Source organism: Arachis hypogaea, chromosome 16 (assembly GCF_003086295.3).
Source record: "Arachis hypogaea cultivar Tifrunner chromosome 16, arahy.Tifrunner.gnm2.J5K5, whole genome shotgun sequence".
NCBI lineage: Eukaryota > Viridiplantae > Streptophyta > Magnoliopsida > Fabales > Fabaceae > Arachis > Arachis hypogaea.
This window is the reverse complement of record NC_092051.1, coordinates 81,843,175-81,915,263: the sequence shown is the minus strand read 5'-3', so window position 1 is coordinate 81,915,263 and position 72,089 is coordinate 81,843,175. Positions and strand designations below refer to the sequence as shown.

At 39.0% G+C, this 72,089-nt stretch overlaps 3 non-coding genes across 3 annotated transcripts; 1 reads left to right on the top strand and 2 right to left on the bottom strand.

Annotated features, from left to right (window-relative positions):
* The first annotated feature begins 38,481 nt into the window (after positions 1-38,481).
* LOC112760794 (small nucleolar RNA R71) lies at positions 38,482-38,589 on the top strand. Its single transcript, XR_003181216.1, has one exon. It is a non-coding gene; the product is annotated as a small nucleolar RNA R71 (small nucleolar RNA).
* A 7,935-nt stretch (positions 38,590-46,524) lies between these two features.
* On the bottom strand, positions 46,525-46,632 carry LOC112761532 (small nucleolar RNA R71). The gene has a single exon (XR_003181923.1). It is a non-coding gene; the product is annotated as a small nucleolar RNA R71 (small nucleolar RNA).
* A 6,703-nt stretch (positions 46,633-53,335) lies between these two features.
* Positions 53,336-53,443, bottom strand: LOC112761122 (small nucleolar RNA R71). Its single transcript, XR_003181532.1, has one exon. It is a non-coding gene; the product is annotated as a small nucleolar RNA R71 (small nucleolar RNA).
* Between the last annotated feature and the right edge of the window lie 18,646 nt (positions 53,444-72,089).

The following is a 72,089-nucleotide window of genomic DNA, read 5'->3' as shown; positions in this document are numbered from 1 at the left end:
AACAGCGAGAGTTTCAAGCAAGAATTCTTGAGGGGCAAAGGGAACAATCAGCAAACTTTCAAGAATCTTTTAATAGATTGTCCCTACGACAAGCCAAGTATGGGGAGCACACCCAAAATCCTTACCAATGGAAGAATATATATCATACAACTGGAAAGCATAGGAACTTGGACAGAATGGAGTATGATATAGCAACTCAAGCAAAGTTGGAATATGTAGTCCATAGCATGCCAGCATTGAACCAACAGATCAAGCCATTTGAGCAATGCCAAGAATTGGTAGACCATTAGAGAGCACAAGCCAATAAAAATACAGCACACATGCAGCAAGGATTAAAGGATGCTAGGCTCTGGGGTCAGATAGACCATATTTGGGATCGAAGATGCCCTGTTGAAGAACCGCAAGAAACAAGCAAGAAGAGGAAAAAGAAGAAAGGAGAATGCAGCAAAGGGAAAGAGCACGACAAATAGAGTTGGTGGAGTTCCTTTTATGGTTTTAATTAAATAAGGATGATGCATATCTGGAACATGATATGCCTCCAAATATTTTATATTCTGCACTTTCATATCTTGAGTATTTTTCTTGTTAGGATTTGCATCATGCTTGTTATCACTCATCTATCTTAAATTTATGTCTTGTTTTCCTTTTGCATCAATAAGAGAAAATGTTTGAAGTAGAAAGTGATTGTCCAATGTGTTAGGAATTAGAATGAAGTTCAGTGGTGGTAATTGCTTGATTGGATGATAAGCTCAATAATAAAAGCTGCATAATAGAATGCTCTATGTAGTGTAAATTTAGTTGCTGTCATAAAACCTGTTATTAATGAACATCCCTGAGAAATGAAGAAAAATGAGAAAGAAAAAGAAAAGTAAAGCCAAGAATTGGCAAAGAAACAAACAATAAGGCTAGACACCAATAGCTTGGACCTTAGGACATATGCCTGTGGTGCTTCTTGTACTAGGATATGCTTGGACAATTAGGTTCTGAGGAGACTTTTAAAACTTGGTAACTTGGATTAACTAATCCAGAATTATCAACCGAAAGTCCATTATCAAGAGCAACCCAGTTACAAAGCATTTAGTGACCCAAAGAGGTGTTGGGCATCAATGTTCCTAAGAAGAATTGTGAGCCAAGTATCTGTAGTGAAGAAATGGTGAGAAAAAATTGAGCCAAAAGGCTGCTGCAACACTTGACACTGAGCCACCATTGAGAAATAAGCTTTCTAAGCAAAAGAATGAAGGAAAAATAAAAAAGGGATAAATCAAAGAGCAAGGAATTATGACAGCAACTTTAGTGAATCCTCAAAGAAGCATTTCTTATCTATCAGCAAAGAATAAGTGAGCTGCATCTTGTCTGCATAAAACCACATAGTCTTAATTCAATTACCTGCTAAATAAGGATATATGCTTCTCTAATTCATTTCATTTCTTCTCATGTTTAGTGCTTGCTTGGGGACAAGCAAGGTTTAAGTTTGGTGTTGTGATGACAAGTCATCTTATGCTAGTTTTACAAGCATTTTTCATTAGTTTCATTAGGTTTTATGCACTTTCTTTCATAATAAGTAAGTAATTAGAGTGGATTTTCATGATTATGTTAAATCAATCAAACATCATTTATTTCACATAAATTCATAGGTTTTATGATAGAATTAACTGATTTTATAGATGATGCAAAGATCCTGTGAATTTGGTGATACTTTGATTATTTGTTTGGTTGCTTGAAGGTGAAGAAATAAGAAACAAAAGGGCAGCGTTCAATGAATAAATGTAGCATTCAAAGAGTGGACGCCCATGAAGAGAGAAGCCCTCAACCAAACCAAGGCTTAGGAAGAAAGGAGCGCATCAAAGCTCATCTAGGTAGCGTTCAAGAAAGGGAACGTAGCGCTCAACCAAGGGAGCAGTAGACAGCACTCAACCAAGGGAGGCACACACCAAGGAAGGGTAGCGTTCAAAAGTTTGAATGCCACATTCACTCTTGTGAACTTTATCACGCCCGAAGAGGGAGCACCAAGGGAGCAAGGCCAGCGCTTAAAAATTATAGCGCAGCGTTTTCTTGCCAAAACGTTTTCGTTCTTCAAGCCTTGGGAAGGAAGACTCAGCAAGGGTGAACGTTCAAGAGAATGAACGTCACGTTCACAAAAGTGAACTTTTTCGTAACTCTTGGCCAAGGAAGCATGCGCACCAAAGTGCTAGCCAAGGAGGCAGCGTTTGGAAAAGTGAACGTTACGTTCACTAGAGTGAATGTTTTCGCGCGCACCAAGCAACATGAGGAGTAGCACTCACAATTTGAGCGCAGCGTTCACTTATTGAACGCTAGGAACCAAGGCACACCAAAGGCATGCCATGAAAAATGAGCGTGGAGTTCACTTGTCCAAACGGAACGCTCCCCTGGGAGTAAACCAAATGCTCCTTGACCTATACCCCAAGTGCCAATTTGGATCCATTTCTTCACAAACCCAAAAGGCCCATTCCAAGCTGTGAAGACAAAAATAGAAAGTGTATAAATAAGATTTAATTTGATTTGAGAAGGGGGAGCTCATTTTTTTAGTTTTCTCACTTTTAATTTTCATTTGTTTGAATTTGGGATTTGGGATTTCTTTCTGTTTGTTCTTATTTTTTCAACTTTTATTTACTGTTTGGTGTTTTGAGTTGAGATTGAAGAGCTCTATTGATTCTAGATCTGAGAATCATCTTTTACTTTTCTTCTCAATAGTTCTAAGAATTAGATCTTAATCTTCTTGTCTATTTTCACTTTCATTTCTTCTGCAAATTTCTCTTCTGTTTAGTTGAGAGAGTAATTGAGATCTAGATCTGTTTTCTGTTTCATTACTTTTCTTCAATTGCCAATTTCTCTTTGGGATTTCATAATTGATTAAGTTTCCTTGCTGTTTTGTTTCTTCAAGCAATTTTCCATTTCTATCTTGCTTCTGAGATCTAGATTTAAATTTCTGCATCTCACAGTTCCCTGATTCACTTCAATTTACATTTTCTCATTCAATTCTGAATCCCAATACCCAAATCCTTTTACTCTTCAAGCAATTTACATTTCTTGTTAATTTACATTCAGCAATTTAAGTTTCTTTCACTTTAAGTTTCAGTTATTTACTTTTCTTGCAATTTAGGTTTCAGCTCTTTTACTTTCTTGCACGTTAAGTTTCTGCAATTTACTTCTTCTGCACTTTAAGATTCACTCGAATCATCAAATATTCGCTTAACTAAATTCATCACCTAAATAAAATTGCTCAATCCACAATCCCTGTGGGATTGACCTCACTCTTGTGAGTTATTACTACTTGATGCGACCCGGTACACTTGCCGGTGAGTTTGTGTGGAAATCTAATTTTCCCTCATCAGTAAACACAATTTTTCTTCAATTCAATCAATGGTATGCCCTTCAAAAGAAAATTTCATGGAGATTTCTTGGTGTTTCACCAACTTATTCATTCTATCATACATCATGCAAATATTAACTACTAACTATCCATAAACGATAAAGAAATATTCACAACAAACCAAACAAGATGCAATAGAAATAAAGCTACTCAAAATAAAGAAAAAGTACTACAAGAAACATTGCAAAGTGTCTTTAAGAGATAAATTTTTACACCCCTTGAAGTCATCGATCCTCCTCCACACTTAAGTTGTGCATGGTCCTCCGTGCATGCTCACGATCCGGGAGGATAAAGAGGGGGCCACCTTCAGCTAGTGGACTCATGAGTGGGATGGTCAACTGCATCGAGCTCCTCCCCAGCTAGCTCGGATGAAGCTCTAGGAACTGGGCCGGGGTCTCTCCCTTCTAACTTTGCCGTTATCCACTCAAAACGTTTACGCTCCAAATGCTCTATGTGGTGGATATCGTGCAAGATGTCTCGGAAGAAATCCGAAAGAGGTCGGAGAAAAAGTAAAGCAGTTGATGAAGTTGGTAGACTTGATGGTGTTGCTATGGGTGTCTTCCTCTTGGAGGGGGTAGTGTTTGTTGATCGTTCCAAATCACCCCTCGGAAGGAACTTGTTGCCTCTAGGAAACTCAAACATTATACCCATTGGTCGCCTCTCTACCCCTACTGTGTTTGCTAAGCGCATCACCATCGATGGAAATGGAATGCTGACATTCTTCTTCTCAATCAATTTCCAAATCGATTTGCACAATAAGGGCAAGATGGCTATATGCTTCCCTTGCATAATAGCGCAAAGTAGCAAAGCAGTTCTAAATCTCACATGGGTTGTGTGAGTGCTCGGGATGATTTAGTCCGCCACAATCTGATGCCATATCCGCGCTTCAGCATTCAAATCAGAGTATGCAATACTAGTGGGAACAAAATTCCTCCCTTTGCCATACTCCCAAGATGCATCAGGATGGCCTATTTTCTCAAGAATGGGAGCCAAAGATATTCTTCCTTCGAAAACATCCTCTTTTATCTTGGAGTATCCATCTTTCTCAAGTGGGGTGTGGAGAAAGTTCAGAATATCTTCTAGATCTTGATTGGATGTATCCAACATCTTTCCCCGGAGGAAGACTGACTTTATTTCCTAAGCTTGGTAGTTTGCATAAAATTCCCGCACCATAGTCTCATTGACTTCAATGAGTTCTTGCTGGAGAAACTCCCAATGAAGCGAGGGGATCATTTGGTGAATAATTGCCTTGTATTGGCTTGGAACCTTCAAGGGCCGCTCCCAATGGATTGTACGTGTATTGCCTTGTATTGCCTTGTATTGCCTTGTATTGAGAGTCGGATCTTCGGTTAACCAAGGTATCTAGTTTATCCCCTTGGCAATCTCCTCAAACTTCAGGAAAGCGAGCGGTAGTTTGCTCAACCGGTAGAGGAACCGGTGTCTTACCCTTCTTCCTTATCCTGAAAATACAAATAAAAGAGCTTCGAGATCATAGGGCAACAATGGAGTAAAATCATTTAGGAAGTACTAACAATGTGAAAAGAGCTTATAGAAGTAGTGTGATTTACAAGAAACACGGTGTGTATATTCCAATGATGTGCGCGGTTGGAACACACACACCGGCCAGATATCATGGCAATCACACACTTAAGGCAATTCACAGTTCGAAGCTTCAAGCAAGCACCATAAGAGAGAATTATTCATTGTTCATTCTCAAAAAGTAGTGATCAGACATACTATGTTCTCAATTGGAAGTCCAAAAGATGTTTGATCAAGACATCATCAAAAGTTGAACATTAGTAGAGTGGTTACTCAATTTGAATTCAAGATGAATAATGAAACTTAGATTGTACCAACACAATGCATTTACAAGAAAAATTTCATATCAACAAACAAGTAAATGCATTAGTGATTTCAATTTTCTACCATCAAAAGTCATATTAAATGTTGCACCATTCATAAATATGCCTAACAAGAGATAAATTGAATACATATGATGGCCAAGTCATGTGAATCAAACAAAATGTTTATTGAGGCATTTCATCAAACATGTGGTATGCAATGTGTAAGTTCATTACAATTAAGCTCAATTGTGTTCATAACCAACCCAAAAATCAAGCAACAACACTTTGCAATACAACGAAACAATAAGGAAAGCCACTAATGAAGTTTAAGCAACATAAAAGAAATTAAAGCAAGTGCAAAAATATGAACATAAAAAGAAAGGAAAAGCAAGAACCTAAGAGAATGGTTGATAAGGACAAGAATGAGGTGGGAAACAATGGCACTTCTTGTAGCCACTGCAAAATCACGGTGTTTGGGTTCGCCAGAAAAAGAAAGCACCGGAAGAGAGAACTCACTGGTGGTGTATAGAGAAAAGAGAAGGAAAAGAAAGCAAGAAAAGAGAAGAGGAGTAAGAGAAAAAGAGAGAGAGAGAGAGAGAGAGATCACCGGCGATGGCTGAGGGAGGCGGTGGCCGGTGGAACTGGGCAAAGAGAAGAGAGAAGGAGAGCAGCCAAGAAAGAAAATAAGAAAAGAGGGCTGCCTCTCTGATGAGAGAACTTTTGCGTGGTCTAGAAATTTGCGGATAAATCCTCGTTGCAAGTATAGTTTCTAAACCTTCAAAAGTCCTTTCATACAAACGTTTTGGTTGTCACAAGTAACAAACCCCTTTTAAAATTGATAACCGAGTATTTAAACCTCGGGTCGTCTTCTCAAGGAACTGCAGGGAAGTATGTTCTTATTATTGGTTATGGAGGTTGTAAAATCGGCGTTGAGAGTGAAGAGTAGATATGACAAATAATTTAAATGGAAATTAAAATAAATAAATAATGTAAAGCAAACTTTTGGCAAGATAAAAGAAATTGAAAGTCCAACTTAGTTATTCCTCTCAACAATAGTGAAAGTTGAATCTTAATTCCACTTACTTAACCTTTACTAAAGTAAAGGAAAGTCAAGGGACTAATTAGTTTGACCTTCAAATCCTATTTATTTCCTAAGAAAAATTTGGGATTATTGAAGTTCAGTTTAATTAGCAAGATAACGATTATCAATTATGCTGAGGTTTATAACTGTTGAGTTACTGATTTCTTAACCAGGACCAAAAGGGGAAAAAATAAATTGCTGCAATAAAATATCTTCAGATCGGAAACAATGATAACTTAATTTAAAGAGAACAATAATGAACTGAAATACCTCAAATAATCATTAACTCAAATAATAATCTGTAACATGGAATAATTCATAAGCCAATTGGGCAACATCTGCAGATACGAATAAAAGCATTAAAGTGAAAGTAGCATAGAAACATGAATTAAAGTAAATATTAAACCTGGATCGAGAGTCACTCTTAAAAACTAAGAGAAGTCCTAAATCCTAATCCTAAGAGAGAGAGGAGAGAACCTCTCTCAAACTAAATCTAAATCATGGAAAGTAGTAAAAAATGCGAGCTCTCCCTTGAATGGATGCATTCCCCCACTTTATAGCCTCTAGTCTGTGTGTTCTGCACCTGGATTTGGGCCAAAAGGGCTTCAAATATCGCTGGGGGCGTATTCTGTAAATTCTGATACGTGGCCTCTGTCACGCGTCTGCGTGGGTCACGCGGTCGCGTCATCTCGAGTTTTCCTTGTGGCGCGGTCGCGTCGGTCACGCGTCCGCATCGAATGCGCTATGCTCAAGTCGCGCGGCCGCGTCAGTCATGCGGCCGCGTCGCTGCTTTTTCACGCCTGGCACGCGATCGCGTCGTCCATGCGATCACGTGGATGCCAGTTTCTTCAAAACTCCGTTTCGCACTTTCCTTCCTTTAAGTCATTCTGCCTTAGAAAACCTGAAACTACTCAACACACTAATCACGGCATCGAATGGAAGTAAAGGTAATTAAAATAATTAATTTTAAAGCTTAGGAAACATGTTTTTCACATACATCACATAATAAGGAAGGGAAAGTAAAACCATGCAATTACTATGAATAAGTGGGTGAAGGATTGAATAAATCATTCAAACTAAGCACAAAATAACTCATGAAATATGGGTTTATCAACCTCCCCACACTTAAACAATAGCATGTCCTCATACTAAATCCAAGGTAAAGAATAAGGTAAGGTTAAAGTGGTGGAATGTTATGCAATGGAACCTATTCTAAATGCATCTACCTAAATAAATTATGCAATTCCAATTTATCTACTCATATATAAAGCTTACATGTAGTCAAATTAATTCACATTCTCAAGGAGTCATATATATATATATATATATAGCCAACCCTTAAATAATAAAGCATTTTAGCAAATGAGATGGGAAATAAAAATATTGTACAAACTTGCAAAACAATTAGTAAATTAAGCACAGATATATGTTGATGAGTTATTGAACCCTCACTGGATTTTGTGTTTATCCTCTAGTCACTCAGTGTTTATTGGGTTTATTCACTCTACTTTTCTTTTTATTCTTACTTTCTATCACTTTGTTCTTCATCTAACCAATCAACAATTATAGAGTACAGTCATACCAAAAGTCATGAGGTCTTTAATCAAGGTTGTAATGGGGCCAAGGTAAAGGTAAGGATATATGTATAAGGCTAAGTGAGCTAATAAGTGAATCGTTAATTAGACTAAGATCTCACCTAACATACATATTTAGTAGAACAAAACCTCTTTACTAATTTTCCCATATTATCCCACTTGTTGTTACATGCTCATGTTTCAATTTTTGTTTTTATCCCATGTGCACTGCTTTTATTTTGCATTGGGTAATTCTTTTGTATCCCCTTTTTTATTAAATGCTGAAAAATAACCTTTTTTTTTGCACATGGTAATTGAATCACTTTGATTTCTCATGAGCATGCTTCCCAAATTTTCTGAGTTATTTTATTTCTTTTAACTTTTCTACCTTTTGTTTCTATCATCCATGTTTCTAATAGGTTTCCCACATTTTAATCTATTCATAATTTTCTATCTTAAGCTAACCAAGGATTCAACTTGGGATTTTATTTTGTTTTTCTGCTTAAGGCTAGTAGTGTGGCTAAATAGAATAAAAGGGATTTTAAAGGCTCAAGGGGGCTAACAAGGGTGATGTGAAAGGTAGGTTATTTTGGGGTAAGTGAGCTAAAATCAAATGATGGCCTCAATCATTCTTTTGGTATGTATCTATATTCTATATAATTGGACATATAGATTAAAGCAAAGTAAAGAACATCAGAATAAAAAGAAGCGAAACACACAGGAATGAAATTATGGTTTGAATGCAACCATACAATTAAGTTCAAGACTCACAGGCTGTGTGTTCTCTAACTCAAGCATCATATATCATTCATATATGTTATGCAGGTTTAGTTAAAAATTCCCATTATTCTCATAAAAAAAATATTTTAGGGTAGCCTTTAAAGTTTTAATGTTCCTCCTTGATGAAATGTTGTCAACTTAACTATATAATGTAATGCTATATATACAAGGTTTATGGATTTAAATCTGTTATGTTCAATTTCCTAGCTTACTTCCTTTTTCAATTTAACTATGCTATCTTATGCTAAAAAGGGTAAACTATACTAATTAATCCACTAATAAGTCAGAATTGCAAACTAAACTAAATAACTAAAAATATGAACTAAAAATGCAAAATGCAGAAATAGAGTAAAAATACATAAAAGTAGCAATGTATAAGTACTCAGAAAATAACTGTAAAAAGAAAAATACAGAAAAATATCTAAAATAAAAGAAAAAAGAGATGTAGTGGTTCACCAAAATAAAACGCCAGAGATGGCAACCTCCCCACACTTAAAACGAAGCATTGTCCCTGATGCTCAGTCAAGCTGGGTGTGAAGGGGTGTCATCACTGGTAGGGATGGTAGCTGGAGGCTCTGTGGTGGTGGTGGGCTGAGCGTCTGGCTGCTGTAGAGGCGGTGCTGACTGGATCGGGATCTCCGGATCTGCAGCCTCGATCTGATGCGTAAGCTCCTGATGTGGCACAGCCTGCTCTGTGCCTGCCTGCTGATGGGTCTCCTCCTGGGGTTCATCCTCCTCCTCCTCTGATGGCTCTGATGGTGTGTCGGGCTCGGAGGGGATGTCACCACCCTGTCGGATCATCAGCTTTAGATGTGAATAGCGTCGCTGGCTGTGATGCTCCAATCTCTCATACCGCGGCTGGTTACGGCGCTCCATCTCATCAAGCTGTCGGAATAGGCGGTGCACGAGGCGGTATACGGGCTCAGAGGTAGGTGGAGGTGCAGTGGTGGCAGCAGGGGCAACAGGGGCAGCCGTGGATGAAGAGGGTCCAGCAGACGGTAGGGCTGTCTCATCAGTAGCAGTGAAGGGTGGTGGTCTGGAGCCCAAAGCTAGGAAGTTCCTGCTGTGAGGAATGATCTTCCTGCAGTCCGCCGCTGGTGGTCTCGCATCGGCATCCTCCCATGGCACGTCAGCTCAACGGCCTAGCTGTGTAACCAGATACGGAAAAAGGAGGGTGCCTCGGACGTGGACCCTGGCCATATAATGCTGGATCAAGTGTGGCAGATAAAGGTCCTTACCCTCCATCACACACCATAGGAGGGTGATCATAGCAGCCGGGATCTCCGTCTCATGAGTACTCGGCATTACATAGTTGCTCAAGATCTGGTGCCATAACCGAGCCTCATCATTTAAGTACTCCCTCTTAATCCCTCTAGGCATGGTGGTATCCTGACCCATCTCCCAAGGAACAGTCGGGTCGAGAGCTATCCGTGCCTTCACAACATCCCAATCAAACTGCATCAGGCGCATGTCCTCCTCAGTCTTTTGATAACCATCAGGCTGATAGGACTTGGCTGGGAGCCAGAGAATGTCCTCTATGGCCTCGTCAGTGACCAGAATCTGCTTTCCTCTCAGGTTCACTGCATCTAGGGTGGTGATGTAGTAGTTGCAGTAGAATTCCCGGGCCCAAGATGTATTGACCTCGGTCAATATTCTCTCCAGAAAGAACCAGCCTCTTTGCTTGATTTGCTCAGTGGTGTACTGCTGGAGTGCTTCTGGAATCTTCAGAGTTCTCTCCAGGTATAGATTCCTGGAGTTTGCAAATGCCGGATACTTCAGCTCGCAGTATCGGTTTGCAAATTTTATTGAATCATTTGCAGGGAGCAGTTGGTCAGCTTTTTCCTGTTGTGTAAAGTTCTTCTCCCGCCATGAGGAATCATGCATGAGGTCAATGATGGACTGGGAGGAATCTCCTCGCTTGCGCTTGCCAGTGGCCTTGCCCTTTCCTTTCCTCTGTGAGGCAGACATCCTGAAAAATGGAAAACCAGGATATATGAAAATAGGAAAGCAAGTAGGCATGTAGGCAAAGAAAACACAAAGTGGCATGGGAGAATTTAAATGAGCTAAATGAGTTAAGTAAATGTGCATTAAGGATTGTATAGTAGTTTAAACGTTTGATAGGAAGAAGTTACAATCCAAAATGTATCAGAAGTCAAGTTAAATAGAAAAATTGTCATTATGCCATGGTTAGAAAGTTAGAGGAAAGTGAAAAATCAGAAAAGAGATTTTAAAAGGTTAGTATGGTTAGAATTTGAAAAAGAAGTTAGTAAATTAAAATTAGTGAGTCAGTAAAATGCGGGTTAAAGTAAGTGGCATAAAGAAAATAGTCCATGTAACAAGGATTCACAATTATGACTGGAAATAACTCATAGCCGAACAAGGAAAACAGGGTGAGGTTGATTCAAATAGATATAAAGAAAGCAAGAACTAGAATCAGAATATCACAAATGCAGTTTATAAACCAGGAAATCAAAGAGGATAAAAAAAAAAGTCTGCCATAGCATTCATGAAACGGTTTGGTTAAGGCAGAGAACAACAGAGTTTAGATTGCCAAACCAAAACATGAATGAAAACAAGTCACAAAAAATTTGGACAGCATTCTGGCGAAAATTGGATTGTCCCGAAAAATAAACAGCAAACAAGGCAGTTCATATGAATTAAAAAGTCAAGCTACAGGTAAATATATATAATATAAACATGAAAATTCAATGTAAAGAGCAGCAATATACAAGAAATACAGCATATGAACAAGATTACAGCAACAACAGATTTGCAAATATGATAAAACAGAAGCAAGAACAGTGCAAATAAACAGACCTAGAGCCACTAATCACAGCCTAATCTACCTAACAACCTAAAATCCACTACAACATGCAAGACTATCTATCCTAATTATGAACAGAAACGGAAAAAAATAAGAAGAACTACGAATGGAAAAAGCGATTGAGTGTTGCGGAACCTGGACGGCGAAAGAAGGGGAGTAAGTAGGAAGGTGGTTGGGTGGTGGTGATGGTGGCATCCGGTGGTTGGCACGGTGGCTGGCGGTGACGTCCGGCGCGGCGGCTGGCGGCGTTGGGCACAGCGGTTGCTGCTGTTAGGAGGTAGGGACTTTGGGAAGGGTAATGGGTGAAATAGGGGTTGGATAGGGGAAAGGGGGTGGCGCGGCTAGGATGTCCGGCGGTGGTGGGTGGTGGTCCGCGGAGGGCAGTGGCGGGAAGGGGGGAAAGAGAGGAAGAAAGAAGAAAGAAGAAGGGGAGGGAGGAAGGGGGTAGGTGGCGGCGGCGTCTGGGTGGTGGCGGCGTCTGGGTGGCGGCGGTGGGTGGGCGGTGTCTGGGTGGTGGCTGGGTGGTGGTTGGGAGAAGAGGGTTGGGGGCTGCGCGACTGATAGGGTTCGCGTGGCTGGGGGGGTTATATTTTCAAATCCACGCGATCGCGTGGGGGATGCGGTCGCGTGGTGGGGGTGAAAATGGGAGTGACGCGATCGCGTGGGTCGCGCGATCGCATGAGAGGGGTGGGAAAGGGGATGACGCGATCGCGTGGGTCGCGCGATCACGTCGCTGGAATTTGTGCTAAACGCACGACTCCAGCACCGTTTCAGCGCAACTCTCTGTCTCCTTCTGGGGTGATGTGCAATACATGCGACGCGATCGCATCGCTCACGCGGTCACGTGAGATTGGTATTGTGCAAGTGACGCGATCGCATGGGGCATGCGATCGCGTGGGTCAATTTGTGCAAAATGCACAAGGGCCGCACGATTCCAACCTAACTTTCTGGACGTTGGATGTTTACGCCGATCTCCAGGTCACGCGGCCGCGTGGATGACGCGGTCGCGTGGATAGTGTTTTCGCCATATGACGCGATCGCATGGGGCATGCGGTCGTGTCATGCATCCCTTTTTTCTTTTTCTTTTAACTGAAAGCAGGATGCAATGCTTAATGTGAATGCTATGCATGATTCCAGGTTTAATAAAATAAAAATAAAATTCAAAAACAAACAAAACGAAATAAAATTAAAATTGAAAAAGGAACGATCATACCATGGTGGGTTGTCTCCCACCTAGCACTTTTAGTTAAAGTCCTTAAGTTGGATATTGGAAGGGCTTCCTGTTATGGTGGCTTGTGTTTAAATTCTTCCAGAAATCTCCACCAGTGCTTGGAATGCCAATACCCTCCGGGGTCCCAAACTAGGCATGTAAAGCTTCTGAGCAGCTTCAAACAAATTTTCAGGTTCCCGGGGTGACGAATGTCAGAATAGATTCCAGGATCCCAAGCTTTGCTATTAAATCCGCCTCCGTCTTGATCTATATGTTTCCATCCGGGCGGTTTAAAAAGTGGAATCTCACCATGGTGACCAAATGTTCTCCGTGATCCATGCAATTGAGCATGATACCAATCCGTGTACTTCGAGGTGAAGCGTGAAACCTTATTGAACCTTGTGCACCAACTCTGAGTACGAGCAATTTCCCCCTTACTCTTAAAGCCGCAAAGAGCTCTAAGCTGGCCATCTGTTTCAAGCAAACCATATTCAAGTGAATAAGTAAAGTTATAGGTTAAGGATTGTACCCACTTGAAGCTTGTATTAGGTGGTAATGGCCTTGGGATAGGTGTTTCCGGTGGTTCTGTAAGTTCTACTCCCTTGTGCTCTTCCGTGAATTCCTCCACTTCCTTGCAAGGTTCTACAATTGTATCTGTGTCCTGGTCAAAGTCTTCTATGTCTTCCTCATCATTTGAGTCATAGATTGGAGGTTGAGAGAAATCTACCTCTACATCATCTTCGTATTCATATGGGAAAGATTCTTTGATCTCAGAGAATTCACTTGCGGATGCAAGTTCATTACTAGGAGAGCTAGACTTGTGACTATCACTATCAAGGGAAATTGCTTCTTGGATTATTCCGTCTGATTCTTCATAAACAACTTGCCTTGGAGATTGTACAATATCCTCCTTAGCATCAACTGTAGCGTCCTTGACGGAGTTCTTCTCAGTTCTGGATTCCCATGGAGGTTCAGCGTCTCCTAGATCTTCAACCAATTCTTCTTCTTGAACAATGACAACTTCTTCTACTTGTTCTAGTACAAATTCGTGCTCTGTCTTGTCCACTGGAGTTTCTGGTATCTCCTTCATGCTACGCTCTTCGTTAGACTGTTCACATGGGGCTGTGGTTGGTCCTTGTGTATTTGAGCGCCTAGAAACCCATTGAATTATTGTTTGCTCCAGTTGTCGAATGGTTGTTTGAAGTTTATTTACTGTTTCCTTTAGGCAAACCTCTGCTTCTCGGGTTGCCGGACTTGGGCATGATACATAGGAAAGTGGTGGTGATTGGGAGTGATTGGATTGGTACAGGGGTAAGGAAGGATCTTATGGTGGCGAATGGTGAAGAGAAGCTTGTGAGTGTGGTGGTTCGAGGTTATGTTGAAAGGATGGTTTATATGCACGGAGTGGGGCTTGTTGGTAGTTACAAGGTTGTCCACCATATCTTTTAGCTGGGTATGCACGGTAGAATGGTCTTTGTTCAGGATATCTCAGAGGGTGTTGCTGCCTAAAGGATTGATTAGATCCTCTTGGCTCCATCCATCCTTGATTGGTCTAACCTTGATGCATATTCCTGCTGTAACTTCTATTTCCTTCAACAAAGTTAGAACCAAACTCAAAGCGAGAGGGGTGAGAGTTCATGGTAGCAAATAAAGATAAAAAGGAAAAAAACAAAAATAAATAAACAAGCAAAAGAAAAATATTTATAATAACCAATAATAAGGCACACGTTAACAGTTCCCCGGCAACGTCGCCATTTTGATGAGAGAACTTTTGCGTGGTCTAGAAATTTGTGGATAAATCCTCGTTGCAAGTATAGTTTCTAAACCTTCAAAAGTCCTTTCATACAAACGTTTTGGTTGTCACAAGTAACAAACCCCTTTTAAAATTGATAACCGAGTATTTAAACCTCGGGTCGTCTTCTCAAGGAACCTCAGAGAAGTATGTTCTTATTATTGGTTATGGAGGTTGTAAAATCGGGGTTGAGAATGAAGAGTAGATATGACAAATAATTTAAATGGCAATTAAAATAAATAAATACTGTAAAGCAAACTTTTGGCAAGGTAAGAGAAATTGGAACTCCAACTTAATTATTCCTCTCAACAATAGTGAAAGTTGAATCTTAATTCCACTTAGTTAACCTTTACTAAAGTAAAGGAATGTCAAGGGACTAATTAGTTTGACCTTCGAATCCTATTTATTTCCTAAGAAAAAGTTGGGATTATTGAAGTTCAGTTTAATTAGCAAGATAACGATTATCAATTATGCTGAGGTTGATAACTGTTGAGTTACTGATTTCTTAACCAGGACCAAAAGGGGAAAAAAAGTAAATTGCTGCAATAAAATATCTTCAGATCGGAAACAATGATAACTTAATTTAAAGAGAACAATAATGAACTGAAATACCTCAAATAATCATTAACTCAAATAATAATCTGTAACATGGAATAATTCATAAGCCAATTGGGCAACATCTGTAGATACGAATAAAAGCATTAAAGTGAAAGTACTATAGAAACATGAATTAAAGTAAATATTAAACCTGGATCGAGAGTCACTCTTAAAAACTAAGAGAAGTCCTAAATCTTAATCCTAAGAGAGAGAGGAGAGAACCTCTCTCAAACTAAATCTAAATCATGGAAAGTAGTAAAAAATGCGAGCTCTCCCTTGAATGGATGCATTCCCCCACTTTATAGCCTCTAGTCTGTGTGTTCTGCACCTGGATCTGGGCCAAAAGGGCTTCAAAAATTGCTGGGGGCGTATTCTGTAAATTCTGATACGTGGCCGCTGTCACGTGTCCACGTGGGTCACGCGGTCGCGTCATCTGGAGTTTTCCTTGTGGCGTGGTCGCGTCGGTCACGCGTCCGCATCGAATGCGCTATGCTCAAGTCGCGCAGCCGCGTCAGTCATGCAGCCGCGTCGCTGCTTCTTCGCACCTGGCACGCGATCGCGTCATCCATGCGATCGCATGGATGCCAGTTTCTTCAAAACTCCGTTTCGCACTTTCCTTCCATTTTTGTACGTTTTCTTTGCCATCCTTTAAGTCATTCTGCCTTAGAAAACCTGAAACTACTCAACACACTAATCACAGCATCGAATGGAAGTAAAGGTAATTAAAATAATTAATTTTAAAGCTTAGGAAACATGTTTTTCACATACATCACTGATGAGCGGATAATTTATACGCTTTTGGCATTGTTTTTAGTATGTTTTTAGTAGGATCTAGTTACTTTTAGGGATGTTTTTATTAGTTTTTATTTTAAATTCACATTTCTGGACTTTACTATGAGTTTGTGTATTTTTCTGTGATGTCAGGTATTTTCTGGTTGAAATTGAGGGACTTGAGCAAAAATCAGATTCAGAGGTTGAAGAAGGACTGCTGATGCTGTTGGATTCTGACCTCCCTGCACTCAAAGTGGATTTTCTGGAGCTACAGAACTCAAAATGGCACGCTTTCAATTTCGTTGGAAAGTAGACATCCAGGGAATTCCAGAAATATATAATAGTCCATACTTTGGCCGAGTTTAAACGACGCAAAAGGACGTTGAACGCCAGTTCTACGCTGTAGTCTGGAGTTAAACGCCAGAAACACGTCACGGACCAGAGTTGAACGCCAGAAACACGTTACAAACTGGCGTTCAACTCCAAGAATGACCTCTTCATGTGTAAACTTCAAGCTCAGCCCAAGCACACACCAAGTGGGCCCCGGAAGTGGATTTATGCATCAATTACTTACTTATGTAAACCCTAGTGACTAGTTTAGTATAAATAGGACTTTTTACTATTGTATTTACATCTTCGGATCATCTTATGATTTTTAGTTCAACTTTGGATCATATTGATCACGTTTGGGGGCTGGCCATTCGGCCATGCCTGGACCTTATCACTTATGTATTTTCAACGGTAGAGTTTCTACACACCATAGATTAAGGTGTGGAGCTGTGCTGTTCCTCACGAATTAATGCAAAGTACTATTGTTTCTCTATTTAATTCAACTTATTCCTCTTCTAAGATATTCATTCGCAATTCAATATGAATGTGATGAACGTGACAATCATCATCATTCCCATACGAACTCGTGCCTGACAACCACTTCTGTTCCACCTTAGATTGGATGATTATCTCTTGGATCTCTTAATCAGAATCTTCGTGGTATAAGCTAGATTGATGGCGGCATTCATGAGAATCCAGAAAGTCTAAACCTTGTCTGTGGTATTCCGAGTAGGATTCAGGGATTGAATGACTGTAACGAATTTCAAACTCGCGAGTGCTGGGCGTAGTGACAGACGCAAAAGGATAGTAAATCCTATTCCAGTATGATCGAGAACCTCCAGCTGTTTAGCCATGCAGTGATAGCGCATCGGACCATTTTCACAGAGAGGATGGGATGTAGCCATTGACAACGGTGATGCCTCTAGATGATTAGCCATGCAGTGACAGCGCATCGGACCATTTTCACAGAGAGGATGAGATGTAGCCATTGACGACGGTGATGCCCTTACATAAAGTTTGCCATGGAAAGGAGTAGGAAGGATTGGATGAAGACAGCAGAAAAGCAGAGGTTCAGAGGAACGAAAGCATCTCTATACACTTATCTGAAATTCTCACCAATGAATTACATAAGTATTTCTATCTTTATTTTCTATTAATTTTTATTAATATTCGAAAACTCCATAACCATTTGATATCCGCCTGACTGAGATTTACAAGATGACCATAGCTTGCTTCATACCAACAATCTCCGTGGGATCGACCCTTACTCACGTAAGGTTTTATTACTTGGACGACCCAGTGCACTTGCTGGTTAGTTGTGCGAAGTTGTGAAGTTATGTTTGGACCATGGTATTGTGCACCCGTTATTGGCGCCATGCCAGGGAGAGAACGAACAACAAATTTTACAACCTCAGAGTAACAATTTCGCATACTAATCACATAATAAGGAATGGAAAGTAAAACCATGCAATTACTATGAATAAGTGGGTGAAGGATTGAATAAATCACTCAAACTAAGCACAAAATAACTCATGAAATATGGGTTTATCACTCTCAACAGGGCAGGCTGCCCTGTTATTGCCCAAAACACGTCCTGTGCGGACGCACAGAGACGAAAACCTAGAAGTATGCGAACGCACACAGCGTGCGATCGCTACGACCAAAGGGGTTGCAAAAGGACGTGCAGACGCACAAAGACGTGCGACTGCACAGAGAGAGTTTTTTTTTAACTTGGGGACGAAATCATGTGTGCATGCGCACACAGGTCCGTGCACACGCACAAAGGCTAGAAGTGGGGGAGGTTAGGCCCACACACAAGCTGTTCCTTCGCTGCCACCAGAGGAGCTATCAAGTTGCGTGCGGGTGCACACGTTTGTGCGGCCGCACAGATGGAGTATATGAGGGGTTGCGTGCGTACGCACGCAGCTGTGCACACGCACAGGTCAAAGAAAACTGGGCAGCGCGCACGCACAAGCCGTGCTGGCGCTGCGACAAGAGGACACATAAAGGCGTGTGCGGACGCATAGGCTTGTGCGTCCACACAGATGGCGAAAAACGCAGTTTTGTGCACACGCACAGATGGGTGCGGACACACAGATGCCCTGTTTCAGAAAATTCTTTTCTCTTTAAAACTAAGGTTCCTACCCTTAGTATATCAACATACCAATGCCAAATCATTCAAACAAGTACAAAATCATAGTCCACAAGTAATTCAACTTATACAACTCAAAATTCATGAAATCAAACCTAAACTTACCATTATATCACAAAAAGGCAAACAATTCAAAAGGGCTATAAACAAAAGATAAAGTTGGAACAAAGTTACCATGGTGGGGTGTCTCCCACCGAGCACTTTGGTTTAGAGTCCTAAGTTGGACTTGCATGGCTTCATTGGTCACTTGGAAACTTCACCAAGGAGGAAAATCTCCAACTCCTTGGCATTTTTGGGTTGAGTTTGACTTCTTGGCAACATCCTCTTCCTCATGCTCCTTGCCATCCTCAATGACTTGCTCTTCAACTATGTCGCACCCAAAAATAGAATAAGCTTCAAGAACGGGCTTGTTGGACTCCTCCAAAGTGAACTTGACTAACTTGCCATCCGACTCAAAAGAATAGACTCCGTAATGTGCATCTAGCTTGAAACGGGCCGTCTTTAGGAATGGCCTTAAAAGGAGTATGGATGATGGCTTGTTAGAGTCAATGGGAGGGGTCTCCAAAATGTGAAAATCAACTGGAAAGAGCAATCCTTGAATATTAACCAGGACATTCTCTATAATTCCAACAACTGACACAATACTCTTATCGGCTAGCACAAACCTCGCCCCGGACCGCTTTAGGGGTGACAAATTCAACCTTTCATAAATGGGGAGTGGCATAATGGTCACGCGTGCCCCCAGATCACACATACAGTCCATAAATTTCATTCCACCAATCAAGCAAGTGACCAAACATGGGCCGGGATCATTGCATTTTTCAGGAAGTAAATAAGAGATAGAATCATCTACCGGCTTTGTGTTGAGATTGCCAAGCTTGTTCAGTGCACACATCTTTAAGGAACTTGGCATATATTGGCACTTGTTGAATGGCTTGAAAGAGGGGGACAGTGACTTCAACTTTCTTAAAAACGTCCACCATATTTGGGTCAAGTTCTTCTTGTTTCTTGGCCTTCTTGGCTAAAGTTGGGAATGGAATGGGCAGAGGCTCTTCAAGCAAAGTCTTTCTCTTTGGATCCTTGACCTTAGGTGGTTCCTCCTCGTTTTTGTCAACCCCTTCATCATCCTTCCTCATTTCTTCCATTTCATCTATACCTCTTCATTGTTCGTTTCTTCACTCAACCTTGTAGGTATAGCAAGATTCTTGTCAAGTTTAGTGCCGCTCCTAAGGGTAATGGCATTTATGCTACCCTTAGGGTTGGGTTGAGATTAGGAGGGTAAACTACTTAAGGATGAAGCTTGTTGGGTGTTTTGTATGGTTTGAGGAGGGAGAGTTAAACGGGAAAGGGCATCAGCTATTGTAGCCATGTATGCTTCTTGTTTCTTATGGAACTCTCGTTGTTCTTGCATAAAGGTATGAATTGTGTCATTCATGTGAGGTTGATTGAAGGGAAGGGTTTGGTTAACTTGAGGAGGGATAGGTCTACTATGGGGGTGTTGGTATTTCTGTTGAGGTTGAAATTGTGGGGTTTGTTGGTATGGTTGTTGGTATGTGGTTGACCTTGGGGATGCTGATAGTAGTAGACTTGGGCGTTTTGGTTGGGATGAGATTGAGGATCTTGGTTCCATCTTTGGTTTGAATTATCCTTCCACCCTTGGTTTTGATTGCCTCCATGTTGGTTGGATCCTTGGTTGTGATTTGGTCTTTCTGGATAAGAGTTAGCTACTGCCAATGTAGTGTCCTCTTGGAGCTAAGGATACTCATCGGTGCAATGACTGTTACACGCACAAACACCACATACCCTTGGTGGTCCTTCAATCCTTAGGGTTTGAGGTGGGGATACTATCAAAGCTTGAGGAATTTGTTGCCTTTGGGTGAGTTATCGCAACAAGATTGTCATTTCCCCGAGGGTCTTGGTCAAAATAGCATCTCCGGAGGGAAAAACTTCATTCAAAGCTTTCGGTTGTGGACTTCTTACCCTTGAGTACTGAATGGAGTCCGCAAGTCTGAAATAACTTCCCATGCTTCTGCAGCGGTCTTGTTTTTGGTCAATAAACCTCCACTCGCCGCATCTAGGAGAAGCTTGTCTTAGTGGTGCATTCCTTGACAGAAATAACTGATAAGAACCAACTCATCTATCCTGTAGTGAGGGCAAGCCTCCAGCAACTTCTTAAATCTCTCCCAATACTCATACAATGTCTCCCCATCCCGTTGCACAATGCAAGAGATCTCTCTTCGCAACTTGTCTGTTTTCTTGGGAGGGTAGAACTTTTCCAAAAATTCTTTACGTAACAAGTCCCAGTTGGATCTAACTTCACCCATTTGAGTTTAAAACCACTCCTTCGCTTTTTCCTCCAAAGAGAAAGGGAAAGCGAAGACCAACATTGCAGCTTCATCGGCCCCATGTCTTCTCGCGGTTGAACAAGCAACTTGGAAATCCTACAGATGCTTCAGAAGATCCTCTCCAGGTAGTCCATTGTACTTTGGGAGCAAGTTTATCGTGCCGGACTTGAGCTCAAAGTTAGAATCTAAAGCCGGATACAAAATTTGAAGCAGTTGCAAGTCAAGATCGGGAGCTCCGGCCTCCTTCAAGGTGATTCTTCGAGGTGGATCCACGATGACGGTGTCACCTGAATCACTCAAAGAGAGTTCAGTACTCCCACAGATGAATATAGAGTCTCCTCATTGATTGGAGAATGATAGTCACGGATGGGTGGTGATAGTGAACGGGAGGGTTCCCCAAGGGGTTCCGATTCACTATCCACAAAAGCTAGCCAGCGCCGAGCTTGCCTTATATGAGTTAAAGTTCTTTCAATTTTCGGATCAAAAGTGGCCAAGCTCGGGTCTGGAAGCGACCATGTCATTCTACTAAGGAGGCAATGAAAACCATGCATTATGAAAAGCAAAATAAAGATATGCAAGTAAACAAGAACCACTTAACAATCAACAAATACTAAAAATTAACTAAAGAAAAAAGTAATGTCTATAATTAGCGCTAAGTAGCAAATCAAAAATCAAATATTTACACTATTCACATATTTACAACAACCAAAATTCTAGCACTCATTGCACTTAAAGTGAACTCCCCGGCAACGGCGCCAAAATTTGACGAGAGCCAAATTGCATAGGTTAGGAATTTTTCCCAAAATGGGGGTTAGCGTTGTAAGTATAGTCCTAACCCAACAAGTTGGCCACCAATCAAATTAGAGGTTCACAAGATGTGTCACAATTCAAAACTATTTTAAAACCGAGAGTATTTGACTCCCGGGTCGTCTCCCAAGGAGTACTCTAAAGCAATGAATGTGCAAATCCGGTTGTAGTGATCAAAGGTTTGTGAATGAAGAAATGAACACATAAAGCAATAAAAGAACATGCAAAATTGTAATGATTGAACTAATTAAGAAATTAAAAAACTAACTGTGTAATATAAACAAGTAAAGTATAAAAGAGATTAACATGAAAATGTATGAAAGATTAAAAGCATCAAAAAGAGTCTTGGCTTGGAGTGAGCTAAGGGTCCTTTCCTTGTTGGAACCACAACTATGACAATTATGATGGATTAGTCTCACTTGATCAACCCTCAAATCGGAAAGTAAGTTAAATGAGCATAATTGTCCTTAACCCATAAATCCTAACTTTCTTGCTAATTACTTTAGCAACAAATTAGCGTTAGTGGGAACAAGAACAATTAACAACCTAAGAATTGAAACTAAATGTTGGACAGTCCAACTCTAGGAACCCAATTGCTCACTTTACCCAAGCCAAGAACAAAAAATTTAGCCTAAAACCATGTTTGACATTTTGTCAAACACTTGGTGGGCAAAAAGCTTAAACATGAGGAAAATGAGTAAAGGTTTGAAACTAAAAGCAACAATTGATGTCAATCAACAAGAATAACACAAGAAAGCATGTAATAAACATCAAACATCAAATTTATCAACAAGAAATTAAAATTGCAAGAGAGAAGTGATAAACTACTATTTTATGGTTTATCTTGTGCTCAATTGAGTGGTTTTATTAAGTCTTTGCACACTCATTCATACAATTTGCATGGTTTTACAATTCCTTTCTAGTTTTGATCTATAATTGAAAACTTGCTTCCTAAGCCTTTAAATTGTATATTTTTAATTTCCTTTTTTACCATTCGATGTCGTGATCTGTGTGTTAAGTGTTTTCAGGCTTTATAGGGCAGGAATGGCTTAGAGGATGCAGAGGAAGCTTGCAAAAAGGGAAGGAGCACAAGAAATAAAGGAGACAACAAGCGAGAAATGACGCGCACGCATGGCTCACGCGTGCGCATGCCTGACGCATACCCGTGACACGCGAGGATGACCATCGACACGTACGCATTACTGATGCGTACGCGTGACATGCGCTACCTGCAGAAATCACAGAAAACGCTGGGGGCAATTTTGGGCTGAGTTTGGACCTAGTTTTCGCCCCAGAAATGCAGACTAAAGCCAGGGGACAAGCAGAGACTCAACACACAACATTCAATCATTCATTCACTTCTAATTATTCACAATTTAGGTTTTAGATGTAGTTTTCTAGAGAGAGAGGCTCTCTCCTATCTCTAGGTTTTAGGATTCTCAGTTTTAGTTATTCTCAATTTTAGATTTCTATCTTAGTTTAATTAGTTTCTCTTCTACTTTTATTTGTCTTAGCATTCTAGTTTATTTATTTCCTTTGTTGATTACTTTATGTTGCTAATTTGGTTCATGAATTCTCATGTTAGATTCAATTTTTTATTTAATGCAATTTTTGGAATTTCATATTTATGATTGCTTTCTTTAATTTGTGTTATTGATGCTTGCAATTGGTTGCTTAGGTATTATTATCTCTTATTAATTTCTATGTTTTTATGTTATGCCTTCCAAGTATTTGATAAAATGCTTAGGAGGATTTTAAGTTAGGTTTTTATATTCTTGGGTTTGGTAGAGTAATTGGAGACTCTTGAGTTATCAAACTCCTTTGTTGATTGATAGTTGAAAGTTGCTAGTTGATTTGGATCCCTCTAAAGCTATTCTTTCCCTAGGAATTGACTAGGACTTGAGGAATCAAATTGATTCATCCACTTGACTTCGCTCCATAGTTAGAGGTTAACTAAGTGGGAGCAATGGACAATTCTCATCACAATTGATAAGGATAGCTAGGATAGGACTTCTAATTCTCATACCTTGCCAAGAGCTTTATTAGCTATTAATTTAATTCTTGCAATTTACTTTTCTTGTTCCTTATTCAAAACCCCAAAAAAGATACAATCTCATAACCAATTCTAAGTACACTTCTCTGCAATTCCTTGAGAGACGACCCGAAGTTTAAATACTTCGGTTTAATTTTATTGGGTTTGCTTTAGTGACAAACAAGTTTTTGTACAAAAGGATTCTTTGTTGGTTAAGAAACTATACTTTCAACGAGAATTTATTTGTGAATTTCTTTATTGGCAAAAATCCGTTCGTCAAAATGGTGCCGTTTCCGGGGAATTGCAAACGTGTGCCTTATTATTGGTTATTGTAAATATTTGCTTTTTGCTTGTTTGCTAGTTTTTGTTAGTTTAGGACTTAGTTGCTTATTTTTACTAGTTTTTGTTTTTATTTTATTTAGCTAGTATAAATTCTCACCCCTTTGGCTATGAGTTTAGTTAAATTATGTTGTAGAGAATGGAAGCTACAATGAAAATATGCATCAAGGTTGGGACAATCAAAGATGGGAGGAGCAACAAGAATTTAATTAACCCTCTTGGCAACAACCTCCACCAACATACTATGACCAAGAGCCATTCCAAGAGGCATACCAGGACAATGGTTATGAGCCACACTATACCTATGAGCCTCCTCCTCAATATAATTTTGATCCACCATACTCACAAGTCCCTTACCACCAAACACCCCCATATAACCCTAATCCTTACCCACCATACTAAGAGCCTTACGAGCCATACTTCTAAGAACCACCACCTCAATATACACCGTCTCCATATCCTTATCAAGATGAACCACCTTCCTATCATCAGCCTTTTCTCCCGACAAATGAACCCTCTTATCCACCCCAAGCTCCCATAAATGATAACTTTAATGTTATTCGCCAAGGGCAAAGAGAGCGTCAAACCACACTTATCTCTACTCTCATTGGTCTCACCTCTAAACTTTAAAATCTTATATCCCGCATGGACCAACCCTCTACCTCCAATATTCAACCCTCAAGTTTTACTGCATCACCACCCTCCGTGCAAGAATACCCATATACATCAATCCAAGAGAAACATGATCCCAATTATGCTACTGACCCGGAACAAGAGAGAAGGCATCGTCTTAGGGACGTAATGGATCGGTTTTATGCACACATACTTCAAGAGAAGCAAGAGGAGGCCCAAAAGATAGAGGTAGGAGAAACCATTGAAGATGAAGGAATAGTTGAAGAATTAGTAAAGGTTGAACAAGAGGGAAGCTCCATCATTGAAGACAACTCTACACTAAGCGATATCAAGGAGGAGTTTGATTTTGTATTAGAGCAAGTGGAGAAGGCCGAAATTATCAAAGAATAGGAATTGGTTGAAGACTTAGGAGATGCGGAACCTCCATGGGAAAGTCAAGTCATAGAGCCTCCTTCCAAGACGTTTGAATTTGATGTTGAGGAGGGTGTACAACCTCCAAGGCATATCATGGTTAAAGACTTTGAAGAGGTTGATCAAGATATGGAGATTAAAGAGGAAGAGGTTGAAATTGAAGAAGCTTGTCAAGAGGTGGAGATCATCAAAGAGGAGCCTAAGAAAGTGAAGCACACATTGACAAGGCTACCACTGGAGATACCTCCCCCCAAGCCATTACCATCCAACACAACATTCAAGTGGGTAAAATTCTTATCCTTGAACTGTACCTTCCCACTTGAATATGGTCTTCTTGAAAAGGATGGACAACTTAGAGCTATATGCGGTCTTAAGAGTAAAAAGGGAGATGGTTAGCGGTTGGCAACAACATCCTAGGTTCATTATGGTGGGAAGCTCAAGGCCCAATTGCAAGGGTTGGTATAATTCTCAATTGATTGGGTCTAGGAGGATGTTTGGGCAATTAAATGAGAATTCCAAGGCTGAACCATCCGGATAGAATCATGATGATCAACTTGAAGACGTGTGTAGAAACAAGATTTGGGACCCCAGCATACAAGAGGATCAATTTTGGGAGCTTAAAGCTTGTGAAGAACTCCATCAAAGGTTGGAGAATTTACTTGGAGATGTTAGAGCTTATTGGAAGTCCAAGCATTGGTGGAAGTTTCAAGACGAGTACAAGCACAAGCCACCATGACAAGGAGCTCACCAAATGTCCAACTTAAGGACTTTAACTAAAAGTGCTAGGTTGGAGACAACCCACCATGGTATAATCTTTCATTTTTATTTTTAGTTTTATTTTATTTTATTCTTATTGGTGTTCATTCATAATTTCTGCATAATCATCTGCATTCTGCATTTTGCATTCTGCATAAAAAAAAATGGTGCAACCTAGGCGTGCGCGTAGGCCACGCGTGGGCGCTGATTCCAAATTTTGCTATCCCATCCAACGAACAGAAAATTGTGATGGAATTGTGCAGCTGGTGTGCTCTGCGCACAATTCGAGCCACGCGTACGTGTCTAGGACGCGTGCACGTCACCTGCAACCTGGGAAATCCACGCGTACGCGTCAAGCACGCGCACGCGTGGATAGGACAATCGGCGTATATGGGTGTTTGACCCGAGAGTTGTGCCGCCCTTGCGATGGGATTGTGCTAGAGGCACAACATCACCCACGCGTACGCGTCCCTGACGCGTGCGTGTCCTTTCACTCTCAGACCACCCACACGTACGCGTGGGCGACGCGTACGCGTCACATGGTTAATGCAGTTTTCACGCGCACGCATGCCTTGCACTCGTACGTCGCGTCCCGTTCTTCATTCCCTTCCCTTTTCTTCTATCTTCTCCCCTTTTTTTATTCCTCCTTTCTTACGTTCATCTTCTTCATCCCTTTCACTTCTCATCCTTATTCTCTTTCGTTATATTTTACTTAATTTATTTGCATACTTTCATTCATTGCATTTTAATCTTGTGCCTATTTTTATTTTCTTTTCTAAGTTCTTATTTTACCATTGGTGTTAAATGTTCTTATTCAACTGTTGCATTTTTTTTCATTATTTTGGTGCTTCGTATCTTGTTTTACATTGTTGGGTATTATTCTTCATAGTCAATGCTAATCTTTTATAATACATGTATTCCATTTGCATTGACATACGCTTATACTATCCTGCATTACCCACTATTTCTTCCTCTTTGTTGCAATTTTTGCACTATTGATATGCCATTTGCTTCTACTATTTTCTCACATGCATGTTGTAGCTACCATGTAATTGAGACCCTCATTAATTGGCATTAACTCACCTAAGTTTTAATGGTTTTCTTATCTTTGTTTTTGGGTAACTTTTTTTCCTTTTCGTCTTCTTTTAGGATGGCCACCAAAGATGAAAAAGGGATAGCTTCTGAATGGGGTAACAGACAAGTCCATCGGCACAATTTCGGAAAAAGCATCAGTTGTAGCAGCCCGTCCACTTGCACTTCTTTGCATGCACCGAGGACGGTTCACTCTTTAAGTGTGGGGCAGTCGATACCAACTTCCGTGGGTTAGTTATTTCCTTCTCAACACCAATGTTTAATTTTCTTTGTTAAATTAGTTGTTGCATTTGCATATTTGATTGCATGTTTGTTTGATTTTTTGCATTTAGCTACTACTTGGTTGAAGTAATATTTTCTCTTTTAAGACCTTTTTATAGCATTTCACTAAATTAAATTAAAAATTTGTGTTAAACTTGTTGGAAGACTGTAATTTGGAACATGAATTATAGCTAAGAACACACAACCTGTGAGATTTGAGCTTAATTATATGGTTATACTATTTAACCATGATTTTTATTCTTGTGTGTTTCCTTCTCTATGATTGTAATCTATATTTTGTTCCATTCTATATGTTCATTGTTTAGTGTATTTGCATGCATACATATGATTGAGGCCATCAATTATTATTAACTCACCTTTCCCAAATATTCCATTTACCTTTGTTGGCCACTTTGAGCCTTTTAATCCCCATTTGTTCTATATTTTACCACATCACTAGCCTTAAGCGGAAAAACAACTAATTACCCCAATTGAATCTTTGGTTAGCATAAGATAGAGATTGTGTATCAATTAAGTGTGGGAAACTGTGAGAACCTGGGTTAATGGGAATGTGTTATGTTTCTACTTTATGTGAATATTGGGAATTTGGGTACCTACTCATGTGAAACCAGCACTACAACAAATATGGCCTTTAGCAACGCCAAATTTTGCAACGCCTTAAAACCGTTCTCTTAGATAGGTTTAGACAACGGTTTTTTAAAGTGTTACAGGTGAATTTCATTTTTCATTAATTTCTAGCAACACAGTAAAACCGTTCTGTTTGACTATTTTAAAGAACGGTTTTATAACCGTTACCATGAGTTGGCTTTAAGCAACAGTTTTTATTGTTGTTTAAAGAATTGCACAAAAGAAACGCATTAAAACCGTTGTCGAAATGCTACACTTTAGATGAAGTTTTCTAGAGAGAAAGGCTCTCTCCTCTCTCTAGGTTTTAGGATTCTATATTTTAGTTATTCTCAATTTTAGATTTCTATCTTAGTTTAATTAGTTTCTCTTCTACTTTTATTTGTCTTAGCATTCTAGTTTATTTATTTCCTTTGTTGATTACTTTATGTTGCCAATTTGGTTCATGAATTCTCATGTTAGATTCAATTTCCTATTTAATGCAGTTTAAGGTATTTCATATTTATGATTGCTTTCTTTAATTTGTGTTATTGATGCTTGCAATTGGTTGCTTAGGTTTTATTATCTCTTATTAATTTCTATGTTTTTATGTTATGCCTTCCAAGTGTTTGATAAAATGCTTGGGAGGATTTTAAGTTAGGTTTTTATATTATTGGCTTTGGTAGAGTAATTGGAGACTCTTGAGTTATCAAACTCCTTTGTTGATTGATAGTTGAAAGTTGCTAGTTGATTTGGATCCATCTAAAGCTAGTCTTTCCCTAGGAATTGACTAGGACTTGAGGAATCAAATTGATTCATCCACTTGACTTCCCTCCATAGTTAGAGGTTAATTCTTGCAATTTACTTTTCTTGTTCCTTATTCAAAACACCAAAAAAAGATACGATCTCATAACCAATTCTAGGTACACTTCCCTGCAATTCCTTGAGAGATGACCCGAGGTTTAAATACTTCAGTTTAATTTTATTGGGTTTGCTTTAGTGATAAACAAGTTTTTGTACAAAGGATTCCTTTTTGGTTTAGAAACTATACTTTCAACGAGAATTTATTTGTGAATTTCTTTACTGGCAAAAATCCGTTCGTCAAGAAGCAAAATTGAAATATAACTTGAATTAAGAAAAAGTGATGAGCGGATAATTTATACCCTTTTTGGCATTGTTTTTACATAGTTTTTAGTGTGTTTTAGTTACTTTTTATTATATTTTTATTAGTTTTTATTCAAAAATTACATTTCTGAACTTTACTATGAGTTTGTGTGTTTTTCTGTAACTTCAGGTATTTTCTGAATGAAATTGAGGGACCTGAGCAAAAATCTGATTCAGAGGCTGAAAAAGGACTGCAAATGCTATTGGATTCTGACCCTTGGTATGCAAAATCGTGATCGTTCATTCCTTGGTAACGGCACTGAAAACTTAATACGCACGTTCATAATCTTAGTTCTTTGTCACGACTTCGCACAACTAACCAGCAAGTGCACTGGGTCGTCCAAGTAATAAACCTTACATGAGTAAGGGTCGATCCCACGGAGATTGTCGGCTTGAATCAAGCTATGGTTACCTTGTAACTCTCAGTCAGGCAGATTCAATTGGTTATGGAGATTTGATAATTAAAATATAAATAAAATATAAAATAGGATAGAAATACTTATGTAATTCATTGGTGTGTGTTTCAGATAAGCGTATGGAGATGCTTTTGTTCCTTCTGAACCTCTGTTTTCTTACTACTTTCATCCAATCCTTCTTACTCCTTTCAATGGCAAGCTGTATGTTGGCCATCACTGTTGTCAATGGCTACATCCTGTCCTCTCAGTGAAAATGGTCCAAAATATGCTGCCACCGCATGGCTAATCATCTGTCGGTTCTCGATCATGCTGGAATAGGATTCAGTAATCTTTTTGCGTCTGTCACTACGCCCAACACTCGTGAGTTTGAAGCTCGTCACAGCCACCCCTTCCCAGATCCTACTCGGAATACCACAGATAAGGTTTAGACTTTCCGGATCTCAAGAATGGCCGCCAATAATTCTAGCCTATACCACGAAGATTCTGATCGTAAATCAGGAGGCTAATAGATATGCATTCAAGCTTGCTTTCATGTAGAACGGAAGTGTTTGTCAGGCATGCATTCATAAGTGAGAATGGTGATGAGCGTCACATAATCATCACATTCATCATGTTCTTGTGTGAGAATGAATATCTTAGAAAAGAAATAGGCTTGAATTGAATAGAAAAACAATAGTACTTTGCATTAATTTATGAAGAATAGCAGAGCTCCACACCTTAATCTATGTGGTGTAGAAACTCCACCGTTGAAAATACATAAGTGAAAATAAGGTAGACATGGCCGAGTGGCCAGCCTCCCATGGAGGTCTAGAGATCTAAAAATGATCAAAAGATAAGATATAAAAACAATAGTAAAAAGTTCTATTTATACTAAACTAGTTACTAGGGTTTACAGAGATGAGTAAATGATGCAGAAATCTACTTCCGGGCCCACTTGGTGTGTGCTTGGACTGAGCATTGAAGCTTTCACGTGTAGAGGTCTTCCTTGGAGTTAAACGCCAGTTTGTAACCTGTTTCTGGCGTTTAACTCTGCTTTGCAACCTGTTTCTGGCGTTTAACTCTAGAATAGGGCAGAAAGCTGGCGTTGAACGCCAGTTTGCGTCATCTAAACTCGAGCAAAGTATGAACTATTATATATTGCTGGAAAGCCCTGGATGTCTACTTTCCAACGTAATTGAAAGCGTGCCATTGGAACTTCTTTAGCTCCAGAAAATCCACTTTGATTGCAGGGAGGTTAGAATCCAACAGCATCTGTAGTCCTTCTTCAGCCTCTGAATTAGATTTTTGCTCAAGTCCCTCAATTTCAACCAGAAAATACCTGAAATCACAGAAAAACACACAAACTCATAGTAAAGTATAGAAATGTGATTTTTATTTAAAAACTAATAAAAATATACTAAAAACTAACTAAATTATACTAAAAACTATGTAAAAACAATGCCAAAAAGCGTATAAATTATCCGCTCATCACAACACCAAACTTAAATTGTTGCTTGTCCCCAAGAAACTGAAAATAAAATAGGATAAAAAGAAGAGAATATACTATAAATTCCAAAATATCAATGAAACTTAGCTCCAATCAAATGAGTGGGACTAGTAGCTTTTTGCCTCTTGAATAGTTTTGGCATCTCACTTTATCCATTAAAGTTCAGAATGATTGGCATCTATAGGAACTTAGAATTTAGATAGTGTTATTGATTCTCCTAGTTCAGTATGTTGATTCTTGAACACAGCTACTTTATGAGTCTTGGCCGTGGCCCTAAGCACTCTGTTTTCCAGTATTACCACCGGATACATACATACCATAGACACATAACTGGGTGAACCTTTTCAGATTGTGACTCAGCTTTGCTAAAGTCCCCAGTTAGAGGTGTCTAGGGTTCTTAAGCACACTCTTTTTTTTTCTTTGGAACTTGACTTTAACCGCTCAGTCTCAAGCTTTTAGCTTGAGACCTTCACGCCACAAGCACATGGTTAGGGACAGCTTGGTTTAGCCGCTTAGGCCAGGATTTTATTCCTTTAGGCCCTTCTATCCACTGATGCTCAAATCCTTGGATCCTTTTTATTACCCTTGCCTTTTGGTTTTAAGGCCTATTGGCTTTTTGCTCTTGCCTTTTGGTTTAAAGAGCTTTTGGCTTTTTCTGCTTGCTTTTTCTTTTTTTTTTCGCCATTTTTTCTTTTCTCTTCTCTTTTTTTTTGCAAGCTTTTGTATTCACTGCTTTTTCTTGCTTCAAGAATCAATTTTATGATTTTTCAGATTATCAACAACATTTCTCCTTTTTCATCATTCTTTCAAGAGCCAACATATTTAACATTCATAAACCACAATATCAAAAGACATATGCACTGTTCAAGCATTCATTCAGAAAACAAAAAGTATTGTCACCACATCAAAATAATTAAACTAGTTTCAAGGATGAATTCGAAACCATGTACTTCTTGTTCTTTTTTTTTTAGAACAGTTTTCAATTAAGAGAGGTGATGGATTCATAGGATATTCATAGCTTTAAGACATAGACACTTAAACACTAATGATCATCTAATAAAGACACAAACATAAATAAACATGAAGCATAGTAAACGAAAAACAGGAAAATAAGAACAAGGAGATTAAGGAACGGGTCCACCTTAGTGAGGGTGGCATCTTCCTTTTCTTGAAGGACCAATGGTGCTCTTGAGCTCCTCTATGTCTCTTCCTTGTCTTTGTTGCTCCTCCCTTATAGCTCTTTGATCTTCTCTAATCTCATGGAGGATGATGGAGTGCTCTTAGTGCTCCATCCTTAGTTGTCCCATGTTGGAACTTAATTTTGCTAGGGAAGTGTTTATTTGCTCCCAATAGTTTTGTGGAGGGAAGTGCATCCCTTGAAGCATCTCAAGGATTTCATGGTGAGGGATTTCCTCATGCTCTTGTTGAGGTCCATGATCTCTTGTTTGTTCCATCCTTTTCTTTGTGATGGGCTTGTCCTCATCAATGAGGATGTCTCCCTCTATGTCAATTCCAGCCGAATTGCAGAGGTGGCAAATGAGGTGAGGAAAGGCTAACCTTGCCAAAGTGGAAGACTTGTCAGCCACCTTATAGAGTTCTTGAGGTATAATCTCTTGAACTTCCACTTCTTCCCCAATCATGATACTATGGATCATGATGGCTCGGTCTACAGTAACTTCAGACCGGTTGCTAGTAGGAATAATTGAGCGTTGGATGAACTCCAACCATCCTCTAGCTACAGGCTTAAGGTCCGGTCTTCTCAATTGAACCAGCTTGCCTCTTGAGTCAACTTTCCATTGAGCTCTAATAAACCCATATTTTATGATATATATTGTCCGGTCTTCTCACTTATTCATGTAAATTGCATGGTTTTACTTTCCCTTCCTTATTATGTGATATATGTGAAAAACATGTTTCCTATGCTTTAAAAATAATTATTTTAATTACTCTTTATTACCATTCGATGCCGTGATTTCTGTGTTGAGTAGTTTCAGATCTTCTAAGGCAGGAATGACTTAAAGGATGGAAAGGAAACATACAAAAATGGAAGGAAAGCACAAAATGGAGTTTTTGAAGAAACTGGCAGCGACGCGAACGTATGGACGACACGGTTGCATGCCCAGCGCGAAAAAGGCAGCGACGCGAACGAGTGACTGACGCGGACACGCGCCAAGAGCAGAACACAGATGACGCGTACTCATGATCGAAGCGAATGCGTGACAAGGAAAACTCCATATGACGTGACCGCATGACCCACGCGGACACGTGACAGACGCTACGCACCAGAAATTATAGAAAACACTCCCAGCGATTTCTGAATCCCTTTTTCGCCCAGATCCAAGTCTAGAAGGCACAGATTAGAGGTCATAAAGTGGAGGAATGCATCCATTCATTAGAATGTCTTCAATTATTGACTTTTCATAGTTTAGATGTAGTTTTTAGAGAGAGAGGTTCTCTCCTCTCTCTTAGGTTTTTAGAATTAGAATTCCTCTTAAAGGATTTAGAATTTCAACTCTTCATCAGGTTCAACATTTCTTTTACTTTATATTTCTCTTTTACTTTCCGTTATTTTAATGTTATCCTTTAATTACTTTTATTGCCAATTTGGCTTATGAACCATTCATGTTTAGATTTAATTTTCTATTTAATATAATTTGAGGTATTTCAGAATTATGACTGCTTTCCTTTATTTACATTAATAATTTAGATTTTCCTCTTTTGGCTTTGGTTGATTAATTGGTAACTCTTGAGTTGTCAAACTCACCGTGATTAATAACTGATATCCTTGCTGATTGATTTAAATCCCTATAACTCTAGTCTTTCCTTAGGAATTAACTAGGACTTTAGGCGTTAAATTGATTTACCCACTCAACTTACCTTAATAATTAGAGGTTGACTTAGTGGAGAGCAAAATATAATTCTCATCACCATTGATAAGGACTACTAGGATAGGACTTCCGAATTTTCATACCTAGCCAAGAGTTTATTTTACAGTTGTTTATTTATTTTATTTGTCATTTAAATTATTTGTTCCTTACTTTCAAAACCCCAATTTACAATACTCATAACCAATAATAAAAACATACCTCCCTGCAATTCCTTGAGAAGACGACCCGAGGTTTAAATACTTCGATTATCAAGTTTAAAGGGGTTTGTTACTTGTGACAACCAAAACGTTTGTAAGAAAGGTCGATTGCTCGGTTTAGAAACTATACTTGCGACGGAAATTTATTCTGAATTCTAAATTCTAAACCGTCAATCTTCCGTTCTTCAAAATTGATAAACCCATGTTTTATGATATATATTGTGCTCAATTTAAGTGATTTATTCAACCCTTCACCCACTTATTCATGTAAATTGCATGGTTTTACTTTCCCTTCCTTATTATGTGATATATGTGAAAAACACGTTTCCTATGCTTTAAAAATAATTATTTTAATTACCCTTTATTACCATTCGATGCCGTGATTTGTGTGTTGAGTAGTTTCAGATCTTCTAAGGCAGGAATGACTTAAAGGATGGAAAGGAAACATACAAAAATGGAAGGAGAGCATAAAATGGAGTTTTTAAAGAAACTGGCAGCGACGCGAATGCATGGACGACACGGTCGCATGCCCAGCGTGAAAAAGGCAGTGACGCGAACGCGTGACTGACGCGGACGCACGCTAAGAGCAGAACACAGATGACGCGTACGCGTGACCGAAGTGAACGCGTGACAAGGAAAACTCCAGATGACGCGACCGCGTGACCCACGCGGTCGCGTGACAGACGCCACGCATCAGAAATTACAGAAAATGCTCCCAGCAATTTCTGAATCCCTTTTTGGCCCAGATCCAAGTTCAGAAGGCACAGATTAGAGGTCATAAAGTGGGGGAATGCATCCATTCATTATAATGTCTTCAATTATTCACTTTTCATAGTTTAGATGTAGTTTTTAGAGAGAGAGGTTCTCTCATCTCTCTTAGGTTTTTAGGATTAGAATTCCTCTTAAAGGATTTAGAATTTCAACTCTTCATCAGGTTCAACATTCCTTTTACTTTATATTTCTCTTTTACTTTTAGTTATTTTAATGTTATCCTTTAATTACTTTTATTGCCAATTTGGCTTATGAACCATTCATGTTTAGATTTAATTTTCTATTTAATATAATTTGAGGTATTTCAGAATTATGACTGCTTTCCTTTATTTACATTAATAATTTAGATTTTCCCCTTTTGGCTTTGGTTGATTAATTGGTAACTCTTGAGTTGTCAAACTCATCGTGGTTAATAACTGATATCCTTGCTGATTGATTTAAATCCCTTTAACTCTAGTCTTTCCTTAGGAATTAACTAGGACTTTAGGCGTTAAATTGATTTACCCACTCAACTTACCTTAATAGTTAGAGGTTGACATAGTGGAGAGCAAAATATAATTCTCATCACCATTGATAAGGACAACTAGGATAGGACTTCCGAATTTTCATACCTTGCCAAGAGTTTATTTTACAGTTGTTTATTTATTTTATTTGTCATTTAAATTATTTGTTCCTTACTTTCAAAACCCCAATTTACAAAACTCATGACCAATAATAAGAACATACCTCCCTGCAGTTCCTTGAGAAGACGACCCGAGGTTTAAATACTTCGGTTATCAATTTTAAAGAGGTTTGTTACTTGTGACAACCAAAACGTTTGTAAGAAAGGTCGATTGCTCAGTTTAGAAACTATACTTGCAACGGGAATTTATTCTGAATTCTAAACCGTCAATCTTCCATTTTTCAAGCTTCTTCCACACATATGTCCATGAGGACTTGGTCCAACCTTTGATCAAAATTGACCCTTCTAGTGTAGGGGCGTGCATTTTCTTGCATCATTGGCAAGTTGAACGCCAACCTTACATTTTCCGGACTGAAATCTAAGTATTTTCCCCGAACCATGATAAGCCAATTCTTTGGATTCGGGTTCACACTTTGATCATGGTTCCTAGTGATCCATGCGTTTGCATAGAACTCTTGAACCATTAAGATCATGACTTGTTGAATAGGATTAGAGAGAACTTTCCATCCTCTTCTTCTAATCTCTTGTCTGATCTCCGGATATTTGCTCTTTTTGAGCTTGAAAGGAACCTCAGGGATCACTTTCTTCTTGGCCACAACTTCATAGAAGTTGTCTTGATGGACCTTAGAGATGAATCTCTCCATCTTCCATGACTCAGAGGTGGAAGCAATTGCCTTCCCTTTCCTCTTTCTTGAGGTTTCTCTGGCCTTAGGTGCCATTAATTGTTATGGAAAAACAAAAAGCAATGCTTTTGCCACACCAAACTTAAAATGTTTGCTCGTCCCCGAGCAAAAGAAGAAAGAAAGTAGTAGAAGAAAAAGAAAATGGAGGAGATGGAAGGAGAGGGTGTATTCAGCCAAGGGAGAGAAGTGATGGTTGTAATGTGTGAAAATGGAGTATGAATGAGGGGTTTATATAGGAGTGGGGGGAGGTTTAGGGTTCGGCCATTAGAGTTGGGTTTGGGAGGGAAAAGAATTTGAATTTTGGAGGTATGTGGGGTTCATGGGGAAGAGTGGATGGATGTGAGTGGTTAAGAGGTGATGGGGAAGAGTGATTGAGGTGATTGGTGAAGGGTATTTGGGGAAGAGGGTTATGAAAAGGTGTGAAGAGAGAGAGTTAGGGTAGGTGCGGATCCTGTTGGGTCCACAGATCTTGTGGGGGATCCTGTGGGGTCCACAGATCCTGAGGGGTCAAGGATTTAGCATCCCTGGTCCAATTAAGCGTGCAAAATGCCCTTTGTTTGCAATACTGGCGTTTAACGCTAGACTGCTGCCTGTTTTTGGTGTTAAACGCCAGTCTGGTGCTTGTTTCTGGCGTTTAACGCCAGCTTGATGCTTCTTTCTGGCGTTAAACGCCAGTTTGATGCTTTTTACTGGCGTTTAAATGCCAGTAAGCTCTTCCTCCAGGGTGAGCTATTTTTTATGCTGTTTTTCATTCTGTTTTTGATTTTTTAGTAGTTTTTGTGACTCCACATGATCATCAACCTAAAAATAGCATAAAATAACAATAGAAAATAAATAGATATAATTAAATAACATTGGGTTGCCTCCCAACAAGCACTTCTTTAAAGTCAATAGCTTGATAGTGAGCTCCCATGGAGCCTCACAGATGTTCAGAGCATTGAATGTGGGGGTTCAACACCAAACTTAGAGTTTGGTTGTGGCCTCCCAACACCAAACTTAGAGTTTGACTGTGGGGGCTTTAGTTGACTCTGCAGTGAGAGAAGCTTTTCATGCTTACTCTCCATGGTTACAGAAAGAGATCCTTGAGTTTTAAACATAAGGTTATCCTTATTCAGTTGAAGGACCAACTCTTCTCTGTCCACATCAATCACAGCTCTTGCTGTGGCTAGGAAGGATCTTCCAAGGATGATGGATTCATCCTCATCCTCCCCAGGGTCTAGGATTATGAAATCAGCAGGGATGTAAAGGCCTTCAACCTTCATCTTCTTGAGTTGTCTGCCATCTCTAAAGAGATTCTAGCAACTTGCACCTCAAAGATCCTAAGTTTCTCCATTACAGAGAGTGGCATTAAGTTTATTCCTGACCCCAGGTCACACAGAGCCTTCTCAAAGGTCATGGTGCCTATGTTACAGGGAATTAGGAATTTACCAGGATCCTGTTTCTTTTGAGGTAGAATTTGCTGAACCAAGGCATTTAGTTCCTTGATGAGCAATGGAGGTTCATCCTCCCAAGTCTCATTACCAAATAATTTGGCGTTCAGCTTCATGATTGCTCCTAAATATTGAGCAACTTGTTCTTCAGCAATGTCTTCATCTTCTTCAGAAGATGAATAGTCATCAGAGCTCATGAATGGTAAAAAGAGGTTTAATGGAATCTCTATGGTCTCTAGATGAGCCTCAGATTCCTTTGGTTCCTCAAAGGGAAACTCCTTAGTGGTCACTGAATGTCCCAGGAGGTCTTCCTCACTAGGATTCATGTCCTCCTCCTCCTCTTTGGGTTCAACCACACCAAGTAAGGTTATGGCCTTGCACTCTCTTTTTGGATTCTCTTCTGTATTGCTTGTGAGAGTACTAGGAGGAGTTTCAGTGACTCTTTTACTCAGCTGGCCCACTTGTGCCTCCAAATTTCTTATGGAGGACCTTGTTTCATTCATGAAACTTAGAGTGGCCTTAGATAGATCAGAGACTATATTTGCTAAGTTAGATGGATTCTGCTCAGAATTCTCTGTCTGTTGCTGAGTGGATGATGGGAAAGGCTTGCTATTGCTAAACCTGTTTCTTCCACCATTATTAAAGCCTTGTTGAGGCTTTTGTTGATCCTTCCATGAGAAATTTGGATGATTTCTCTATGAGGGATTATATGTGTTTCCATAGGGTTCACCCATGTAATTCACCTCTGCTATTGCAGGGTTCTCAGGATCATAAGCTTCTTCTTCAGAAGATGTCTTTTTAGTACTGTTGGATACAGCTTGCAATCCATTCAGACTCTGAAAGATCATATTGACTTACTGAGTCAATATTTTATTCTGAGCCAATATGGCATTCAGAGTATCGATTTCAAGAACTCCCTTCCTCTGAGGCATCCAATTACTCACAGGATTCCTTTCAGAAGTGTACATAAACTGGTTATTTGCAACCATGTCAATGAGTTCTTGAGCTTCTGCAGGTGTTTTCTTTAGGTGAATGGATCCACCTGCAAAATGGTCCAATGACATCTTAGATAATTCAGACAGACCATCATAGAATATATCTAGGATGGTCCATTCTGAAAGCATGTCAGAAGGACACTTTTTGGTCAGTTGCTTATACCTCTCCCAAGCTTCATAGAGGGATTCACCTTCTTTCTGTTTGAAGGTTTGAACATCCACTCTAAGCTTGCTAAGCTTTTGAGGAGGAAAGAACTTGGCTAAGAAAGCCGTGACCAGCTTATCCCAAGAGTTCAGACTATCTTTAGGTTGAGAGTCCAACCATATTCTAGCTCTGTCTCTTATAGCAAACGGGAAAAACATAAGCCTATAGACCTCGGGATGAACCCCATTGGTCTTAACAGTATCACAGATCTGCAAGAATTTAGTTAAGAACTGAAAAGGATCTTCTGATGGAAGTCCATGAAACTTGCAATTCTGTTGCATCAGAGAAACTAATTGAGGCTTTAGCTCAAAATTGTTTGCTCCAATGGCAGGGATTGAGATACTTCTTGCATGTAAGTTGGAATTTAGTGCAGTAAAGTCGCTAAGCATCTTCCTTGCACCTCCACCATTGTTATTGGTTTCGGCCATCTCTACTTCTTTTTCAAATATTTCAGTAAAGTTCTCTTCAGAGTGTTGTGTTTTAGCTTCTCTTAGCTTCCTCTTCAGAGTCCTTTTAGGTTCCGGATCAGCTTTAACAAGAATGTTCTTATCCTTGCTCCTGCTCATGTGAAAAAGAAGAGAACAGAAAATATGGAATCCTCTATGTCACAGTATAGAGATTTCTATATGTAAGTAGAAGAAGAAGAGAATAGAAGAAGGAGAAGAGAAAAATTCGAAAATTAATTAAAATAAAATAAAAATATTTTTGTTTTTATTTTAAATATTAATTAGAATTCAAAAATTAAAAAAGAGAAATAAAATTAAATTAAAATTTTAAAACAATTAGTTAATTAAAAAGAATTTTGAAAAAGCGGGAAGGAGTTTTCGAAAATTAGAGAGAGAAAATTAGTTAGGTGGTTTTGAAAAAGATATGATTGAAATAGAAAACTTTTAAAATCAAACAAAAATTTAAGTGGTTAATTGAAAAAGATTTGAAAATTGATTTTGAAATTGATTTAAAAAAAAGATGTGATTGAAATTTATTTTGAAAAAAAATATGAATTGGAAATTAAAAAGATTTGATTTTGAAAATTGAAGTTGATTACTTGACTAACAAGAAACAAAAAGATATGATTTTAAAATTTAAAGATGGAATCTTTCTTAATAGGCAAGTAACAAACTTTAAAATTTTTGAATCAATCACATTAATTGTTAGCATTAATTTCGAAAATATGAAATGGAAATAAGAAAAAAATTTTGAAAATTTTGAAATTATGAAAGAAAAAAAATGAAAAAGATTTGATTTTTGAAAAAAAAAGTTTTGAAAAAGATAGAATTTTTAAATTAAAAATTTGATTTGACTCATAAGAAACAATTAAATTTAAAAACTTTTTGACTAACTCGAACCAAATTTTTGAAAATTTATGAGAGGATAAGGGAAAGATATTTTTTTTATTTTTGAATTTTAAGAAGAGAGAGAAAAACAACAAAAAAGACTCAAAACATGAAAATTCAAGATCAAAACACATGATGCATGCAAGAACACTTTAAGTGTCAAGATGAACACCAAGAACACTTTGAATGTCAAGATGAACACCAAGAACTTATTTTTGAAAATTTTTAGAAAAGAAAAACATGCAAGACACCAAACTTAGAAATTTTCAAACCTTAAACACTAATAACTAGAAAATGCATATGAAAAACAAGAAAAGATGAAGAACAAGAAAAATTAAAGATCAAACATAGAAAATCATCAAGAACAACTTGAAGATCATGAAGAACACGAAAGAAACTCAATGCATGTGTTCTTTGAAAATTTAAGAAAAGTTAAAAGCATGCAATTGACACCAAACTTACAATTAGACAATAGAATCAAGCAAGAAACATCAAAGTATTTTTGATTTTATGATTTTATAAATTTTTTTGGATTTTTCGAAAATTCTTTTGAAAAGGAAAATAAGGATTTCAAAATTTTTAATAGGAATTCCAGGAATCTTGCAATGTTAGTCTAAAACTCCGTTCCAGGAATTAGACATGGCTTACTAGCCAGCCAAGCTTTCAGTGAAAGCTCCAGTCCAAAACACTAGACATGGCCAATGGCCAGCCAAGCTTCAGCATACATAGTTCAAGCATGTGAAGAAGAAGCCTCAGTCCAAAAGAATTTAGACATGACTTTACAGCCAGCCAGGATTCAACATTTCCCATGAAATTCTAGAATTCCTTCTTAAAAATTCTGAAGCCATAGAATAATTTATTTTAAATTTTTTTTTATTTTTTTTGAAAATAAAAACAAAAACAAAAAGCTTAAAGTTAAAATAAAATTACCTAATCTGAGCAACAAGATGAATCGTCAGTTGTCCAAACTCGAACAATCCCCGGCAACGGCATCAAAAACTTGGCATGCAAAATCGTGATCGTTCATTCCTTGGTAACGGCGCTGAAAACTTAATATGCACGTTCATAATCTTAGTTCTTTGTCACAACTTCGCACAGCTAACCAGCAAGTGCACTGGGTCGTCCAAGTAATAAACCTTACGTGAGTAAGGGTCGATCCCACGGAGATTATCGGCTTGAAGCAAGCTATGGTTACCTTGTAACTCTCAGTCAGGTAGATTCAATTGGTTATGGAGATTTGATAATTAAAATATAATTAAAATATAAAATAGGATAGAAATACTTATGTAATTCATTGTTGTGTGTTTCAGATAAGCATATGGAGATGCTTTTGTTCCTTCTGAACCTCTGCTTTCCTACTGCTTTCATCCAATCCTTCTTACTCCTTTCCATGGCAAGCTGTATGTTGGGCATCACCGTTGTCAATGTCTACATCACGTCCTCTCAGTGAAAATGGTCCAAAATGCGCTATCACCGCACGGCTAATCATCTGTCGGTTTTCGATCCTACTGGAATAGGATTCAGTAATCCTTTTGTGTCTGTCACTACGCCCAGCACTCGCGAATTTGAAGCTCGTCACAGCTACCCCTTCCCCGATCCTACTCGGAATACCACGACAAGGTTTAGACTTTCTGGATCTCAAGAATGGCCGCCAATAATTCTAGCCTATACCACGAAGACTCTGATCATAAATCAGGAGGCTAAGAGATATGCATTCAAGCTTGCTTTCATGTAGAATGGAAGTGTTTGTCAGGCACGCGTTCATAAGTGAGAATGGTGATGAGCGTAACATAATCATCACATTCATCATGTTCTTGTGTGCAGATGAATATCTTAGAGAAGAAATAGACTTGAATTGAATAGAAAAACAATAGTACTTTGCATTAATTCATGAGGAACAGCAAAGCTCCACACCTTAATCTATGTGGTGTAGAAACTCCACCGTTGAAAATACATAAGTGAAAATAGGGTAGACATGGCCGAGTGGCCTGCCTCCCTTGGAGGTCTAGAGATCTAAAAATGATCAAAAGATAAGATATAAAAACAATAGTAAAAAGTTCTATTTATACTAAACTAGTTACTAGGGTTTACAGAGATGAGTAAATGATGCAGAAATCTACTTCCGAGCCCACTTGGTGTGTGCTTGGGCTGAGCATTGAAGCTTTCATGTGTAGAGGTCTTCCTTGGAGTTAAACACCAGTTTGTAACCTGTTTCTGGCGTTTAACTCTGCTTTGCAACCTGTTTCTGGCCTTTAAACTCCAGAATAGGGCAGAAAGCTAGCATTGAACGCCAATTTGTGTCATCTAAACTCGGGAAAAGTACGGACTATTATATATTACTGGAAAGCTCTGGATGTCTACTTTCCAACGCAATTGAGAGCGTGCCATTTGGACTTCTGTAGCTGCAGAAAATTAACTTTGAGTGCAGGGAGGTCAGAATCGAATAGCATCTGCAGTCCTTCTTCAGCCTCTGAATCAGATTTTTGCTCAAGTCCCTCAATTTCAGCTAGAAAATACCTGAAATCATAGAAAAATATACAAACTCATAGTAAAGTCCAGAAATGTGATTTTTATTTAAAAAATAATAAAATATACTAAAAACTAACTAAATTATACTAAAAACTATGTAAAAACAATGCCAAAAAGCGTATAAATTATTCGCTCATCAACCCTCCTGCACTCGAAGTGGATTTTCTTGAGCTACAGAAGCCCAATTGGTGTACCCTCAATTGCGTAGGAAAGTAGACATCCTGGGCTTTCCAGCAATATATAATAGTTTATACTTTTCTCGAGATTTGATGGCCCAAATTGGCGTCCAAAGCCAGCCTAAAACATCTTGGCGTAAAACGCCCAAACTGGCACTAGAATTGGAGTTAAACGCCCAAACTGGCACCAAAGTTGGCGTTTAACTCTAGGAACAACCTATGCACATGAAAGCTTCAATGCTCAGCCCAAGAACACACCAAGTGGGCCCCGAAAGTGGATTTCTGCACTATCTGCACTTAGTTATTCATTTTCTGTAAACCTAAGTCAATAGTTTAGTATAAATAGCACCTTTTACTATTGTATTCATAGACTATCTTTACATCTCTGGACGTTTAGTCCTTAGACCTTGGAGGCTGGCCATTCGGCAATGCCTAGACCTTTTTCACTTATGTGTTTTCAACGGTGGAGTTTCTACACCCCATAGATTAAGGTGTGGAGCTCTGCTGTTCTTCATGAATTAATGCAAGTACTATTGTTTTTCTATTCAATTCACGCCTACTTCTTCTCCAAGATATACTCTCGTACTTAATTCAGTTAAGTCAGAATAAAGGGGTGACCCGTGACAATCACCCAATCTTCGTTACTCGCTTAGCCAAGATCCGCGTGCCTGACAACCACAAAGCGGTCTACATGCTGTTCAACGTAGTAATTGGACGACAGCTGGAGTATATTCTCTTGGATATCTAATACACAGACCGAGTCTGTGAGATTAGTATCTTTGTGGTATAGGCTAGAATCATTGGCAGCATTCCTGGGATCCGGAAAGTCTAAACCTTGTCTGTGGTATTTGGAGTAGGATCTGGGAAGGGATGACTGCGACGAGCTTCAAACCTGCGAAAGTTGGGCGCAAGTGACAGTGTGCAAAAGAATCAATGGATTCTATTTCGACGCTAGCGGGAATCGACAGATGATTAGCCATGCGGTAGGTGTACCTGGTATTTTTCATCCGAGACGAGAAATCTGACAGTTGATTAGCCGTGCAGAAACTGTAGAGGACCATTTTCACTGAGAGGATCCTACAGCTTGCCATGGAAGGGAGCACGCATGGTTGGAAGAAGGCAATATGAAAGCAGAGTTTCAGAAGCAACAAAGCTCTCCAAACGCTTATCTGAAATTCCCACCAATGAATTACATAAGTACCTTTATCTTATTTTATGTTTTATTTATATTTTAATTATCCAAACCCCGTAACCATTTAAATCTGCCTAACTGAGATTTACAAGATGACCATAGCTTGCTTCAAGCCGACAATCTCCGTGGGATCGACCCTTACTCACGTAAGGTTTATTACTTGGACGACCCAGTGCACTTGCTGGTTAGTTGTGCGGAGATGTGAAAAGTGTGAATCACGATTTCCGTGCACCAAGTTTTTGGCACCATTGCCAGGGATTGTTCGAGTTTTGACAACTGACGGTTCATCTTGTTGCTTAGATTAGGTACTTTTATTTTATGTTTAAGCTTTTTAATTTTTATTTTTTTATTTATTTCGAAAAAAATAATAAATACAAAAAAATTTTAGTTTTCGAAAAATTCATATGAAATTTTCAAAAAAAAAATGCGTTCTTCAGAATTTTTAAGAACGAATTCTAGAGTTTCATAAGATATGTTGAATCCTGGCTGGCTGTTAAGCCATGTCTAATCTTTTGGACCGAGGTTTCCACTTATCTTTGCAAGAACCTTTTGGTTCCCATCAATTTGGCTGTTGTATGTAATGTTCTGCTAAAGCTTGGCTGGGTATTTGGCCATGTCTAAATCTCTTGGACCGAAGCTTTCACTTAAAGCTTGGCTGGTGATTGGCCATGTCTAATTCTTTTGGACCGAAGCTTTAGACTAACATTGCATGATTCCTGGGATTCGTATTAAAAATTTTGTATCCCTTTATTTTCTTTTTCCAAAATAATTTTCGAAAAATACCAAAAAATTTAATAAAATCATAAAAACCAAAAATATTTTGTGTTTCTTGTTTGAATCTTGTGTCAAATTTTAAGTTTGGTGTCAATTGCATCTTTTGAATTTTTCTTTAATTTTTGAAAATATATGCATTGTGTTCTTCATTGATCTTCAAGTTGTTCTTGATGATTTTCCTTGTTTGATCTTTATATTTTCTTGTTTTGTGTCTTTTCTTGTTTTTCTTATGCAATTTTTAATCATTAGTGTCTAAACATTAAAAATTTGGTGTCTTGCATGTCTTTCTTCTCTTAAAATTTTTCAAAAATATGTTCTTGATGTTCATCATGATCTTCAAAGTGTTCTTGGTGTTCATCTTGACATTCAAAGTGTTCTTGCATGCATTTATTATTTTGATCTTAAATTTTTATGTTTTGTTTCATTTTTGCTGTTCAAAAAAAAAAGAGAAAAAAAACAAAATGATATCTTTTTTTTCTCTCTCCTCGTTAAAAATTCAAAAATAAAAAATAATATCTTTCCCTTATTTTACTCATAATTTTCGAAATCTTGGGTTGACTTAGTCAAAAATTTTTTAAAATGTAGTTGTTTCTTGTTAGTCAAGTCAAAATTTCAATTTAAAAGTTCTATCTTTTCAAATCTTTTTCAAAAATCAAATCTTTTTCAATTTTCTTTTCTGTTTTTCGAAAATTTTAAAAATTGATTTTCAAAATCTTTTTTTTTAATTTTATTTCATATTTTCGAATTTAATACTAACAATTAATATTTTGATTCAAAATTTTTAAGTTGTTACTTGCCTATTAAGAAAGGATCAATCTTTAAATTCTAGAATCATATCTTTTAGTTTCTTGTTAGTAAAGTAATCAACTTTAATATCAAAAATCAAATCTTTTTAATTTCCAATTCAAATCTTTTTCAAAATTATTTTTAATCATATCTTTTCAAAATTGATTTTCAAATCTTTTTCAATTAACCACTTGACTTTTTGTTGTTTTACTATTACTTATCTTTTTCAAAACCACCTAACTACTTTTCTCTCTCTCTTATTTTCAAAAACCACTAACCACGTTTTTAAAATTCTTTTTAATTAACTAATTATTTTAAATTCTAATTTTATTTTATTTTCCTTCTTAAATTTCGAATTCTAACTAATAATTAAAATAAAAACAAAAAATATTTTTCTTTTCTTTTAATTAATTTTCGAATGCTCTTTCTCTCTCATCTCTTTCTATTTATTTTATTTATTTACTAACACTTCTCTTCTTAAAATTCGAACCCTCTCCCTCTCTCTGTGTTCGAATTCTCCTTCTTCTCCCTTCTTCATTCTATTCTTCTATTTTTCTACTCACATAAAGGAATCTTTATACTGTAACATAGAGGATTCTTATTCTTTTCTGTTCTCTTCTTTTTCATATGAACAGGAACAAGGATAAGAATATTCTTGTTGAAGCTGATCCTGAACCTGAAAGGACTCTGAAAAGGAAAATAAGAGAAGCTAAAGCACAAAACTATAGAGAGGACCTTACAGAAATTTTCGAAAAAGAAGAAGTTATGGCAGCTGAAAATAATAACAATGGTGGAGATGCAAAGAAGATGCATGGTGACTTTACTGCACCCACTTCTGACTTCTATGGATGAAGCATCTCAATTCCTACAATTGGAGTAAACAACTTTGAGCTTAAACCTCAATTAGTTTCTCTAATGCAGCAGAATTGCAAGTTTCATGGACTTCCATTGGAAGATCCTCATCAGTTCTTAGCTGAATTCTTGCAAATCTGTGATACTGTTAAGACCAATGGGGTTAATCCTGAGGTCTATAGACTTATGCTTTTCCCCTTTGCTGTAAGAGATTGAGCTAGTGTATGGTTGGACTTAGAACCTAAAGAAAGCCTGAACTCTTGGAAAAAGTTGGTCAATACTTTCTTGGCCAAATTCTTTCCACCTCAAAAGTTGAGCAAGCTTAGAGTGGAAGTCCAGACCTTCAGACAGAAGGATGGTGAATCCCTCTAAGAAGCTTGGGAAAGATACAAGCAATTAATCAGAAGGTGTCCTTCTGACATGCTTTCAGAATGGAGCATCTTATGTATATTCTATGATGGTCTATCTGAATTGTCTAAGATGTCATTGGATCACTCTGCTGGTAGATCTCTTCATCTGAAGAAGATGCCTGTAGAAGCCCAGGAACTCATTGAAATGGTTGCAAATAACCAGTTCATGTACACTTCTGAAAGAAATCCTGTGAGTAATGGGATAACTCAGAAGAAAAGAGTTCTTGAGATTGATACTCTGAATGCAATATTGGCTCAGAATAAAATATTGACTCAGCAAGTCAATATAATTTCTCAGAGTCTGACTGGAATGCAAGCTGCATCCGGTAGTACTAAAGAAGCTTCCTCTGAAGAAGAAGCTTATGACCCTGAGAATCCTGCAATGGAAGAGGTGAATTACATGGGAGAATCCTATGGAAACACCTATAATCCTTCATGGAGAAATCATCCTAATTTCTCATGGAAGGATCAATACAAGCCTAATCAAGGCTTCAATAATAACAATGGTGGGAGAAATAGGTTTGGCAATAGCAAGCCTTTTCCATCATCTTCTGAGCAACAGATAGAGAATTCTAAGCAGAGCCTCTCTGACTTAGCAACCATGGTTTCTGATCTATCTAAGACCACTTTCAGTTTCATAACTGAAACAAGGTCCTCCATCAGAAATTTAGAGGCACAAGTCGGTCAGCTGAGTAAAAGAGTGGCCGAAACTCCTCCTAGTACTCTCCCAAGCAATACAGAAGAGAATTCAAAAAAAGAGTGCAAGGCCATCAATATACCCAACATGTTCAAACCTGTAGAGGAGGGAAAGGCAGTGAATTCCAGTGAGGAAGACATCAATGGACATCCATTAGCCAATAAGGAGTTCCCCATGGAGGAACCAAAGGAATCTGAGGCTCATATAGAGACCATAGAGATTCCACTGAACTTATTGTTGCCATTCATGAGCTATGTTGAGTATTCTTCCTCTGAAGAGGATGAAAATATTATTGAAGAGCAAGTTGCTCACTATGTAGGAGCAATCATGAAGCTGAATGCCAAGTTATTTGGTAATGAGACTTGGGAGGATGAACCTCCATTGCTCATCAATGAACTGAATACCTTGGTTCAACAGAAATTACCTCTGAAGAAACCGGATCCCAGAAAGTTCTTAATACCTTGCATCATAGGCACCATGACCTTTAAGAAGGCTCTGTGTGACCTCACATCAAGTATAAACCTCATGCCACTCTCTGTAATGGAGAAACTGGGGATCTTTGAGGTACAAGCTACAAGAATCTTACAAGAGATGGCAGACAATTCAAGGAAACAGGCTTATGGACTTGTAGAGGATGTCTTAGTGAAGGTTGAAGGCTTTTACATCCCTGCTGATTTCATAATCCTAGACACTGGGAAGGATGAGGATGAATTCATCATCCTTGGAAGACCCTTCCTAGCCACAGCAAGAGCTGAGATTGATGTGGATAGAGGAGAGTTAGTCCTTCAATTGAATGAGGACTACCTTGTGTTTCAGGCTCAAGGATCTTCTTCTGTAACCTTGGTGAGGAAGCATGAAAGGCTTCTCTCAATATATAGTTAAACAGAGCCCCCACACTCAACTTCTAAGTTTGGTGTCGGGGGGCCATCATCAAGCTCTGAGTCTCTGTGAAGCTCTCTAAGAGCTCACTGTCAAGCTATTGACATTAAAGAAGCACTTGTTGGGAGGCAACCCAATGTTATTTAATTATATTTATTTATTTTCCATTGTTATTTTATGTTTTCCTTAGGTTGATGATCATGTGAAGTCATAAAAATAACTACAGAATTAAATCAAAATGAAAAACAGCATCAAAAACAGCACACCCTGGAGGACAGGCTTACTGGCGTTTAAACGGCAGTAAGGATAGCAGAATGGGCGTTTAACGCCAAGCCTGGCAGCATTCTGGGCGTTTAACGCCAGAAAGGGGTGTCTGGCATCTGGCTGATGTTAAACGTCAGAAAGGGGCAGCAGACTGGCGTTTAATGCCAGGAAAGGTAGCAGAGCTAGCGTTAAATGCCAGGAATGGCACACAATGGGCATTTGAATGCCAGAATGGTGCAGGGAGCAGAATTCCTTGACACCTCAGGATCTGTGGACGCCACAGGATCCCCACCTACCCCACATTTTCTTCTCTCCTCTTCACACCTTTTCATAACACTCTTCCCCAAAATACCCTTGATCAATCCCATCAATAACTCTTCCCCAAATACCCTTCACCTATCAAATCCTACCGTCTTCCCCGTATTCTCTTCACGACTCACATCCATCCATCATAAACCCCACCTACCTCACCATTCAAATTCAAACTATTTCCCTCCCAAACCCAACCCTTCATGACTGAATTCCCTCTCTCTCCTACCCTATAAATACCCCTCCTCACTACCTTCATTTTCACACATCATACACACTACTACCCCCTTGGCCGAAACCACTACTACTCTCCATCTCCTCCATTTCTTCTTCTTCTTCTACTCCTTTCTTTCTTCTTTTGCTCGAGGACTGATAAACCCCGATTTTGTGGTTTATCTTGTGCTTATTTTAGGGGAATTTATCACCTTTTCCCACATTTATTCAATGAAATAGCATGGTTTTGTAATTCTCCCTTGAATTGTGTTTAAGTGTAAAAACATGCTTTTTAGGCCCTTAAATTGGTGATTTTGATTCACTTTAATTCCATTCGATGCCTTGATGTGTGATGAGCAGATAATTTATACGCTTTTTGGCATTGTTTTTAGTATGTTTTTAGTAGGATCTAGTTACTTTTAGGGATGTTTTCATTAGTTTTTATGTTAAATTCACATTTCTGGACTTTACTATGAGTTTGTGTGTTTTTCTGTGATTTCAGGTATTTTCTGGCTGAAATTGAGGGACTTGAACAAAAATCAGATTCAGAGGTTGATGAAGGACTGCTGATGCTGTTGGATTCTGACCTCCCTGCACTCAAAGTGGATTTTCTGGAGCTACAGAATCGAAATGGCGCGCTTCTAATTGTGTTGGAAAGTAGACATCCAGGGCTTTCCAGCAATATATAATAGTCCATACTTTGCTCGAGGATAGATGACGTAAACGGGCGTTCAACGCCAGCTCTCTGCCCAATTCTGGAGTTCAGCGCCAGAAATGGATCAAGAACCAGAGTTGAACGCCAGAAATGGATCAAAACCTGGCGTTCAACTCCACAAATGGCCTCTGCACGTGGAAAGTTAAAGCTCAACCCAAGCGCACACCAAGTGGGCCCCGGAAGTGAATTTATGCATCAATTACTTACTTATCTAAACCCTAGTAGCTAGTCTATTATAAATAGGACCTTTTACTATTGTATTAGATATCTTTTGATTCTGGATTGTATCTTTTGATAATTTTCAGATCTCTAGACCTCCATGGGAGGCTGGCCATTCGGCCATGATTACCCTCTATTCACTTATGTAATTTTAACGGTAGAGTTTCTGCACTCCATAGATTAAGTTGTGGAGCTCTGCTGTTCCTCAAAGATTAATGCAAAGTACTACTGTTTTCTATTCAATTCAACTTATTCTGCTTCTAAGATATTCATTCGCACTTCAACCTGAATGTGATGAACGTGACAATCATCATCATTCCCCATGAACGCGTGCCTGACAACCACTTCCGTTCTACTTTCGATTGAATGAGTATTTCTTAGATCTCTTAATCGGAATCTTCGTGGTGTAAGCTAGAATGATGGCGGCATTCAAGAGAATCCGGAAAGTCTAAACCTTGTCTGTGGTATTCCGAGTAGGATTCAATGATTGAATGACTGTGACGAGCTTCAAACTCGCGAGTGCTGGGCGTTAGTGACAGACGCAAAAGGAGGGTGAATCCTATTCCAGCATGATCGAGAACCGACAGATGAATAGCCGTGCCGTGACAGGGTGCGTTGACCATTTTCACTGAGAGGAGGGGATGTAGCCACTGACAACGGTGATGCCCTTGCATAAAGCCAGCCATGGAAAGGAGTAAGACTGATTGGATGAAGACAGCAGGATAGCAGAGGTTCAGAGGAACGAAAGCATCTCTATGCGCTTATCTGAAATTCTCACCAATGATTTACATAAGTATTTTATCCCTATTTTATTAATTATTTTCGAAAACCCCACTACTATTTTATATCTGCCTGACTGAGATTTACAAGGTGACCATAGCTTGCTTCATACCAACAATCTCCGTGGGATTCGACCCTTACTCACGTAAGGTATTACTTGGACGACCCAGTGCACTTGCTGGTTAGTTGTGCGAAGTTGTGAACCATGGTATTGGCATCATGTTTTTGGTGCCATTACCAGGGAAAGAAAGAGCGATGAATTTTACATAATCAAAGTGTAATCACAATTTCTGCGCACCAAGTTTTTGGCGCCGTTGCCGGAGATTGTTCGAGTTTGGACAACTGACGGTTCATCTTGTTGCTCAGATTGGGTAACTTTCTTTTCGTTTTCTTTTCAAAAAAAAAATTTTCAAAATTTTTCAAAAATCTTTCAAAAAAATTTCTCACCTGTTTTCGAAAAAAATTTAAAAAAAAAATGTTTTCAAAAATATATTTTTCTTCAGAATTTTTAAAAATGAATTCTAGTGTTTCATAAAGCATGTTGAAGCCTGGCTGGCTGTAAAGCCACGACTGTAGGGCATGTTAGGCGTGCCATGTCTGAGTTACATACTAAAGCTTGGCTGGCTATTAAGCCATGCCTGACCCTTTGATTGGAGCTTTAGACTAAAAAGCATAAGATTCCTGGAATTCATATTACAAATTTTGGAATCCTTATTTTTATTTTTCACAATAATTTTCGAAGAAAAAATATACAAAAAAATTAGAAAATCATAAAAATCAAAAATATTTTTTATGTTTCTTGTTTGAGTCTTGAGTCATGTTAGAAGTATGGTGTCAATTGCATACTCATCTTGCATTTTTCGAAAATTTTCATGCATTCATAGTGTTCTTCATGATCTTCAAGTTGTTCTTGGTAAGTCTTCTTGTTTAATCTTTGCATTTGCATGTTTTGTGTCTTTTCTTGTTTTTCATGTGCATTCTTGAATTCTTAGTGTCTAAGCATTAAAGAATTCTAAGTTTGGTGTCTTGCATGTTTTCTTTGCATTAAAAATTTTTCAAAATTGTGTTCTTGATGTTCATCATGATCTTCATAGTGTTCTTGGTGTTCATCTTGACATTCATAGCATTCTTGCATGCATTCATTGTTTTGATCCATAACTTTCATGCATTGCATCATTTTTCTTGTTTTTCTCTCTTATCATAAAAAGTCAAAAAAATCAAAAAAATATCTTTCCCTTTTTCTCTCTCATAAATTCGAAAATTAGATTTGACTTTTTCAAAAATTTTTAAAATCAAGTTGTTTCTCATGAGTCAAATCAAATTTTCAATTTAAAAATCTCATCTTTTTCAAAATCTTTTTCAAAAATCAAATCTTTTTCAAATTTCTTAGTTATTTTCGAAAATTCCAAAAATATTTTTCAAAAATCTTTTTCTTAATTTTTATATCAAATTTTCGAAAATAACAATAACAATTAATGTTTTGATTCAAAAATTTCAAGTTTGTTACTTACTTGTTAAGAAAGATTCAAACTTTAAGTTCTAGAATCATATCTTATGATTTCTTGTGAATCAAGTCATTAATTGTGATTTTAAAAATTCAAATCTTTTTCAAAAACTAATTTCTATCATATCTTTTCAAAAATATCTTCTTATCTTACCTTTTTCAAAAAATTTGATTTCAAAATATCTTCTCTAACTTCCTAACTTCTTATCTTCTCAAAATTTGTTTCAACTAACAAACTAACATTTTGTTTGTTTCTTATCTTTTTCAAAACCACCTAACTAACTCTCTCTCTCTCTCTAATTTTCGAAAATATCTCCCTCTTTTTCAAAATTTCTTTTTAATTAAACTAATTATTTTATTTTTATTTGAATTTTTGAAAAAATTACTAATCCTTTTCAAAAATTATTTTCGAAAATCCTCTCCCTCTCTCATCTTATTCTATTTATTTATTCATCTACTAACACTTTATCTCACCCAAATTCGAACCCTCTCTTCCATCTGTGTTCGAATTTCTTCTTCTTCTTTTCTTCAACTCACACTGGGACCTCTATACTGTGGTAAAAAGGACCCCTATTATTATTATTTTTCTATTCTCTCTTTTTCATATGAGCAGGAGCAAAGACAAGAATATTCTTGTTGAAGCAGATCCAGAACCTGAAAGGACTCTGAAAAGGAAAGTAAGAGAAGCTAAAATACAACAATCCAGAGATAACCTTTCAGAAATTTTTAAACAAGAAGAGGAGATGGCAGCCGAAAATAATAATAATGCAAGGAGAATGCTTGGTGACTTTACTGCACCTAATTCCAATTTACATGGAAGAAGCATCTCCATTCCTGCCATTGGAGCAAACAACTTTGAGCTGAAACCTCAGCTAGTTTCTCTGATGCAGCAAAACTGCAAGTTTTATGGACTTCCATCTGAAGATCCTTTTCAGTTCTTAACTGAATTCTTGCAGATCTGTGATACTGTTAAGACTAATGGAGTAGATCCTGAAGTCTACAGGCTCATGCTTTTCCCATTTGCTGTAAGAGACAGAGCTAGAATCTGGTTGGACTCTCAACCCAGAGACAGCCTGAACTCTTGGGATAAGCTGGTCACGGCTTTCTTAGCCAAGTTCTTTCCTCCTCAAAAGCTGAGCAAGCTTAGAGTGGATGTTCAAACCTTTAGACAGAAAGAAGGTGAATCCCTCTATGAAGCTTGGGAAAGATACAAGCAGCTGACCAAAAAGTGTCCTTCTAACATGCTTTCAGAATGGACCATCCTGGATATATTCTATGATGGTTTATCTGAGTTATCAAAGATGTCATTGGATACTTCTGCAGGTGGATCCATTCACCTAAAGAAAACGCCTGCAGAAGCTCAAGAACTCATTGACATGGTTGCTAATAACCAGTTCATGTACACTTCTGAGAGGAATCCTGTGAGTAATGGGACGCCTATGAAGAAGGGAGTTCTTGAAATTGATACTCTGAATGCCATATTGGCTCAGAACAAAATATTGACTCAGCAAGTCAATATGATTTCTCAGAGTCTGAATGGAATGCAAGCTGCATCTAACAGTACTCAAGAGGCATCTTCTGAAGAAGAAACTTATGATCCTGAGAACCCTGCAATAGCAGAGGTGAATTACTTAGGTGAACCTTATGGAAACACCTATAACTCATCATGGAGAAATCATCCAAATTTCTCATGGAAGGATCAAAAGCCTCAACAAGGCTTTAATAATGGTGGAAGAAATAGGTTTAACAATAGTAAACCTTTTCCATCATCCACTCAGCAACAGACAGAGAATTCTGAGCAGAATCCATCTAGCTTAGCAAACTTAGTCTCTGATCTATCTAAGACCACTATGAGTTTCATGAATGAAACAAGGTCCTCCATTAAAAATTTGGAGGTACAAGTGGGCTAGCTGAGTAAGAAGATCACTGAAATCCCTCCCAGTACTCTCCCAAGCAATACAGAAAAAAATCCAAAGAGAGAGTGCAAGGCCATTGATATTACCAAAATGGCCGAACCCAAAGAGGTAGAGGAGGACGTGAATCCCAGTGAGGAAGACCTCCTGGGACGTCCAGTGATCAATAAGGAGTTTCCCTCTGAGGAACCAAAGGAATCTGAGGCTCATCTAGAGACCATAGAGATTCCATTGAACCTCCTTATGCCCTTCATGAGCTCTGATGAGTATTCCTCTTCTGAAGAGAATGAGGATGTTACTAAAGAGCAAGCTGCTAAGTTCCTTGGTGCAATCATGAAGCTGAATGCCAAATTATTTGGCATTGATACTTGGGAAGATGAACCTCCCTTGTTCACCAATGAACTAAGTGATCCGGATCAACTGACATTGCCTCCGAAGAGATAGGATCCTGGAAAGTTCATAATACCTTGTACTATAGGAACCATGATCTTTAAGGCTCTGTGTGACCTTGGTTCAGGGATAAACCTCATGCCCCTCTCTGTAATAGAGAAACTGGGAATCTATGGGGTGCAAGCTGCTAAAATCTCATTAGAGATGGCAGACAATTCAAGAAAATAGGCTTATGGACAAGTAGAGGACGTGTTAGTAAAGGTTGAAGGCCTTTACATCCCTGCTGATTTCATAGTCCTGGATACTGGAAAGGAAGAGGATGAATCCATCATCCTAGGAAGACCTTTCCTAGCCACAGCAAGAGCTGTGATTGATGTGGATAGAGGAGAATTGATCCTTCAATTAAATAAGGACAACCTTATGTTTACAACTCAAGGATCTCTCTCTGCATCCATGAAGAGGAAGCAGAAAAAGCTTCTCTCAAAGCAGAGTCAACCAAAGCCCCCACAGTCAAACTCTAAGTTTGGTGTTGGGAGGCCACAACCAAACTCTAAGTTTGGTGTCAAACCCCCATATCCAAACTCTAAGTTTGGTGTTGGGAGGTCTCAACAAAGCTCTGCACATCTGTGAGGCTCCATGAGAGCCCACTGTCAAGCTATTGATATTAAAGAAGCGCTTGTTGGGAGGCAACCCAATTTCTATCTAACTATATTTTTCTTGGTTATATGTCTTTATAGGTTGACGATCATGTGGAGTCACAAAATAAATATAAAACTTGAAAACGGAATCAAAAACAGCAGAAGAAAAATCACACCCTGGAGGAAGCATCTGCCTGGCGTTCAACGCCAGAACAGAGCATGGTTCTGGCGCTGAACGCCCAAAATGGGCATCATCTGGGCGCTGAACGCCAGAATTACACCCTGGAGAGGAGCTGGCGCTGAACGCCCAGAACAAGCATGGTTCTGGCGTTCAACACCAGAAATGGCCAGTAAATGGGCGTTGAACGCCCAAAATGGGCACCAACATGGCGCTGAACGTCCAGAGTTATGTGCAAGGGCACTTTACATGCCTAATTTGGTGCAAGGATGTAAATCCTTGAACACCTCAGGATCTGTGGACCCCACAGGATCATCTCAGGATCTGTGGACCCCACAGGATCCCCACCTACCTCCACTAACTTCTTCTCACCCCTCTTTCACACAATCCCATAAACACTCTTCCCCAAAACCCTTCACCAATCACCTCAATCTCTCTTCCCCATCACCTCTTCACCACTCACATCCATCCACTCTTCCCCATAAACCTACCTCATAAACTCCACTTACCTTCAAAATTCAAAATCACTTTCCCACCCACACCCACCCTATATGGCCGAAACCTCACCCCCCTCCCTTCCCTATATAAAGCCTTCCATTCTACCTCATTTTCACACAACATAACCCTCTCTTCTCTTCTTGGCCGAAACACAACTCCTTCTCCCTCTCCTCCATTTCTTCTTCTTCTTCATCTATTCTTTCTTCACTTGCTCGAGGGCGAGCAATATTCTAAGTTTGGTGTGGTAAAAGCATAAGCTTTTTGTTTTTCCATTACCATTGATGGCACCTAAGACCGGAGAATCCTCTAGAAAAGGAAAAGGGAAGACAAAAGCTTCCACCTCCGAGTCATGGGAGATGGAAAGGTTCATCTCCAAAGCCCATCAAGACCACTTCTATGATGTTGTGGCCAAGAAGAAGGTGATCCCTGAGGTCCCTTTCAAACTCAAAAGAAATGAGTATCCGGAGATCCGACATGAAATTCAAAGAAGAGGTTGGGATGTTCTAACAAATCCCATCCAACAAGTCGGCATCCTAATAGTTCAAGAGTTCTATGCCAATGCATGGATCACCAAGAACCATGATCAAAGTAAGAACCCAGATCCAAAGAACTATGTTACAATAGTTCGGGGGAAATACTTAGATTTTAGTCCGAAAAATGTGAGGTTGGCATTCAACTTGCCAAACATGGAAGAGAACGCACGCCCCTACACAAGGAGAGTCAACTTTGATCAAAGGTTGGACCAAGTCCTTATGGACATATGTGTAGAAGGAGCTCAATGGAAAATTGACTCAAAAGGCAAACCGGTTCAACTGAGAAGACTGGACCTTAAGCCTGTAGCTAGAGGGTGGTTGGAGTTCATTCAATGCTCAATCATTCCCACTAGCAACCAGTCTGAAGTTACTATAGACCGGGCCATCATGATCCATAGTATCATGATTAGAGAAGAGGTGGAAGTTCATGAGATTATACCTCAAGAACTTTACAAGGTGGCTGACAAGTCCTCCACTATGGCAAGGTTAGCCTTTCCTCACCTCATTTGCCACCTCTGTAATTCGGCTGGGATTGACATAGAGGGAGATATCCTCATTAAAGAGGACAAGCCCATCACTAAAAAAAATATGGAGCAAGCAAGAGAGCCCATTCATGGAGCTCAAGAGGCGTATGAAGCTCATCACCATGAGATCCCGGAAATGCCTCAAATGCATTTTCCTCCACAAAACTATTGGAAGCAAATCAACACCTCCCTAGGAGAATTGAGTTCCAACATGGGACAACTAAGGGTGGAACATCAAGAGCACTCCATCATCCTTCATGAAATAAGAGAAGATCAAAAAGCAATGAGGGAGGAGCAACAAAAACAAGGAAGAGACATAGAAGAGCTCAAGGACATCATTGGTTCCTCAAGAAGGAAACGCCACCGTCACTAAGGTGGATTCATTCCTTGTTCTTATTTCTTCTGTTTTTCGTTTTCTATGTTATGTGCTTATCCATGTTTGTGTCTTTATTACATGATCATTAGTAGTTAGTAACTTTGTCTTAAAGTTATGAATGTCCTATGAATCCATCACCTCTCTTAAATGAAAAATATTTTAATTCAAAAGAACAAGAAGTACATGAGTTTTGAATTTATCCTTGAACATAGCTTAATTATATTGATGTGGTGACAATGCTTCTTGTTTTCTGAATGTATGCTTGAACAGTGCATATGTCTTTTGAAGTTGTTGTTTAAGAATGTTAAATATGTTGGCTCTTGAAAGAATGATGACTAGGAGACATGTTATTTGATAATCTGAAAAATCATAAAAATGATTCTTGAAGCAAGAAAAAGCAGCAAAGAACAAAGCTTGCAGAAAAAAAAAATATAGGCGAAAAAAAATGGAAAGAAAAAGCAAGAAGAAAAAGCCAAAAGCTCTTAAAACCAAGAGGCAAGAGCAAAAAGCCAATAACCCTTAAAACCAAAAGGAAAGGGCAATTAAAAAGGATCCCAAGGCTTTGAGCATCAGTGGATAGGAGGGCCTAAAGGAATAAAATCCTGGCCTAAGCGGCTAAACCAAGCTGTCCCTAACCATGTGCTTGTGGCGTGTAGGTGTCAAGTGAAAACTTGAGACTGAGCGGTTAAAGTCAAGGTCCAAAGCAAAAAAAGAGTGTGCTTAAGAATCCTGGACACCTCTAATTGCGGACTTTAGCAAAGCTGAGTCACAATCTGAAAAGGTTCACCCAATTATGTGTCTGTGGTAATACTGGAAAACAAAGTGCTTAGGGCCACGGCCAAGACTTATAAAATAGCTGTGTTCAAGAATCATCATACTGAACTAGGAGAGTCAATAACACTATCTGAACTCTGAGTTCCTATAGATGCCAATCATTCTGAACTTCAATGAATAAAGTGAGATGCCAAAACTATTCAAGAGGAAAAAAGCTATAAGTTTCGCTCATTTAATTGGAGCTATGTTTCATTGATAGTTTGGAATTTATAGTATATTCTCTTCTTTTTATCCTATTTGATTTTTAGTTGCTTGGGGACAAGCAACAATTTAAGTTTGGTGTTGTGATGAGCGGATAATTTATACGCTTTTTGGCATTGTTTTTAGTATGTTTTTAGTAGGATCTAGTTACTTTTAGGGATGTTTTCATTAGTTTTTATGTTAAATTCATATTTATGGACTTTACTATGAGTTTGTGTGTTTTTTTGTGATTTCAGGTATTTTCTGGCTGAAATTGAGGGACTTGAGCAAAAATCAAATTCAGAGGTTGAAGAAGGACTGCTGATGCTGTTGGATTCTGACCTCCCTGCACTCAAAGTGGATTTTATGGAGCTACAGAACTTGAAATGGCGCGCTTCTAATTGTGTTGGAAAGTAGGCATCCAGGGCTTTCCAGCAATATATAATAGTCCATACTTTGCTCGAGGATAGATGACGTAAACGGGCGTTCAACGCCAGCTCTCTGCCCAATTCTGGAGTTCAGCGCCAGAAATGGATCAAGAACCAGAGTTGAACGCCAGAAATGGATCAAAACCTGGCGTTCAACTCCACAAATGGCCTCTGCACGTGGAAAGTTAAAGCTCAGCCCAAGCACACACCAAGTGGGCCCCGGAAGTGGATTTATGCATCAATTACTTACTTATGTAAACCCTAGTAGCTAGTCTATTATAAATAGGACCTTTTACTATTGTATTAGATATCTTTTGATTCTGGATTGTATCTTTTGATAATTTTCAGATCTCTAGACCTCCTTGGGAGGCTGGGCATTCAGCCATGCTTACCCTCTATTCACTTATGTAATTTTAACGGTAGAGTTTCTGCACTCCATAGATTAAGGTGTGGAGCTCTGCTGTTCCTCAAAGATTAATGCAAAGTACTACTGTTTTCTATTCAATTCAACTTATTCTGCTTCTAAGATATTCATTCGCACTTCAACCTGAATGTGATGAACGTGACAATCATTATCATTGCCCATGAACGCGTGCCTGACAACCACTTCCGTTCTACTTTCGATTGAATGAGTATCTCTTAGATCTCTTAATCGGAATCTTCGTGGTGTAAGCTAGAATGATGGCGGCATTCAAGAGAATCCGGAAAGTCTAAACCTTGTCTATGGTATTCTGAGTAGGATTCAATGATTGAATGACTGTGACGAGCTTCAAACTCGCGAGTGCTGGGCGTTAGTGACAGACGCAAAAGGAGGGTGAATCCTATTCTAGCATGATCGAGAACCAACAGATGAATAGCCGTACCGTGACAGGGTGCGTTGACCATTTTCACTGAGAGGAGGGGATGTAGCCAATGACAACGGTGATGCCCTTACATAAAGCCAGCCATGGAAAGGAGTAAGACTGATTGGATGAAGACAGCAGGAAAGCAGAGGTTCAGAGGAACGAAAGCATCTCTATGCACTTATCTGAAATTCTCACCAATGATTTACATAAGTATTTCTATCCCTATTTTATTAATTATTTTCGAAAACCCCACTACTATTTTATATCCGCCTGACTGAGATTTACAAGGTGACCATAGCTTGCTTCATACCAACAATCTCCGTGGGATTCGACCCTTACTCACGTAAGGTATTACTTGGACGACCCAGTGCACTTGCTGGTTCGTTGTGCGAAGTTGTGAAGCATGGTATTGGCATCATGTTTTTGGCGCCATTACCAGGGAAAGAAAGAGCGATGAATTCTACATAATCAAAGTGTAATCACAATTTCTGCGCACCAATGTGTTTGTTAAGTGATTTTAGGTTCATAAGGCAAGTATTGGATGGAAGAAATGAGGAGAAAAGCATACAAAGTGGAGAATGCATGAGGAAACAAGAATTGGGAATGCATTGATGGGCGCGCACGCATACAAAGCGTGCACACGCAGAAGTGATTTCGCATAGAGACGCGCACGCGTACTTGCTGCGTCTGCGCGAATGAAGAAACTGCCAATCGATGTGCACGCGCACATGACGCGTACGCGCTGATACTCTCACGTGACTCACTTAAAGGCAAAACACTGGGGGCGATTTTTGAGCTGCCCAGGCCCAAATCCAACTTGTTTCTGAGTGTATTTCATGCAGAATTGAAGTCCAAGCAAAGGGGGAGCAATTAGTTAGTCAACATGAGCCTTTAGTTAGTTTTCTAGAGAGAGAACTCCCTCTTCTCTCTAGAATTAGGTTATGATTAGGTTAAATTGTCTTGGATCTTGATTTAATTACTTGATTTCATCTTTTTTCGTTTACAATTTCTCAATTCTACATCTTGATTTGCTTAGTTGTAAAGTCAATTTCTCAATTTGCTCTCTTGTATGTTGATAAACATTGTTAGATCCAAATTTCTTTTAATGCAACTTCATGTTTCCATGTTTCTTTTATGTTGATCTTGCTTGCTATTATTGATTTCTGGCTTATGAAAGTTATGGGGTTTGTAACAACCCTGATTTTCGTGTACGCGAGATCTTTTCTGAAGGCATGGATTTCTCCGAAAGATCAGTAAAGGAAACACCTCTGTTATATCATCAAGCATCTCAATCCTCATTATCATTATGTCATCCTTAAGCTAGAACCTTTTCCGAGGCAAGCTCGATAACGCGGTCACGAAGAACCTAGTTTTTGAACCGTTTCGGTTAGGGGTTTTGATTCTGATTTTCGTAAATAGTCTCTGTTTGATGAACCGGACTCGATTCATGAGAGGAGAGAGATAATAGTATAATATTATCATTATATTAGTATTAGAAAATGCTTGAATGATATTATAAGGTTACCTGGTCTGTTTTATTTAAAAACGGAAAAATCGGTTTAACCGGGTTTACGGTTTACTGGTGCAGCTTAGCACCAGCACTCTCTCGTGACTTTAGCAATGCTAAGGCCTCATTATTCATGTTTTATTCTCATAATAAATATGTTACTAGTGTCATTTATGCTAGTAGCTCAGAAAATAATTTTTAGAGGTGTTTTTACGAGTGTTCCGATACATCTAGTTTTAGTAGTTATACACCTGACATATTTTAATATTATTTTAATCCACCTCCAAGCCAACCAATCACAACTCACCTTACACCCCCAAGACCTCCAAGGCTGTCTCATTTCATCATTTTGGCCGAAAATAACAAGAGAGAAAAGAGAGAAACTTTCATGAACACTTAATCTTCAAAGCTTGATTTCTTCTGAACTAAAACTCAAATCTAAACTCCGATTTCACCAAAATGATCCTCTCTTCTTCCTCTACATAACCATGTAACTTATCAAGGCTGGAAATAAGGTTAGATGGCTGTACCTTTCCCATTTAAATTTGGTTTTCAAGGAAAACCATGCAAAACATGTGTTTTCTTGATGTTCTTCCTTAGGAATCATGCTTAACTTGACTTGAGGGCCAAGAAATGTGAATTTCCAGCAAGTATAAGGTGAGATATCTCTTCCTAACATACTGAGTGAGATTTGGTCAGTTGAGAGTTTTTGGATTTAAAGTTGTTCTTGAAGTGATTTAGGAGGAAAAAGTGCTTAAGGACCACCTGAAAGTTTAACCGGATTAGGAGCAACAAAACCAGGTAGGGATTGACGAATTTAATCTTGATTGATTGTGTTTGAGTTGTGTGATTATGATATGGTTTGGTTATGCTTGAAATTGATTGTTTATATGAGTAATTCTTGTTGAAATTTTGGTGAAAATTTGATGAAATTTGATGATATTCAACTTTGAATTTGTGTTCTTCATGGCTGCTGGAAAAACGAACCCTAGACCTTAAATTGGGGTTCAATTTGTGTTAAAATCATGTAGAAACGATGGGGTTTTAGTGGCTGCAATTTTATTTTGAATTTTGGTAAAAATCGGTTGCTGAAAAGACTGAAAAACGGGTAAAAACAGAGAAAGAATCTGAAGAATTTATGAAGAACATGAAGAACACTTTGAGTGTGATGAAGAACAATGAAGAACACCTTTTTGATTCATAAAAGGGCAAGGAAGTAATCAATTTGGTGTTTGAGGGGTTATATGGTAATTTCTGAAAGTTAGGGTGGTAAAAGTAGAAATATTAAAAGTTACGGGTGGTAAAAAGTGAATTTTAAAGGTTAAAGGTAAAGTTAAGGTAATTTTCGAAAGTATATTAATAAAATAATAAATAATAATAAAATAATAAATAATAATATTTAATTAAAAATAATATTTTAATAAAAATAATAAAATAATGCAGAAAAGGCAATTTTCTGTAAAAGTTTTAGAAAGACAACTTTAAGTGCAGAATCTCATAATTACCTTCATAAAACACTTAGGGAGTGGTAAGAACATATTAGTGAGGCAAAGATAAAAGAAAGATAAAAAGTTGAAGAAAAGATAAAAACTAAAGAAAAGTCTGTAAGGTTTTAATAACAGAAAAACAGACAGAAATTAGTGAACGAACTAGGGCAACATAGTTAGTCCTTGAATTGCGACTAGGGTTAGGTATTATATGAAAAGTTAAACTGTTTCAGTATAGACTTAATGAACCTATACTTGGGACAGACTAACTATTCATACCGAAATTTACATAAGCTTTAAATACATACGTTAAACAGAGAAATCAGAGCAGAGTAAAGAAAATACAGAGAACAGAGTAACCAGAGAAAAGTAAAGAGATACAAAGAAAAGAGTAATCAGAGCAGAGTAAAAAGACAAAGTGAAAAGAGTAATATGATAAAGAGAAATGGTTTGAGCCAAGATATTGTAAAAGTAAAAGCTGTAAAGTTTGTATAGTATGATTGAACAGAGAAAAAAAGAAGTACTGCATAAGAATGTGAAAGTAATGATGAACAATGAGAATGATATTGAATGATGATAATGAGAAAAGAGTAATATAACAAAGAGAATAGAGGAGAAGAGTATAAGAATAAAGAGTTAAGCCTTGTGGCATGATGTTCTGTTGTATGTTCATCTGCTGCTTTTCCATTGGCCCTAGAGGTCCTGTAGGCCCAAGTTCACCTACAGTGAGTTGTTATTCCTGTAGGCCGAAGTTCACCTGCAGCGAATATCAATTGTGTATCTCAGGGTGTTGCTCCTGTAGGCCGAAGTTCACCTACAGAGAGTTGTGATACCTGTAAGCCGAAGTTCACTTACAGGGGCCCCATTTCTGTAAGCTGAAGTTCACTTACAGAGGTGCCATTTTTGTAGGCCGAAGTTCACCTACAGAAAGTTGTTCTGTTGTGTTTATATTATTCCTGTAAGCCGAAGTTCACTTGCAGGGGCACTATTTCTGTAAGCCGAAGTTCACTTACGGGAGTGCTATTTCTGGAGGCCCAAGAGATGTGTTTATTCATTTGTTGCGCTAAGGCAACGCCGGATATACTTGTATGATGATCTACTGCGTGAAGGCAGTCAGATAGATAGTGGTGCGACCACTGAGAACGCTTTCCTACGGTACAGATCCATATTTTATTTCTGTAAGGCAGAGGGGTTATTTCCTGCTACAGAAGTACCGTGACCACCTGTTCCATTTCTGTAGTGGCAGAGGGGTTATTTCCTGTATACAGAAGGTGTGTCGGCATACATCCCTGCAGTGGCAGATGTGTTATTTCCTGCGTGCAGTGGACCCTGTGGTGGCAGAGGGGTTATTTCCTGTACACAGGGGTATAGCCAATAGGAAAGCCTTATCCAGACAGAGGTTGCTGGATAACGTCGGGAGCGGGTTAGTAACCGACAGATGAGCTCATTACCTGCACTAGGGCTAGACATGCATCATTCTTGTCTGCACATCATTCTCTGTTGCATTCCTTTCTGAGTGTGGTCTATTTCTTTATGTTTGTCTGCTTGCATGCTATTTCTGTGTTTTATTTTCTTGTATTCTTTTGTTTGTGTTCTACTTTCTGTTGTCTCTACTTTCTCTTTCTATCTTTATTTTCTATTTACTGCTTCGCTATATTATGTTATTTGTCTGCTAATCGACCCCAAATTAATGAACTTAACTAATAACCCCGACCCTACTAAGAACTCCCCAGCTCTTACCCCTTCTCTCTCCCTTCCCCCTTCAGATGGAAGTAAGAGTACCTCACCATAGTTCGCTGATGACCATTCGCAAGAAGAGGATTCTGCTCTAGATAGTCTTCTGAGTCTAGGGTGAATATTGTTCTCTGTTTATATGTATATACTGTGAGACCAGCCAACGTCTGCACCCCGTTCGTATGCGTACTTTAACCTAAATCCTGTGTACGAGATTCCTATTGTGTGGCTACTTCATGAGGCACCAGAGAGACGTCCTGTGGAAAAGTCTGATCGTGCAGAGGAGTAGCAGATGATGTTCTATCTTTTGATGACGTTCCACTTGACTTGAGTTTTGAAGACCTAGAACGTACTTTCCCTCGCTTTAGTAGTTTAGAGGGACTAGGTGAGTATAGAGTCTAGGCTAGCCTAGGTGCCAGCTTAGGGACCTCTTGAACAGGTCAGGACCTAGGATGTTGTATGTATATATATGTATATAGATATTATTTAGCTATATCTAGGGTTGTTCTAACTAACAGTCTATATGCTAATAAAGGCTGAATCACCGAATGTTGTCAACTACTTGTGATGTATTTTTGTGTGGTTGTTTATAGCTGTTTTGTCTGTTATTACTTGTGAATTGATTATAAATGATTCTGTCTATTAATCCAAACGTTTTCAAAAAAAAAAATACACCAAGCAAATTAACTACGCGTTTAACAACGAATCAGGCTCATATGATAAATAATAGATAATAATTAGGAAGACAAATTGGTAGCGCTCAGTTTTCGGTATGATCTAGACATATTGAAAATTGGGTCGTTACAGGGTTCGTTAGTTTTAGCATTTTGTGATGTTTACTTTTATTGCACATTAGGTGTTTGATATAATGCTTCCTATAGTTTTTGAGTAGTTCTCTTGACCCTTGGCCTAGGCTAAGGGGGTCGAGTGATCTTTATTCCTTGGGCTTTATTGAATTGGTAATTCTAGAGCCCTTGGGAATCAATTTGATAACCATTGACTCTAACCTACTACTAAGTTAATTAGTAGCTAGGTTGGGACTTATGGATTGATGTTGATCAAGCCATTTGATGTACTCCAAGCCTAGGAGTAGATATTACGTACTTAAGGCTTTAGTGAGTAGACCTAATGAGCTCGGTTCCACATAATTATCAATATTTGAATTGTTGACAAGGATAGTGATCTCAATTACTTAAGTCTTAGCCAAGAGTCCTTTATCTTGCTTCCTTTAATTACTTGCTTCATTTATTTGAATTGTTCCCCCCATGCATTCTCATAGCCAATAATTGACCACTTCATTGCCATCCTCGTGAGATGACCCGGAGTCTAAATACTTTGATTAATTCTTATTTGGGGTTTGTTCTTTGTGACAACTAAAATTTTTGCCTGTGAGGATTCTTTGTTGGTGTAAGACTAAATGTGCAACGAGAATTCATCCAATTGGAGAAATTCTATACCGACACAAGAAATGCCTCGCACATCAAAATGGCGCCATTGTTGGGGATAGCAATGGTGCTATTTTATTGGCTATTGTATATATTGTGAATAGCTTGATTTTTGGTTTGTTTGTTGGCTTTTGCTAGTTGTAGGACTTTGTTTTCTTTGTTTCTTATTAGTTTTGTTTTTGTCTTATCTTATCACCATGAATTCTCATCACTTTGGCTTTGAGTGTGGTTCAAACTATGTTGTAGGATTTGGAAGTTTCAGTGAGGATGTGCATCAAGGATTTAGAAATCAAGGATGTGAGGAGCCCCAAGCTTATGGACAACCATCTTGGCAACAACCCCATCCGAACTCTTATGGGTATAATCCTAATCCTAATGCAAACCAATCCAATATGTGTGATGACCCTTATTGTGATTGTCAACCACAACCACCACATGAATTTGAATCCCATCCTTGACATTGCCCTCTACCTTACTCACAAGCCTTCTACCACCATTTACCTCCATATGACCCCAACCCATACCCACCATACCAACCACCATATGAACCGCATCTAGAACCACCACCTTTCCAACACCAATACTCCCATGAACCACAAAGTCCATACACCACCTCAAGGATTTCACCAGTATGAACTACCTTCCAATTATAACAACCTTCCCTCAAACAATGAACCTTCTCTTCCACCATCACCTCCCGATGAAGCCCCCATATTGGAATTGAGAGATCTTGAATCTCATATCTTAAGGTGACAAGAGGAGGATGAAAAGAAGTTTGCGGAGTTAAGAGCAAAAATGGCTATCATGGTAGAAGCCATTGGTAACATGGTCTCATCCCGTCTAAGCCTATACAACCAAGGCGCTACCATTGTTGAATGTGGAGAAGCAACCAAAGAGCTTAGTGAGGGAATAAACTTGAAGCTGCATGGAGAAGAGGAGGAGTTAAAACAAGAAGTACAACAAGAGGAGGAGGTAGAAATTAGTGAACAAAAGGAAGTAGTGGTTGGATGTTTAGGATATGTTGAGCATATAAAGGAATCTCAAGTTGAAGAGCCATCTTCCGTGAAGTTTGGAAGAGATGTTAAAGAGGAGACTAATGTTGAGGAAGTGGAAAGAGAGTCGAAGAAAATTGATCAAGAAGTGGATTCCATCATTAGTTATTTTTTGTCCACATTGATCAATCCCCTTGATGATCTTGTTGAGCCTTCTTCCAGTGAATTAGAAAGCAATGTTGAGGAGGACGTGCAACCTCCAAGGCATATTGTGAATGAAGAATTGGAAGAAGTGTCCCAAGCAACAAGTCCCCCTATATATGATGATTCTGCATCAACATATGAACCTTTTGAGCTTGAAGAGTCCTTCCCCACTATGCTTGGAACTGATGACGAGGTAGACTTCACTAGACCTCCTATCTATGATGAGAGTGATGGGGAAGAGATGAAAGAAATTGGTGAAGAAGAGTGTGAACATGAGGAAGCTTGGCGAGAGGTAAAACTTGAAGAACTTTTCCAAGTGGTAGAAGCCTCTAGAAGAGGATGGATGGGCGTGTAGCGTGCTTTGTCAAGATCATTGGGAACTCTTCCATCTAAGTTATCATCCAATCTTTCATTTGAGTGGGTAAAACTTCTAACTCTTAGCTTTATTATCCCACTTCAGTATGGTTTGCTTGAGACGGATGGCCAACTTAGGGCGCTTTGTGGAATTAAGCGTAAGAGGAGGATGTTTGATGGTTGGCATTGTAAGACTAGGCTCATTATGGTTGAAGCTTCAAGGAGCAAAGGTTGGTGTCATACTCAATTAAATGGGTCTAGGAGGATAATTTGGTGCCTTCATGAGGATTCAGCTTTCTTGTCACCCGAACGGAATCAAGGCGATCAACTAGAAGATGGGTGCGAAGATAAGATATGGGACCCTGGATCACAACATGGAAATCAACTTTGGGAGCTCATATCTTGGAGAGAACCTCACCAAAGCTTGGTGAAAATGGTTGGAACTTCTGACAACCAATTGAAGGACAAGTACTCTTGGAAGTTCAAGGATGAATACTAGCATAAAAAACCTTGACAAGGAACCTTCCAAATGTCCAACTTAAGGACTTAAACCAAAAGTGCTTGGTGGTAGACACCCCACCAAGGTAAACTCTTTCCATTCTCTTGTAGATATAATTAATGAATGAATTGGGTTCCATTGTATATAGTTTCTTTACTTTTTAGTATATTTTGCGTTACTAGCTGAGTTGTTTATACACTCTGTGCCTTAATTAGGGATGATTCTTTGAATTTGAGTTTTTGCTTAGATTGCAAATTTCCTCAATTTGTTTGAAAAATCCCCAAAAATTTAAAAATATGTTTGATTTTGCATTTTAGCTAGTTTTAGAGTCCTAGAGAAGGTTGGGAAGATTTTGAGCTCTTCTTGGTGCTCTTGAAAAAAAAGAAAAAAGAAAAAAAAAAGAGAGAGAAGCCACGCGCAAGCGCACAGTGCGCGCGTGTGTCGGCTGCGCATTTAGGCTTTCTGGGCCAAGGACCAGAGAATTGTGCCACTTTTGGGCCAACTCTGTGCCTTAACACACGCAGACGCATGATGTACGCATCTGCATCCTTTCTGCGTTGCCCTACCCACGCGTAGGCGCACCTGGCGCTTCCGCTCCCCATTATCAATCAACTCTTCTACGCGCAAATGCATAGTGCATGCACGCGTTGATGCGGTTTTTCGTCACCCAGGCCAAAGACCCAAAGTTACGCCAACTCTGGGCCACTTTTGTGCCTCTGGCCCAGCTCACCCGCGCGAACGCACACCGTACGCGTCTGTGCCCATTCCCATATCTCCCATCCATGCGCAGGCGCGTATGACGCTTCCACGCCAGTTCCTTATTTTCCCACCCACGCGGACGCGCACGGTGCGCGCTCGCGTGGATTCAAAATTTTACTTACCCCAAAGACGCGAGATCCCTAGCGCAGTCGTGCGCTCCTCCACCCCCAACGTCTCTCCCTCTCCTTTCTTCCTCAATAACCATCTCCTCTCAAACCACCCCATTCACCAACCCATAACCGTCACCGTCCGGCAAACACCTCGTCACCGCCGGCCGTAGTCATCCCATCTTCTTTCTCTCACCATTCTCACTTTTCTGCTCTCTCTCACCCTTTCTCACTCTCTGCTGTAACCATCAACAGCCGCCGCGACAACCATTGTCACCGGTGAGCAGCCCGTGACCACACGCCCCTCTCCCTCTTCTTTTTTCCCTCGCTCTTCCTCCCTTCCTCGCCCTCTCTTTCCCCTTTTCAATTCGCCCCTGCTCTGTCTCTGGCTCTGTCCCGATGCCACCTGAGAGCCACCACGAGCTCCACTGCGCCGCCACCATTCCTGGGCAGTGCCACCGTTCACTCCTCTTCCTCCACCCTCCCATGCTCTGTTTCCCTGCCCTTCCTCCGTTCCGAACCCCTGCTTCCCAGGTTCCCCTTATTCTTATTTTCCTTTTATTTCTGTTTGATTAATCTGGTTTAGCTCATTCTGTTTAGCTTGTTTTGTTCAATTAGTTTAGTTAGTTTAGTTTAATTAGGTAGTTAGAGAATCTGGGCTGGATAGTGGATTTAGGTTTGTTTTGAATAATGATGATGATTGTAAGTGCTACTGCTTCATTAACTTTTCTTGGATTATTGTTGCCGAATGTTGCTTTCCTCCTGACTGCTGGTTGCTTAATTGCTTATTGCTGCTCATTGCTGGTTGGCTTGGTTTGAATTGCTTATTGATGTTTGTTGCTATCTGTTGGCTTGCATGTTTATTTCATATGAATTCACGTCTGGTTTTTGTGTTTAATTGTAATGCATTCATATGGAATATGCACTGTTTGTTTGAATTTGTAAAATAGCCAATTTACTGCTAAAATGTTGCCAAATTTTTCCTAACCATGTTTTATGAAATAATATTGTTTTATTTGGTGCAACAAGCTTCTATTCGACGAAATTCTGTGTCAATAGAATTTTGTTTTCTAATTGGTTTTGGAAACTCCTCAAGAACATGTTTACAAGTTTTGGTCATGCTTATTATATTATGTGCTTGTTTATATTGCTGCTTTACTTCTATGCATGGAGTAGTTTGCATAAATTTCCAGATTGACCATAACTTGAAATTCTTTGGAGAATTTGTTCCTCTTTTGCATAAACATACAAGTTGAAGGTTTTTAATCTATGTGGCTGCTTTGATTCATTTTATTCATACCTAATTTGCATTAAGTCACATAGATAATAAGGTTTTCCATTCTTGTCTCAACTTGTGACTTTTATGCCTCGTTGGATTTGGTGTTGAATGTTTCTTAATTAACTTGTTTCTTAGTGTTTTCATTTTACCAACACCAATTAATACAACTTTGGTGATCTTTACATTGATTGATGACTTGTTTTCATATTGGTTGCTTTTTGGCAATATCATAGTCCATCATCAATGACTATGTGCATTTCATGGTTGTGAGTATGCTTGCACCCCTATTTTGTACACTTCTTTTAATTGTGCCGATAACCGTCATATCAATAACTTTTGAACCATTTCTCTAACTTCTAACTTGTTTAACCAACTAACTTCTCTTTTGGTTTTCAACTTAACTCTATTGATCATTCTTTTGAATATGGCATTTCTTAGGCTCAATGAATAAGCATTGTGCAGTTGTGGTTTGAATTCTTGGTTTGTGACTTGATTTGAATTCTGAATTTTGTTACTTGCATTCCAAGAATTATCTTTTCTTCACTCACTTCATGAGTATGCCTTACTTTAAGTGCTTTACATCTACTTGGCTAGCTGCTTATATCATACCACATCTGTTTTTCTTTTCAGGATGTCGGAAAAAGGAAAAGCCATAGCTACCACATCAAAGAAGAGGAAGCGCTCTAAAGCCTCTACCCCTTCACCTTATGCTAATTATGCTAAGAATCCCCTGAATGACATGGACATAGAGAATCAGCTACTCCCATCCACCGACCCAATCAAGTTTCCCAATCTCTATTGTGAGCTTCGCTTCCCTAAATACCAAAAGACGAACCTGAACATTGAAAAGAAACCGGTCCTTCCCAATGATGTGAGACGCGTCATCAACAGCTGTATTCTAGAGTTGGGTTTGGACTTTGTTGATAGAGATTTGGGGAGGATAAACACTTCGTGGGTGAAGGAGTTCTACTGCAACTTCTTTCGTGCCACTCTTGATTCAGTCCATCTGCGGGGTAGAGAGATTTTGATCACCGAGGCAGCTATTGGTGAGGCATTGCTTTGCCAACCTCGTACTGGTGACCCATGTGCCTGTCAACTGGCAGAGGTAGCTATCCACTGCATGACTTTTGATTATGAGGCACTGAAGCGCGTGATTGCCACACCGAACGCCCTTTGGGTGATGGATTCTGGGAACAAGAAGCCTAAGGGGATGATTTTCACTTATCTGTCGAGAGAAGCTAAGACTTGGCAGCATATATTCGCCCATTATGTCTTGCACACCACTCACTTCTCAGAGATTCCAATGGATATGCTAGTTCTTATCAACTGTGTCAAGGAGGGGAAAGAGGTAGATTTCCCCCGACTGATCAGGCAGAGCATGTGGCGTGCACACATTCGTGGCCTACTGCCATTTCCTACACTGGTCACCAGCATGATTGAGCTAGCTGATGTCCCGTGGGAGGACGATGATGTGACACCACCACCCCCAGATGATGACGACAAGGAGGTTACTATTCCATGGGGTGGGTGGGTGCACGAGAAGCCTCTACCCAGACGCCATTCTCGAGCCAAAGTATTGGTGGAAGCAGCTCAGCCTTCATCATCATCAGCAGCAGCAGGACCCTCCTCTTCTTCAGCCGCAACACCCTTGCCACCACCGCCAGCACCTGAACCGACGTCCCTGCTTGTACAGCGCCTGTTTTGCTTCATGGAGCGCAGCGAGCGTCGCATCATGCGACGTCTCGATCGCATAGACCAGGTGTTCGTATCACAGGGTATTGAGCTACCTCCGCTCCCAGACTCCCCCGCCTCCGACGAGCAGGATCAGGAGGAGGAGCATGTTGAGGTGCCGACTCAACAGGAGGCACCACCAGAGATACAGGCCACTACAAAGGTTCAGCAGGCCCCTGAGGACTCACAGCCAGTACCATAGCCTGAGCCTTAGCCACAGCCTGAGCCCGAGCCACAGGCCGGCACAACTGTTGACCCCCATCCCGAGCTTCAGCAGTAGCATCTAGGACGATGCTTCATTCTAAAGTGTGGTGAGGTCACCGTTCGTGACCAGTGGATAGCATTTGTGTGGTGAACTTTCAGACATTTATCTTCTAGTTTCTGCTACTTTATTTTATTTTGCACTTTATCTTTGAGATCATTTTGGGATTATTGTACATATTTGCTATTGTGGATAC